The sequence below is a fragment of the Anopheles nili genome, chromosome 3 (assembly GCF_943737925.1).
Source record: "Anopheles nili chromosome 3, idAnoNiliSN_F5_01, whole genome shotgun sequence".
In the NCBI taxonomy this organism is placed as follows: domain Eukaryota; kingdom Metazoa; phylum Arthropoda; class Insecta; order Diptera; family Culicidae; genus Anopheles; species Anopheles nili.
In genome coordinates, this window is record NC_071292.1 from 49,033,411 (window position 1) to 49,094,358 (window position 60,948).

General features: G+C 49.2%; 4 protein-coding genes across 6 annotated transcripts in view; 3 read left to right on the plus strand and 1 right to left on the minus strand.

Moving 5' to 3' along the window:
- The window catches only part of LOC128725144 (multiple C2 and transmembrane domain-containing protein), a 15,259-nt gene extending 12,172 nt beyond the window's left edge, over nucleotides 1-3,087 (plus strand). The window contains exons 7-15 of the mRNA XM_053818866.1: nucleotides 106-424; nucleotides 503-699; nucleotides 779-959; nucleotides 1,033-1,211; nucleotides 2,019-2,138; nucleotides 2,349-2,448; nucleotides 2,542-2,648; nucleotides 2,733-2,940; nucleotides 3,007-3,087. Coding sequence (XP_053674841.1) covers nucleotides 106-424; nucleotides 503-699; nucleotides 779-959; nucleotides 1,033-1,211; nucleotides 2,019-2,138; nucleotides 2,349-2,448; nucleotides 2,542-2,648; nucleotides 2,733-2,940; nucleotides 3,007-3,087 — 1,492 coding nt within the window. The remainder of the gene's footprint in view (nucleotides 1-105; nucleotides 425-502; nucleotides 700-778; nucleotides 960-1,032; nucleotides 1,212-2,018; nucleotides 2,139-2,348; nucleotides 2,449-2,541; nucleotides 2,649-2,732; nucleotides 2,941-3,006) is intronic.
- Nucleotides 3,088-31,088: 28,001 nt separating this feature from the next.
- Nucleotides 31,089-36,765, plus strand: LOC128724503 (mucin-5AC). The gene is made up of 4 exons (XM_053818228.1): nucleotides 31,089-34,838; nucleotides 34,914-35,087; nucleotides 35,157-35,494; nucleotides 35,592-36,765. The coding sequence occupies exons 1-4, from the start codon at nucleotides 31,089-31,091 to the stop codon at nucleotides 36,640-36,642; spliced, it is 5,313 nt and encodes a 1,770-aa protein (XP_053674203.1). The 3' UTR covers nucleotides 36,643-36,765.
- A 52-nt stretch (nucleotides 36,766-36,817) lies between these two features.
- Nucleotides 36,818-37,952, minus strand: LOC128722907 (mRNA turnover protein 4 homolog). Of its 2 annotated transcripts, XM_053816594.1 has the most exons (3): nucleotides 37,850-37,952; nucleotides 37,114-37,772; nucleotides 36,818-37,068 (listed from the first exon to the last, which is right to left on the minus strand). In XM_053816594.1, the coding sequence occupies exons 1-3, from the start codon at nucleotides 37,875-37,877 to the stop codon at nucleotides 36,943-36,945; spliced, it is 813 nt and encodes a 270-aa protein (XP_053672569.1). In that variant the 5' UTR covers nucleotides 37,878-37,952; the 3' UTR covers nucleotides 36,818-36,942. The 2 variants fall into 2 exon arrangements, with proteins under 2 accessions (XP_053672569.1, XP_053672568.1); XM_053816593.1 differs by having other exon boundaries at nucleotides 36,824-37,772.
- Nucleotides 37,953-46,125: 8,173 nt separating this feature from the next.
- On the plus strand, nucleotides 46,126-59,708 carry LOC128723488 (14-3-3 protein zeta). 2 transcript variants are annotated; one of them, XM_053817234.1, is made up of 7 exons: nucleotides 46,126-46,347; nucleotides 52,479-52,595; nucleotides 52,714-52,827; nucleotides 52,914-53,040; nucleotides 53,161-53,284; nucleotides 53,811-53,974; nucleotides 55,960-59,708. In XM_053817234.1, the coding sequence occupies exons 2-7, from the start codon at nucleotides 52,534-52,536 to the stop codon at nucleotides 56,113-56,115; spliced, it is 747 nt and encodes a 248-aa protein (XP_053673209.1). In that variant the 5' UTR covers nucleotides 46,126-46,347; nucleotides 52,479-52,533; the 3' UTR covers nucleotides 56,116-59,708. The 2 variants fall into 2 exon arrangements, with proteins under 2 accessions (XP_053673209.1, XP_053673210.1); XM_053817235.1 differs by lacking the exon at nucleotides 53,811-53,974 and adding an exon at nucleotides 54,707-54,870.
- Nucleotides 59,709-60,948: the final 1,240 nt, after the last annotated feature.

The window sequence follows — 60,948 nt, forward strand, 5'->3', positions numbered from 1 at the left end:
GTTCTGTACCGGTTTCTTGTCACAAATCAGCACTCGATCAGTAGGTTCTTCTGCAAAAGCACACGTACTCATACTATGCTATCTATCAACCTCTCCCGTCCATAGGTTAGGGAACGAGAAATACAAATCAAAGGCCTCATACCGTGCCCGGTGGCTTGAGCAGTTCGATCTGCACCTCTTCGACGACGACCAACTGCTGGAGCTGATCGTATGTGGGAAGTACAACACCTACGGCAAGTGTACGATCGACCTGCGCAGTTTACCCCGCGAACGCACCCACGGCCTTTGGCAACCGCTCGAGGAATGTCCCGGCGAAGTCCACCTAATGCTGACGATCAGCGGGACGACGGCTTCCGAAACCATCACCGACCTGACGGCGTACAAAGAGGACTCGAAGGAGCGCGCTCTCACCCAGAGCCGTTACGTGAGTGTGGCATGCTTTTGGGAGGGTAAAAGTCTATTGGTTTTTTTTTTTCATTCGTGCGTTTGTTTTGCTTTCCAGATTTGGCACAAATCGCTTCAGAACATGCGCGACATCGGCCACCTCACGGTGAAGGTGTTTGGTGCGACGGGCCTAGCGGCGGCTGATATCGGTGGAAAATCGGATCCGTTCGTCGTGCTGGAACTGATCAACGCCCGGTTGCAAACGCAAACCGAGTACAAGACGCTTACGCCAAACTGGAACAAAATTTTCACCTTGTAAGGAGGACTCCTTTCTGAAGGACTTCAAGCGCTTCATTCTGTTTTTTTTTAAATCTAATTCCTTCAATCCGCCCAGCAACGTGAAAGACATGTCCTCGGTGCTGGAAATCACCGTCTACGACGAGGATCGTGACCACAAGGTGGAGTTTCTCGGTAAGGTCGTCATACCGCTGCTGCGGATGCGAAACGGTGAAAAGCGCTGGTACGCGCTGAAGGACAAAAAGATGTACTCGCGCGCGAAAGGAACCCAACCGCAGGTGAGCCTTTTGTGAGCGGGCTTCTCGTAGAACGTGTCCATGAACGTCCCCCCGTTTGTGCTTCGTCCGGCAGATCCTGCTCGAGATGACGGTCGTGTGGAACAAACTGCGGGCGGCCCTGCGTGTGCTCGAACCGAAGGAAGAGAAGCTCGTCCAGCAGGAGGCAAAGTTCAAGCGGCAGCTGTTTCTGCGCAACGTGACCCGCCTGAAAGCGGTCATCATGTACTTCATCGAGGTTGGACAGTTTGTGCAGTAAGTGTTTGGGGTGGGGTTTTGTTTTGTGAAAAACCCCCACACCGCTGGGATGCTGTGAATAGGGACTTCTGTAAGCGGAAGGAAGCCCACGCCAAGTGTCCCGTGTGTTAAAGGACAGCAAAATGGATGCCAAAAGGCCTCGGTTCGCTCGGTTTGTTCGGCCGAGGCGCGCACAGAAAGCGGTGCGAATTCGGAATGCGCTTTTCCACTTTGAATGTGAATGCATCTTTAGAGTTGTGCAGCATTTTCCCGGTGCACTTTGGAGTTCTTTTACTGCGCGATGCTGACGGTCGTCGCATAATTAATGCAAATTCGGTGCCATGGTACCGGCGCTTCCGGGGTGACTTTTCTGAACGAATGGAGGCGCCTGGTGGCTATTGAATGAAGCCGCCATACTCGGGTGGTGTTGTAATTCGTAATTCAAGCACCCGCTGTGTACGTGTGTGGGGTTTTTTATTATTATTATTATTTCGCGATCAATACTTTATTGGCAGAACACGAGAGAAAAAAAAACTGTTCAAAAAGGTGTCTCCCTTTCAAATTGAAACCATTTCAATAAAATCCTGCCCTTCGAAAACGTATGCCCGTGGGACTGCTGATGATTCGATTTTCCAGGCGTTCATCGACCGGTTTTGAGGGTACTGCGCGCTGTGGAATGCAATCAATTCTAATAAAATCACCTCTTTAACGAGCCACCGCGCGAGCGAGTGTGTAAACAATGCTCAAATCTAGCACATGGGTTACGCTATTTTATGTGTCCCTTTTTTTTTTGCTCTATCTGTTTCTCTCATCCCCGACAACCAGGAGCTGCTTCGAATGGGAATCCCCGATACGGTCATTTATTGCGCTCGTTTTATGGGTCTGCGGATGCATCTGGTTCGATATCTCCACCATACCGGCCGTGGCGTTGCTGTACCTTCTCAAGTAAGTAAAGGTGCCTACCGAAGGGTTTCTTTTTTGTTTTTCATCGCGATAAAAAAGAAAGAACAGCACAAAGACACACGGTGCTCCCGGAAGCGCACAAAGCGCGAAGCATTAATTATGCATTTCGTTTGTAAGCCTAACTCTTCCTGCGTCCATGCGATTTATCGTCCGTTCTGTTCTGTTCTGTCTCGCACCGGTTCACACACACAGAAACTGGCTCATTCGATGGCTCACCGGCAGCTCGTCTCAGTCTACGGCCGACGAGTACGACGTGGCGAGCGACGACGAGGACGAAGAGGATAAGGAAAAGGTAAGCATCGCGCGGGTTTAGAGCGCCAGAATTGCGAAACAGACAGACAAAAAATGCGCTTTAATTATCATCAACTGCTTCCCTTTTTTGCAGGAGGAAAAGAAAACAATCAAGGAGCGGTTGCAAGCCATACAGGAGGTATCGCAGAGTGTTCAGAACACCATCGGCTTCCTGGCGTCGCTTGGAGAAAGCGTTAAAAAGTGAGCCCTCGAACCGTCACGTGGGATACGCCATCTGATACTGATGTTCTTCTCCGTTGGGGCTTTTTTCTTCGACTTCCACAGCACATTTAACTTCTCCGTACCCGAGCTGAGCTGGTTGACGGCGTTGTTGCTGCTAGCGGCCTGTCTAGTGCTGCATTACGTACCGATCCGTGTGTTGCTGCTGCTTTGGGGGTTGGTTAAGTTTAGTAGGCGGATAATTCGACCCCACAGCGTCCCAAACAACGAGGTGCTCGATCTGCTGTCCCGTGTGCCCGACGACGAGGAGATTGTAAGCATTTCCCAAACCATCAAAAGTGTCCAACTTTGGGTGACTTCTCTTTTGCTTTCCTTGTAGATCATGTGGCGCGAACTGCCGCTTCACTCGACACCGGAACTGGCCCGGCGGGATCCGCGAAAGAAGCATAAAGCTTCGTAATGCTACCAAACTACCCTGAAGCGCTACTTTAGGGACAATCTCAAGCGGGTTCTGCTCACGACCCGAACGCGCCAGCACGCGAAAGAGCTGTAAAAAATAGCGAACAAACAAACTAAGTGATAAGCAGCGACCAGCGAATCGAATCATCAATCGGAAGCTTTCGCGGAAGAGCTCTCTCACGCACTATCCATGATCTAGCTTTCGTCATCTCTAGTGCGTCATTGAACACGTGCACGGGAAAACATACACATTACGGATTGTTCCTTCTACTACCAGACAATGTCAGCCTCACTACACTTCCATTGTTGCATGTTTGCTAGAGTAAAACGGTTAAAATCAATCTTATCATAAGCTAGCCCTAGCGGTAGATCTGAACATTTTAGACACTACTTCTTTCTCTCTATCTCTCTCTATCTCTCTCGCTAGCTAGCTAGACGTTACGTATCCTTATTCCGCCGCTCGTTACCAGTTAGCTCGTAAGCTTTTTTCTATTCTCTTCCGAGGAGCGGCTGGAACAAAAAAAATCCCAAAAAGCTTAGTGATAACGAAACACGCAGGCCTCACAAAAAGGGGTGCTCGAAAGGTGAGCAGAAGAAAGGAACACAATAAATCTGAAGGCGTAAGTGAAGCCGTTGAAACGTTTCCTCAATCAAAACTAGCAAAACTGTAGCAGTAACAAAAAAAAACCCTCGTGCGCACACATGCAACCTAGTAACATATGTAGCTAGCATAAATCTAATAACCATTCGCCATCGGGCGCATCGCTTCGCGGTTACATTCGTACAACGATCAGCGTAAAGTTTTCCGTTTCCTTCACCGAAGTTCGTAGATCACTTTCAATGCTCTCATCCCGTGCAACTCATCGACACATCGGTGGAAAGCTCGATTTTCCTCGATAGATTCCGTCCAATGTAGAACGAGTACGACATGGCAAAGCGCAAGCATGTGATGGCTAATCGTTTGCAATTTAGTTTGCTGAAGCTAAGGATCAGAAGGCTGTAACCAAATGGCTGGTAGGGTTGAGAAAGGAAAAGCTGGAAGATGTCCTGTAGAATGATACTTGAATGATCGGAAAAGTGATTGACTACGGTCCTGATGCCAGAGAGCAGGCAATGTCAATGTTACTAACGTTTTAATTTTCGCAACGAATGGGCTGCACTCCTCGAGCTGTAGTTGAGTTTATGATTCGGTTTGATCAACCAACAAAGGGTTTACATTACCAAATGTTATCGCTAACTAAAAGACAAGTTGCTTAGTCAATAATCATAACGAAATCGCTTTGAAAAAAAAAACGGCGACATTTTTCACATTTAAAGCACACAAACACAATCACTTGAGGCTCTCACCAAGGAACACTTAAAAAAAAGACATAGTTTAATGAAACGTTTCTTATACATCGCACGGTTCGCTACGTTTCGTAATTTGCACGCGCATCACCAACTGCACCGCAATGCAGGCAATTCTCTTTTTGCATTGCTTCGAACACACAAGTACCTTATGCACGTCTCAAGTCATCAAGTAGTATACAATTGAAAAAAAAATCAACAGACAGTTTTGTCGCTTCTTCCTAAGTACGCATCGGGGCGAGCCTCATCAGAATCAGTGCAATTTTCGCGTTACTTATTTCGTTCTATCAGAGGTCAGGGGGTTTAAAACGAGCACAAGAAAAGGAATAGAATCGGACGACCTTGGGTGACCTTGGAATGAGACGGTTTGGCGCGGAAAAACCCCGAATCGATTCATCGTGGCGTATCACGCAAACGCAACACCAAATCAAGCATAAGTTTTTGTGCCAGCCAGCCAGGTTTTCTTTTGTGATTTGTTCGTCCTCCCCGGAAGAATGGCTTCCCTGGTGCAATGGAGGATGGATGGGTAGGTAGAGAAAAGAATAAGGGATAAAATAAAGGTAAACAAAAAATCACCGACGAATCAGACAGCGCCATCGAAGATTCCTTGCCGAAGAGCACACTTTACTATTATAATTAGCTAGAGTCAAATTATTTAAGCCAAAAAGAAAAACAAAACATGGTTAAGTGATCATCATAACAAACAAAATACACCTGCTAACAATCAAATGCTAGAAGCGAGCAAGAAGCGAGAACGAAGAAAGAAACAAATGTAAGCTCTATTTTTACAAAGCATCCTCCTTCGGTTATCTACATTTTAAGCGTTCTCGAAAATACACCCACACACACATAGGTCGATTATATTTACTGTTGCCCGTTAGCGTGTCGTTCTCACCTTACGTTACACGTCGAGGACTATTTCTCGACTATTCGATCAGAATGGAAGGCTCCGGGCGTTCTCTTATACTTCTTCCCACGGCATGTGATCTCAAGCTTACTCTTAACTTGCGCTACCCTCTTGCGGGTGGGTTTTCATTGCATTAAATCTACCGTAAGCCAAGAGCGTAGCCGAACTAAAAAGCCGTAGCTAGGTTAAATAAAAAACAATTACCAATCGTTTGTTAGAGCCGACGCGCGAGGCGCAGGATATCGCTTCCGGCAGGAAGCCAACGAATAGGACCTCGAAAGCCTGACGGTTTCCTGTGCGACCAAATTGACCAAATTTCGCGAACACGACGACCACAATCCAGTACACCATCATCACTGAACTGTCCTCTGAAGAGACCGAGCGTCGCAGGGCAGCTAGCAAGATGGCGGATGTTGTCAGGAAGAAATGTCGGTAGCGGTAGTGTACGATAGTAGATTAGATCAACCAACGCCACAATTACTTTCATTCGAAAATCATTGTGATATCGACAGCAAAATGTTACGTTTGTTTAAGGCCCAACATGCGTCAAGGACGCCACCACACACTAGCACGTAGGAGAGAGGGCAGCCCGAACATCCGGTGCAGTTTTTAGTGCGTTTTGATTGCATCATTTTCAAAACCTCTCCTTACGCATTTCGCACATTAAACAAAGGGGGCAAAACACCAGTGTACGCTAGGTACGCAAGCATTATTAGCATTAAACGATCCGTTTTTTTTTTGGGCTTTCGTTGCCACACCACACGCAAAAGCAAAACCGCTCCCCCTTAACAAATCGGCTTAATTCCAGTGAGCTTAAAGAAAACGGATCAAATGTTACTGATTTCGGTACATGATACAATACGAGATCAGCAAATATATATCGTCGGCAGATGGCCGGCAGGTAAGGTGTTAGATGTGGGTATTTTTTCCAAACCCGCCCAAAAAAAAAAAAAGGAGAAAAGAAATCCATTTTTGCACGTGCATTCAATCGCGTGTAATTGCAATCATTCATCTCAACCGGACGTTGATAGACCAACAAACGTAATTATCTCATTCACTCTCTCTCTCGATCTCGTTCTCTTTTGCTCTCTCTCTCTTTCTATATTTCTCTCTAACTTACGCATAGGCAACACGTTACACAATCCCTTCACAAACGCTCCATTCAGTCCACTCTCGATCGTGCAATAGCTTTAAAACGGATGCACATCACGAACTACGCTAAAAAAAAAAAAACTTAGAAATATCTACATAATATTCAGTCTCACGGACTCCCATCACAGGGGGCTCATTCACATCGAAATCGCATTGTAAAAATAAACCGCCATTTGCATGAGAAACGAAAAAAAGAAGATCGTAGACGAAAAGAACAAACAGCATCTCCGATCGATAGAACCCAAATAGTCAAGCCACGCTGTACACGATCGAGCGAGATCACGAGAGATCGCGTGGACGAATGCGCAGGCCAAGCAGAGCAAAGAACAAGGAGAGAAAAACCAAAAATTAAAAAAAAAAAACAGACACACAAGAACGGAACCTTATCCCACAGAATCGGAGCAATAGAAATCGATAAGACGCAGCAAAAAACGGACGAGTTTATTCTTTCTGTTTCGGCGTTGTGTTGCGTGTTGCGACCGTTCAATATACACCATACATTTATACCCGATACGATAAATGGATAATAAGCAAATGGAGGGTGGTTTTTTTTTTCTCTCACAATTTTTTTGAAAAACACTTTTTTGAAGTAATAAATAAAACCCAAAAAAGGACGCAACCGATGATCGATGGGGGTGGGTGATGATTTTTTTTTTCATGTTTCTATTCCGCTTATGCTTGTGAGGAAAATGCCACCAGCCGGCCGGGTGGCGTGAGTTGTTCCAAAGATGACATTTTAGCCTTTCCTGGAACGGACAATGGGTGCATTTTGAATGCACGCACACACACACAAACATCTCGTCGTTTTGAATGCATCTGAGGCGGCTTTCCGAGGAATCGTCGTTACCTAAGCGCTCTCGTCTACCATTTGCCGCCCTTTTGTTACGCGAAGGTGGTGCTAAAATTAATTTCTATTTATGGTGACTCTTCTCTCTCGCGTTCACGGTGGAAAGAAAAATGTCGAAAGACACCCCCCCACCCCCGGGTGTACGGAAGTTAGCTGTGCGGGAGACAAAAAAAATTCGATAAGGCGTATTTGATGTCATTCATGCCATTTCGCAATTTGCCATTTTTGTCGTTGCTGGCTGCTTCACCCGTACACTTCTGCAGCCGATCCTCCGATCTCATTATCCCAATCACTCGCGTTGCGCGTCGAGGTTGAGCGGCATCAAATTGCGGACAGAAAAAAAAACCCAACCATCATCATCATCACCGGTGCAGGGCGTGTGCGCATGATCGCTGGCGCCATGCCCGAAGCCATCGCAGGAAAATGGCAGCGAGATCCGGTGACATAACGCCCCTGGCCCTAATTGATTGGAATGTCATGGGATGCCATGGGGATCGTTGTTTCGCCCCTTTCATTTTCATTTGAAAACGCAGCAACAAACGCGCACCACACACACAAACACAAACGCAGCGTGATTAATTATCGGGGGTTTGGATTTGGTTTTCTTCTCCAGCTAACCCAAAATATCGACAGCAAACAGCCGAACAGGAAGCGATCGTTTTCAGCTCGCAAAATCAATGTATGGCGAATAAAAGAAGTCGAGCGAACTGCAGTTTAAATTCCGGCTCCTCATCACAGGGTGAACCATTTCCCAGCTCTACAGGGCCGATCGAGATGATCGTGTTACACACATTCAATCAGTGGCCAATCAGGAGGTGAACGAGTGCAAAAAAAAAACGAAGAGCAGATCAATGCGCCAAGCTGGCAAACTAATTTTTGCATTCGATTAATCGATCACAGAGCAACGCAATATGAGACGCACCCTAGACGGGGTAGATCTGCTCCGCGAACTCGATGCCGACCTGTTCGATTCGTTGTGGATTGTAGGTCGTTTTCGGATCGCCAGCAGTTCGATCGAGGCCAGCTTGTTTAACTTTTTTTTTTCTTCGATGCACCTCCCAGAGCTCAAGCAATGCCACAAATCAGGTACGCTGCGATGATCTAACAGCAAATTGTTTTCACTTTCAGGGGGAGGGGGAGCGATAACAAGCGATCGATGATTAAAACATCCATTTGTGTGCCATTGGCGCGAGCCAGCGTCGCTTTTGTGCTTTCCACGCACACACATTTTCTAATCCAATCAAAACCCGCTCAATCGATTTTGAGCGAACAAGCGCCGGCTATGGGGTGGAAAGAAGAAAGAAAAGCCCACGAGACGAACGAAACGAAAAGCAAAAGGCAAATTTTCATCTCGTTATTATTGAGCAATGCAATTTTACATGCCCCAGAGGGCAAGGCGTTTATTTTTATCACGCGTGCAGGCGCCATGTAACGCCGGTTTGTAAACAAACCACCCCGAGTGGGTGGTGGTCCGATAATGCCGATAATAATGATGATGATTGTGCTCCCAAATCGGCCACGAAGCGGTCAAACACAGCGATCGATGTTACTGGAGCATCGCGTTTGCGCCACCCTTTCGGGTCATTTGGAACGGGACGGAGAATTTTTTCTTATGTGATTTGTGAATTTCGTTTCAATTCAATTCGAAGCCAGCACGTAAGGCGTAATCGTTCGATGAGCACCGGCGCTTACAACCGGTGATAATCGGGCTGCTTTTTCGGTGCGGCAATCGATCGTTTATTTTCCCAAAGTTTGAGAACCAAAAGACCCTGGGGGGTCAGCGCATGCCAACGGATTGCGTAACAAATCTCGAACACACGCGCGATTGAGAATGCTTTCTACGGTTGTTAAAATGCCAGAGCGCTTTTTCACCGAGATGCGATCGGAACATCGGGGACCACTTTCTCAACCTCCGCAAAGGGTGTCCCAGCCAGGAGTGGGTTAGTTGCACCAGGTTGTGTCCCTCCCTGCTCCAGGGTGTGATGCAATGATGCGCGTAAAATGCATACCCTTGCACACCATCCAACGTTCCAAGCAGCCCTAGTTTGTACGGTTTTAATCCCAGTGGTCTCGCAAAACCGGTACCGAAACCAAGCCACGATGGCCAGCCCGGAATTATGGCGCACCTTTTCAAGCGCTAGCTATATAATGGTCCGGTTTTGTGCACCCGCCAGGACGATCGCAACCGGACCGCATTAGGTCAGTGTGCGTACGGCAAATAGGCAGCAGATCCCACTGAATGTCTACTCGATGACATTCCGTTTATTTGCGGTTTCGATTTACTTGCTTTTTGGCGACACAAAATCTCCCTACTTTCACCACTAAACGCTTGATTGAGACGTTTTTGGCTGGGGGCGAGATAAAGAGGTGATTTATGTAATGGGGCAAATGAAATGAACCTTTCTTCTGGAGCTTCTGCTCACACAAAGTGAAACATTCAGTTCAATATTTCTGAGAAAAAAAGGATGTAAAAAAACGCTCTCCTCGCCAGCTGTCAGGATGATTTCGATCGTGCGCGATCGATCAAATGCGCTTCCAAAAATAAAAGACGACAATCATCATCAAGCCCTTCAGGGCCCGTCAGTTCCGAACGGCGCTTTTCAAAACAATTTCCCTGCCAACTTTCACGAGCCGCTTGTCCCGCTGGTGGTGTATTATTCAATTAATGCATGATGCAAGCCAGCGCGCTATTCTTAATAACAAAACCGAACAACGCAACGTTCGATGACTTATGTTTGTCCACTTCATCCCGTGTCCCATCGTTCGGCACTTTCTCTCTCTCTCTCTCTCCGTCATCTCCGGCGGAACGAATGTTGGAGAAAAAAAAGGAAATACATCAACCGGCAAAAAAAACACGCATCATTCATCTTTACACGCCATCGCCGGTTGGGTGTTTTTTGTTTTTGCCATCGAAGCGGAATTGCCATCGGAAGAAATTCAATCATGAAAAATGACACCCATATCTGTCGGTTGGCGAGATCGCCTCGCTCTCAGCTGTGGCTGGAGAAATTCCTTTCCCTTCAAAAAGCAAGTAAGCAAGCAACAGCAAAAAAAAAAACAAAAAAGAAATGCTTTCCCCACACGCACTCTCCCGAAATCGAGTCGTTTATTTTTATTTTTTTTTCTCGTGTCCCGCCTCGTTCGGGTTTTTTGTTTTCCTTTGTCACTTCCACTACCAGGTCTGGAAGGCGACATGACGGGACGGGACCACTTTACGTAACACCTTCATCGACGACGCCCTGAGAGAGAGGTCGTGCTCTTAACCAGGAGGTCGTGTCACCCGGTGGTTCACAAGATGGGAAACCGTTCACAAAAGGGTGGCTTTCCACGTTTCCGGTTCGGTTCCCTGTGAGTTGAAAAGACGCGCGCTCGCACGCAAAACCACCCAAGGAAGAAGCCAGCTGGCGAAGGGGTTAAAACACGGCCTGGAAGATAAATAAATCGAATATTGACGCGAGGTAAACGCGAAACGCGCAATGATTTACAGCCGCGCGGAATGACGCTCTCATCCGCCAATGTAAGCGTGCAAAAAAGGTCACGCAAAAGGCAGCACGTAAAATGCCATCGAATACACGTTGCGCACTTTCGCAACACGCGGGAGGAAAAAACGCAACCCTCCCCCCCACGAAAGCGGCACAAAAGTTGACGAAATCCGCAGCAGCCCTTTAGGGGCTGCTAATAAATTTTATACCACAGTCTATCGCTTTTGGGTGCATTTTTAAAACAGACCACCACTCTTTTCCGCGATCAAACACACAAATTTCCCGATCCAAGCAAGCTCTGGGCTCGTGCTGCCGAGGCGAGTAGTAGGCGGGTTGCAATAAATGTGCTCCCCATAAAAATGAACTCCCCGTGGACATGGTCGCATGTAAGAGGGAAATATTTGGTGCCCGTTCCGGGACCGTGGCCAGAAAGCAATTTGTTGCCCACCAGAGGTTGGGTTGATCGTCAACGAAAAAAAAAACAAAACCTTCTCAAGGTGCTCCCCTTAGTTGGTGGCCAGATTCCTGCGATCCCCCTGGGGGCACGAAATTGCTACCTGACAACGAGCAGATCTGAGTGCGAGCGAGAGAGAAAGAAAGAAGTGAAAGTAGCTGCGAAAGAGTGCTGGCGGGAAAAGAAAGAAAAAAAAAAGAAACGATCGACAACACGCCGGGCAAAGTTGCGCCTCGGAAGGGTTGTTCTTCTCAAAATTTTATTATTTTTCAATTGTCATTTCACCGTTCGGCCTCCGTAGGACTGTATGGTCATTGGCGTGGTGTTAACCACCATGCAAAAAAAAAACAACCGATGAAGAAGATACGAGATAAAGGCACGCTAGCACGGAGCGAAAATGTTGATTGCAGACCTTCAGCATCCCGCATCCCGGGCTATACCCGATCGCTCTCGCTAATGATATTTGATTCAATATTTAACCGCTTGTTGCGAAACGCATTTCCACGGGCGAGAAGGGAAAATTTTCTCTCCCACCCTCAAAAGGGAGAGCACATAATTGGGCAAACCGCAAGCGGTCGCACGCGTGCACGCGATGCGAATGGAAAATGCGCATCATTTGTGTCGATAAGGCGAACCGACGGCGCGCACCAACGGTGGGGGCCTATTTTCTTACGCCGGCATGACAAGAAAAATCAATTATTAGCCCAATGGGAGGTGAACAACCCATTGTGTGTGCGTGTGTGTGTTGCTGCAACGAGCTCCCCGAACACCGACAGGAATATCTGCATATTAATTTTTAATCGTTTCTTGCGTGCACCCAAAAGGCGCGATAAACATAGCGCAAATAGCTGCACAAAGCCGTATCAGAAAGGCGTATCTTTTTGTCTTTGTGGCTGGCGCGTAAAAAAAACAAAAGCTCACGCTTCCCAAAGGCGCATGATCGCGCGAGCGACTGCCCAAATCCATTGATCTTGCAATCATCATCAAACCTTAGGGGCTCGGGAGAAGTCTGCTCAGTTTTTTCCCGGGCTCGTAAACGCTAACGAAATGGAAATTCAATTCATTTATCGCACGGACACGTACATCACACCAAAACCCAACGAAAAAATAAAACAGATAACGAACCCCCCCGCGAGATAAGCATCGAGGAAGGTGCAAGAAAGAAGGAGAGAGAAAAAAAAGGCCACAAAAAATGGCATTTAATAGGGGAAACAAACCGTGCCGTCATAAAATTCCGTCAACATAAAGCGTGTCGGCGGCGATAAGCCAACGATTCGCCGTCTTCAAATGAGGAAATATGAATTGGTTTAATGAATTGGCCCGTTCGGTTGGGTGTTCGGAAAAGCGCCACCAGGGGGCGCTCGCTTTTGCTTCTTTTGCTGATCATTAATCAACTCGCGCACACATAATCACTCTCTTTCGCTCGCGCGCACCGAACTTTACGATGGGCGATTTTATTTCGAGACTCTTATCATAATTTTGCTCGTAAAATTATTTCCAAACTCCGCATACGCATTAGCGGTTCGTGGAATTTATCACCCCTCTTTTTTTTTTCTTCTTTGAACGACCCGCAATTGGATGGTGAGAAAATGGTGGACCGAAAAATGGTTGCCGACAATTAGGTCGTCCCGTTTGTTAATTCGTGTTGATGTCTTTATATCCAATTGTTGCCCATCGGTGGCACGAGCCGCATTCAGCTGAGCGATAGAATAATATGTAAGACTGTCGAAAAATGGGAAAAGAAAAAAAAAGCGCTCTCGGCTGCATCAGTGCCTTCGCAAACGTGTTAATGCGATGCAGCTTGCAGGGTGAGAATGGTGGCATCTCTCAAAGCCGCGCAACGAGACGATCGACAACGATCGCTGGGTACATTATTATGTTGTTTTTTTTTCCCCCCCCGGCACCCAAAACCTGTGGGAATCGAGCGGTTCTGTTGTCGGTTCGTCAGCAAACCATCAGCGGTGCTGATCCGTTTCACGCTCCGCGCTGCATATGAATCTGAAAGCGAAACTGCGAACCAGTTGTTTTGTCCGTTCGTTTTTCGTTATTGCACACACCGCTCAACAGAGGAATGTAAAACGCTAATTAAGGAGAGTGGGAAGAGAAAAAAACCCTGCCTAGCTAATACCAATCGAAACGGCACGCAATCGAACCGATCGAGCGGCCAAAGCGTGATCGGGCACGGGCGCTAAAGACGCTAATCAAACATCCAATCGGTTGCTGCTTGTCTGACTGCTTTATCGTCGTTTCTTACGCCCGTGTGTGTGTGTGTGTGTGTTCAATAAAAATAAACGTCTTTCTTCCGCACCGGCAGGGCGGCGCAAAGCGCGAGATATATAACCGATCAGTCGATCGATCGATGCGGCCTACGAAAGGGGCGCTAATGCTTGACGTAATGACGTAATGCTTAGCAGCTCCCCAACATGCGCCCACAGGAAGCCGGACCGAATGGGGAATCCAAAACGTTATGACAAACCGATCACAGCGCAAAGACCAGTGTTGATGCTCGACGCGATCGCTGCTGGGGATCGATTTCCAGCGCTTGACCCAGCCCAGGACATTTGACTGCCTGGGTGCTTTTACTTTCTTTTAACGCGCGCCGAGAGCGAAAGAGCACAAAAAGCAGAAGGCGAAGAACAAGGGGGGAACAATTTTGATTTGAGTTAAGAAAAGGGGAGCATAAAAACAAAACACACACCAAACGGGGTGAATGGTGAACGGCGCAGGAGAAAGCAATCGGTTGCAAAACCTTCGGCTGCAGTTGTGACCGGAAACGCGACCGTGTTTGACCGTGGGTGTGTACGATATCTTATTTCCGTTTCGTCGAAACCCCACCAAACCCGCCCCAAAACGGAAGCTATTGTTTCCTAATTGCCCGAGCCCGGGGGGCTGTGGAGGCTGTGATTTCTCGATCGCGAAGGTTACGCGCGTTGGGAAGCGTCTTTTTCTTTCGACCCCTAGAGTGCAATTGAAGCTGCACATAACGGTCGCTTCACGGCTCAATCGACACGTGGTGATTGGGGGCTGGTAATAAAAATAAAAAAGCCATCCGATCGGCCTCCGATCAATCGATGAGGTGCCCGGGAAATGGGAAAAAAACGGGCGGCCTTTCTCGATTCTCGATCGACGGCACGACTCGATCGAAGGGCAAGCGGCAAAAGCGCGACCCAATAGACAACAATTGATCCTCCGCTTCCACCCCTTGGCATCGATCAATCGATCTTCAGTGACCTGCCCGTTCGATTCACCGGCACCGAGAACCTTGAGCGTGGGCTAAAAGAAATAAATGACTCGTGACAATCCCCCCACTCCCGAGCGTCTCGAAATCAGCCCCATCGAGGGGTGGCGAGTGGGTGGAAGGACGGAAGGAAGATCGACATTCGAGCGTACGCTCCCTTCTCGTTCCGTTCGAGCCAACGGTTTAAAGTGCCGCTAGCGCAAAATGCTCGCAATCAAGCGCAAGCGATACAAAAGACTTCAATGCCAAGCGCGTCACTGCCAAACAAGCGACGAACCTTGCCGGCGAACGATGGGTGGGGGTAGTGGGTGGGTAGGGGTTGCTCGCGATCACTCGCTCCACCCACCCACCAGGGGCCACGTGAGTTTGCAAGGACAAATCGATTAGTGTTCTCAGTGTCCATTTTCGATGGTTTTGAAAATGTGCGTTGAACTTGACCCTTTAACTTTTGCCCGCGCGCACCGAAAAAGCCCAGCGAGCGTAAATAAGCGGTTGTCGAAGGTTGTTGCGGCCGGAGTGGGGTGGCAATAAAATAAAAAGACGAACGGAGCGTCGAAAAAAAAAACAGGCAGCCTACCCATCATCAATTGACCCGTTAAAAGCGTGCTGAGTGAGGTTTTTCCGCCGGCAGGTGCCTGCTGAATTTTCACCCGCGGTAATGCCAACACCGGTGGTTACCGATTTACAACGGTACGGTCATGGTAATAAAGGAAACGAGCAACAAAAAAGCGCAACAATGCTGGGCACGTTCAGGGAACAAAAAAAAACCCGGCCCCTTTTTTGTGCGGCTTAATCTCACTGATCCCTCCGTCAGGTGATCAAGCGCTGCAAGCTCACACGAGATGAAAAGTGAACACCAAATCAACGGGCTACCCCGGAACAATCACGCTGCAAAGGCTCACGACGACAGGGGACAGTTTTCCCGACGGAAAGGAGGGGAAGCTCATTTTATCGGCACTTTATAATAGCAACCGCTAATTGAGTGATAAAATCCGGTCTCCAGCGCGATCGCTCGGCTCCAGCCTTCTTAAAATCGGAAAGACATTAATCGCGCGCGCGCGGCTCGTTATTGCGCGCTGATTGATGGAAAAGCCGTATCTCTCAGTCGATCGGCAGGTTGCGGATGGATGTTGCAATTTTTGTCGCCACACGTCACAATCCGCAGCGTTCACTCACCTTTCCGGGAGGGCTGGCTGGCAATCAGCTCTTAAGCTCTTAACGTCAACTTCTGCGACGCGAGCCTCAAATTCAAGATCCTCCATTCGCAATTTCGCAACCGCTCTGTCGTCTGCAGGTCTGCTGCAGGTGTTGAAGGTCTGCCAGCAGATGTGCTTAAAAAGGACACACGCCGCAGCACCCAGAACGGCGCTAATTGGGCAGGTGGTTCAACTTTTTTGCGATCAGTCAGCGATCGCTACCATTGCAATCGTTGCGTGTTACATCACGCTGGTTTTAAACATCCGCGTACGGATGATGGCAAAATGGTCCCACCAGAGACCCCCTGCAACGCGCAATCCGGTTTTACCCCCCCTCCCATTCTCCCTTTCACCTCCTTAACCAAACCGTCCCGTGCGCCCTATTTTCCTTTCGCGTGATTTTGCGGTGTCTTAGAAAAAAAAAACCGGGTCCCGATCGCGTCACATTCCACGGTGACGATAAGCGTGCGTGAACGTTGACTCGGGCAAACACCGCTGCTCCTCCCCTGGCAGGGATACACCCCCCCCTCCCTCCCTCTCTCACCCTCCTTCCCACCACCGAAAGGATCTGCGTTGCGAGGCGGAATTGCGTAAGCACGTGCGTGCGCTCCAACGCTTCCTGGAATGCGGCGTGTGCGTAAACACTCCCTTGCGTAGAGTGATAGTGAGTGAGAGAGAGCGAGAGAGAGGGGGGTAGTTCGCGTAATCCTCCACCCGTTTTAACCCCACCGGGCGTGAGATTTCGTCACACAAAAAAAAAAACCGAGGATGGGGTTTGCCAATTGGCAGATGGTCGGCGCCTCGCGGTATAGAATATCCTTTTCGTGCGCGATCGGCGATCGGTGTTCCACATTACACCACGTCTCCAGATGCACCGTTTGAATGGTAACGCTCTGGATGGCGTAACGAAACCTCGAGCCCTGCCAAAAGGGGTGTGGTGGTGCCCTAATAGCCTACACACCGGGTGAGATAAAAGACAAAAAAGAAACCCCCCAGCCCAGGGTCTCGAACTTTCTCCGCGCCGCACGAGAACAGGTTTTTTCGGGAAGTGCATCGAACGCGCGTCCCACCCGAACTGCAGCCCATTTTCAGCGCGAACAAAAAAAAAACAAACCTCACCGGAAAGCCGGGCTCCGAACGCGCGTTGAAGGAGGCTAAGGCTGAGCCCCCGAAAAATGAGAAATCGCGACAAACATCGGCAGCAAAGTCGAGTTCAGTGGAAAGTTTTAGCAAAAAACGCAACCCCTTTGGGCTTAGGAGAGATAAAGAGAGGCAAACGAAAAGAAAAAAAAAACAGGCAGCCCACTAAACGTGCATCGAAAGACCCCCCGGCTGGTTTCAGCAAAACGGAATCGGCCGTTGGTGCGTTTTGCACGAGCCGCCCTCGAATCGCATATGCAAGCGATTTTGTGCGCGCTTACGTTCCATTTTTCCACGGCGACCGTTTTTTTTTCCCCGTCCAACCCCTTTTTGACGATGGCTCGCGCCCCCGCCGCGGGCAGATAATGCTGGTGCGATCGGAAAAAAACGATCGCAGATCAGGCACGCGTTGGTGGTTTGTGTTCGCTTCACTGCACCTTTACGGTGGAGTTGGAGCAACATGCGAGCGCATAAATCATATGTTATTTCTCCCTCAGCAGCCGGCCAGATCTGCACGATCTCTCTCTCTCTCTCTCTCTCTCTCTCTCTCTCTCTCTCTCTCTCTCTCTCTCTCTCTCTCTCTCTCTCTCTCTCTCTCTCTCTCTTTGGAGGGTTAATTTGCGGGTTTTGCATTGCAGTTTTTTCTTTCTTTTTTTTGCTTCCTTCTCTCCGTTCCGGTTTTGTCTTTCGGGGCGAGTTTTCCCGAATGGTCCAGCTGTCCACTTTCTTGCGCTTTTCTTCTTCTTCTTCTTCTTCTTCTTCTTTTTCTTCAGACAACACGCCCGATTACCACGATTATGAGAGCAGACCCCAATTTCCGGCCCAACTGATGAAGGGAGCCATACGTACCGGATCCTCGCCGCCGTAGGGTTGGCTTTCGAATCTTTCTCCCTTGCGTGGGATGCTGAGCGTGTGTGTCTGTGTGTGTGCGTGCGCGAGGGTACGGGGGTTTTTGCCTTCCTTTTTTCTTTTTAAATGGTAGCCACCTCAACGGCCTTGCTGCGCTTGGAATGGGGGCCGCCCTCGCGAGAAAGGGCTCGCGAGCACGAAACAAGCCACGAGAACGTTTGCTGTTGGCTTTCCTTTTTGATCGGTGGGTTTTTGCTTTTCACTTTTTTTTTCTCTTCTCCTTTTCAGCTGCTGCTGTTGGCACCCTAAACCCCGCGTGGAGCCTTTAAACCCGGCAGGTGGATTGGATTTTGCAACGGGGCAAAACACGAAAGCGAACCGTCTAAATGGACGGCTTTAATGGCTGTGACCCGCTGACACCTTACGGGAGTTGTTCATGCTTCATTTCATTTATTAGCCGAGCCGTTTTTTCTTTTTCAATCACTACTTCAGTGACACCTCTAAAATTGCATTACATCGGTGCATCGGTTACATCCGCTTTGGCTCAACAGCTCTTAAACACCTTTATGACGATCATTCGTCCTGAATTAAAACGAACGCATCCATTCACCAGTGCCTGGCTGTCGTAAAGCTGCTGGCGCTGGTTTTAGGAAGGCTACAGTTAAATTGCACGCACGGGCATAAGCGGGCACAATTTTGGGGTTTAGCGTTTAAGTTTGGCGTTTTTTCAAAACGACACACCTCGAAACGTTGTCGTTCCGTTTCCGCCCCGCTTTTTGCTTGTACTCGTTCCGGCACGCGATCGCACCGTAAGCGCCGGAGCGAACCGTTTAAACAGATGTTTGTTTCGTTCGTGTTTTGTGTTTTTTTATTCACCATGTTTGCAATTTTATTCAACACATCTTGTGTAATGGGCGGGCACAGGCCCGTGTATGGGCTGAGGGACGATGTTGCTTGTTTTTTTTTTCGTTTTCCTTCCCACCAACCAAACTGGCGTCATTTCTTCAACCCCCGCGCGTATGTAATCCTAGTGACGGCGCGCAATGCGAGTTATTTCACTGGCACGCGTAATACGCGCCGCGAAAATATGTTCTATACACACCTTCCCTAAATAGGGGTGGGTTTCTTCCTCGATCGAACAGCTCGATGGAGCAGCAACAAAAAGAAAAAGGAACCCACACATTATGTGCCACGCGCGCTCGTAACGAATCGGAAGTCTAGAATCGGAGGGCACCATTTCGGAGACTGAATGAAAAACTACCCTCCAGACGGGGGTTGAAGGCTGTTGCATAATTTACACAAAAAGGTGCATTCAAACGCATGCCAGACATTGCGTGATAATCTCGCAACATCGTGATTAAATCGTGATTTTTAACCCAATCACAGGTGCAAACCCTGCCCCGAAAATTCTCGCCCCGAGATGGTGTGGCTTGTTTTTTGTTCGGATTTTTCATCCCACACTGCACCGTGGTACACTCTTTGCCGGATGATGATGTAACGCCCGCGCCCGTAATCGCGCAGATGCATCCCGCCCGAAAAGAGCAACCAAACGCTATGAACCAAACCAAACCACACACACACACACAAAATAAATGCAAAAAAAAAACCTACAAAACCTCAAAAATACCAGCAACACCGTTTCGCATCGGCTGACACCATTCTTTGGTGGTGAGATGCATCTTACACCTTTCAGGCTGGCGGAGCTGGCTATCAACCTCAAATACACCGAGAGAGAGAGAGCGAGAGAGAGAGAGAGAGAGAGAGAGAGATAGAGCGAATTGGCCTGAAAACGGGATGCAACTGAAAATGGTTTTTCTCGATTGCCTCACAACAAAGCGCCACAATCGATCGCGAGATTGGGGGGAAGAAGCGAAATACACAACGCCCGATGAAAACCGAGCGGCCTAAAGATAGAGACCGCCACCCATCAACAATGATGATGAGCCCCCGAATTACCCTCCTCACGGGGCCACCTTTTTCACCACCCTCGCGGTAAAGCGAACGATTGTGGTTTGTTTTTTTTTGTTTCGTTTTGGAAAAACAAGTGCATCAACACCCGAGGCTTGCGAAACGCATCGTATGAATGGGGGTTGGCATATTTGCATGTTTTGCTTTTTGGAATTATATCTCAATCGCTGGCGGCTCGATCGTCTAACTGAGCCGGGTTAAGCTGCCTCAAGAGCCACGAGATGCATCAAACCACACGGCTGCATGTTGCAACGTGCGATCGTGGAGTGATTCATTTTCCCCACGAACACCTGCTTTAGTTCCTCGTTGGTGTTTTCTCTCTCTCTCTCTCTCTCTCTCGCTCTCGCTCTCACTCCTTTCGATTATGCGGTGATTAAGCGATAGATTGGAGGATGGGAAAAGCCACGACGAATGTCAACACTCGACTAATCGAGCCGTTGAACAACCGGAACTGATCTGCCATCGGATCTGTGCCAACCCAACCAAAGACGAATATGATGACGCACGATTACGCCACCGGAATATCGTGTCGATGGCGTTTACTTTCAGTGTCATTTCGCGTGTTTGCGTTATTCAATGGCTTTACTTTACCAAAAAAAAAACAAAAAAAAACCACGACACAAAACTATCATAAGTGCACTGTAACGTATGATGCCATTACAAGCACACAGCTCCCCACGGCTGGTTGTCGACGTTGCCGAGCATAATGATGTGCTTTTAAAAAGGCAGTTTTATGCGTCCTCAGCGAAGAAAGCGAAGACACCCACCCCCGGCCGGGGGGGTCAAATAAAATCTCATAATCGAACTTTAAAAGCCAATACGCCCGCAGTTACCGCGCCCGTGGGAGAAAGTTATTGCATGTCTGCTGATGCTGCTGCTGCTGCTGCTGCTTGAAAGGCGCCAACAATTCAACCGAACTGACGCCCAAAGACGGTTTGTTCCGAAACCCGAAAGGCCGCCCCAAAAGTTGTCCCAAAAATCCGTCTCTCGAGGTACTCTCCGCAAACAACACTGTGACATTTCAATTAACTTCTTCACACAACCCGCTTGCTTGGGTCGAATTGTCGTTAAAACATTGAATTAAAAAAAAGCCCACCTCACGAGAAAGGCGTGATAGATGATACCAGCTCAGGTTCCATTAAAACGGCATCCACCTTTTAAAAGCAGCCCCACGCTTAACTGCACACCGTGTATTAAACGGCACATTTGCTCACCGAAAAATCCCTTACATCGGGTGTTAAGCCGATCCCGGGGGTTTAAGCCAACGGACCTTAAATCGAGCAGAAGAAGAAAAAAGTGTCGACGGCCTTGAGGCTGTTGAGCGTCGGTTTTTCCTAACCCACCCCCCTACAAGGGTGTTATGTCATCCCGCATCATGTGTAGTTGTTTGCGATTGAAATTAAACCACTCCACCCTCGCGAAAAAATATACCACCCTATCGAGCGAACTGGAAGGAGGAGTTAATTAAATGCTAAATCTGGTGGGTGTGAGGACTCTCCCGAAATGGCGCGGTACGCCAGTGACTGATCGCATCCCTGTGTTGCCCATTTTTAGGGATGCAATCCATATGGCCATTGTGTACACACACACACACATGCAGGCCACCAAACAGGCAGGTTGGTTGAGACGCACCCCGAAATCCACCCTCCAAAAAAAGAAAAAAAACATACCTTAATCCAACACCTCCATACGATCTTGCGATCCTCAAAGCTCACCGGGAGCAAACTCACCCCCCAGATCAGAAAGAAGGGGGATGCAGACATGGAAGCTCACTCCCCCCACCCGCTGTATGCGATCGCCTCGCCCCCCCCCCCATCCCCCCCACTCCCCACTCCCACGGACCGGACGGCTGCGCGAAGGCTTGCACTCACTCGAGCCTCGAATGCCTTTCTATCTGCCGGTTTCGATCGGCGTCAGTCTGCGCTTGGCCACGCTGGGAGCAACACACGCAGAAACGGCACGGCAAAACGGGAAACCGTGTGTTTTCCAGACCAGCCTGTGGAGCTTAACGTGAACGCGTGGAAAACTGTGTTTGCGCGTGCGTGTACGTGCGTGTGTGGAAAAACTTTTACGCTGAGTGATAACCGGCGCGTGGTGTTGACTGTGGCTTTACGCCAAGCTGCGGTGAAGCTGCGCGAAAGCGAAAGTTTTTTTTTTCTGCGGCCTGCAGAAGCGCAAAAAAAAAGGGAACAAACACGAAAAAAAAAACCGGCTGCCGTGGGCGACGTGCGAAAAGCAAAGCCCAACCGGTGGATGCCTTTTTCTTTGCAACGCGTGTGATCTCGCATGAAAGTGCAAGTGTTTGGTGTGGCGGCGTGAGATGTAGAGGGAGCGTCCAAAAGTAAAGAGTTAAAGGGGAAAAAAAAAACAAACGATCAGGTGGTTAAAGAATCTTTTTTTTTTGACAACACGAACCGTTCAGATTTCCACGGCGTCTTATTTTCCGCGTGCGTGCCTGCTCGTGTGTGTGTGTATCGTAAAATTGCCCGTAAAAGCAGTAAAACTATTGCTCAACTGTGTCCAACCGACCGACAGCAGCATCCGTGGTAAGTAATTCCCGGCCACGAAAATGGCTTCCTTTCAGTTTGTGGCGAAAAATGCGAAAGCACACGCGTGAAAGGCGAAAGTGCACAAGAAAAGCGGTGGTTTGTTGGTTTTGCTGTAATGTTTTGTTTTTTGTTTTGAAGCGCAAAAAAAAACCCCCCGAGCTCGATTAGAAACCCGGGCTCCCCCTGAGTCAATTTCGGTGTGACAATTTCACAATTTGTCGGCAAACTGCAAGTGCCACCGCGCGCAAGGGAAAAAGGTTTCCGGCGTGGAAAGCGCAAAATGGCACGGGGGAAGCCTTTATCGCTTTTGCGAGCGTGTTTGTCACCGAAAGTGCGGCAAGCGAATTCCGCGTGGAAAAGCGGTTCCAACCGGTGGATTAGAGAACCGCCAAGACGAGCCACGACAGTGAAAACGCGAAAATCGGTTGCCATTTTGCGCGTGGAAACATTTCCATTTTCTCCGCACGCGCAAACGCAACGCAGCAACGGGAGCGCGGCCAAAAAGGGAAAGCCGCAAAAAGGGTACGGGAAAATTCCAATTGGTCAGTGCAGCATAAAATCCGCCAGCTGAGAGGCACCCTTTTTTTCTGTCGTCGTCGTTGTTGTAGACGCTAAACACAGCAAAAGCTCGCACCACTTGGGTGCACTTAGTGATTGATTAGCTTTCTAAAGGTGGGAGAGACTGGGCCGTTGACGAAGGACGAGAGGCGTTGGGCAAAAAAAAGGCACAAAGATAAAAAAAAATAATTAAAGCAAATGAAGCACTCCCGCGTGAGTCGCGTTTTCTTTTCCTGGTGCCCCAGCGTGCCGGACACGAGCGGGAAATTAGCGATGCGTCATAAAATCGATTAAAAGAAACGGTTACGTTCACTTTTCGGTCGTCATTCTTAATGACATCGTGGAGGGTGTCTTTTTAGCAGTGGTTATACAAATAATATTCTCATAAAAGCTCACATTGAATTATAAAAACGAAAAATTTAGAACAGAGAGAGAGAGAGAGAAGCCCAATCAATCTCACAGAAGTAAGGAAACAGATGCCAAATTAATCTGATCATCCACTTACCGGTACGATCCGAGTGCCCCAGAACAGCCGGAACTTCTGCAAATAAAAAGAAGAGCAAAAAAGCACAAATTAATAAGAAGTAAGGTCCCCTCGAAAATTCCAACGTCAAACACAAAAAGCACCGTGATGCAACCTTGATCGCCGAGGCACATTTAATGATCGCCACAACTAGGGTTCGAGCGTAGTAGTAGAAGAGGATGAAGAAGAAGAAAATGCCACCGATGGCAGATAAATAATTTGTACAAAACCACCAAGCGCCAAGGTGAGCCGGCACGTCGTGAGTGATTGCGCGTGCGTTAAGCACCTCGAACAGAAACAGAGAGCCGCTTAACATGCGCTCCACGCAAGGCAATTAGGTGAAACTGCGCGTGCAAACAACCCACAAACGCATCATTTCGAACGCCTCAGCATCCTTTCCCGGCGTGTGTGTGTGCGCGCGCGCGTGCGTCCTTTTTCCGGCACGCTCGGGGTTTCGCTCGATGGCGCTTCGGTGAAAAATGTGCGCAGTGCACAGAGAACAAAGCCTTAATCCGTGATCGGAATAGTGAGGGTTAAAAAGATGGAAAAAAAAATAAACATCCAAGAAACAGCATCAATCAGCGCGCTCGAAACGCGCGTACTGGCGCGTGCACACGCAAGCGACATTTGCCGTTAAGCGCGAACAAACCCGCCAACATGGCGCAAGAAAATACGCGATTCAAATGACGCTGGGCACACGTTGCCCCCTGTTTTTTGCGCGTGTTTTTTTTTCTTCTCTTCCTTGGAAAGCGGAGAGCTGAGAGCCTGCGCGAGATGTAAGTGCATTTGGTACGGGGCCAAACGATCATGTCCGAGATGCTAATCTGGATCGTCGTAAAGATACACCAGCATCTGAGACAAAGCTTGGAAAGAGAGAGAGAGAGAGAGAAGAGATGTAAATGAACCGCCCCAGCGAATCGGTGGCGTAAGGGAAATAAATTCCCAAAGACACAAACATACGTAGGTTTTCCGTTTCCACAGGCCTCCCAGGTAGACGCTCCTTTTTTTGAGGTTTGATCACGAAAGTAATAAACCATTAAAGCGTTTCCAGGCTTCGGGACAAAACAGAAAATGTTATGCAAAAAGACACACACACAGAGGGGGACAAAGATACACACGCGCGCGTGTATGTTCGATCGTACCGATCGAATCGAGAGCGGTTCACATGATCAGCATATTACATCACGACGATCGCACGAGACGAGAACTGCGACACTTTCTCCCACCGGAACCGGATTTCACTTCTTTTTTTTTTCTCCAATCCCGGGCGTGCTCGGGCACGGGAACCGTTACGCAAGGGAATTTTGAAATGCGGATTCCGAGGGCCTTCGGCGGGAGACATTTTTGTCTCATTTGTCCGCCGTGCGATCGTTTCAAGGACGCACCCACTTGAAGCGGGCTTAGACCAATGTTGGGTAACTCACCTACTGCCTCGAGGGTGGGGGGGGGGGTTTGAAATTGCCCCCCGGGAATGTGACAGTGGCGGTGGTTTGTCACCGGTTTTTTTTTCGAATGAATCAGCCTCCGGCGAACGATCGCGATCGCTTGCCCTACGGGAGAAGTTTGGAATATTTGGAGCACATGACACAACACATAAACCCCCGTGGCGTTATACAAACACCGGTTGCGATTATGCGAGCAACAAGTCGCTCGTGTCTGGCACACGTTCGTCCTCTGATCGTTCAGCCTTTCACGTGGGTTGATCTTACACGCATTCCATTCCTCGTGATTGTCGATAATCGCACGCATGAGCGCGTTCCGTGAAGTTTTGGGCGCCCCCGAACGATGGTGATTGTGGTAAAGAAATGATTGATTTCGAATGACCTTAGGCTGACCTTCACAAGCCTATTCGTGAAGAATTCAGTTGCTACCGATGGAAGGTATTTTTCCAAGCCAGTAACCACCCTCCCCGGGAATGAAGGTGTTTGCGGACTGACACTTAAAGAAGACGCACTAAAAGCCGTCTGCTGTCGTTTTTCACCATTGTGCACCGTTTGTTGGCTACCACGCGTTGAACCCAACCGAACCGTGACGGGGAAAAGGCAACGGAAATAATAATGCCGCTACCGCGTCAAGCTCGTCAATCCACGAGCGGAACCGGCACTTGCAAATTGGGAGGTTTTTGATTAAAACAATAAACGCCAACATCATTTTTTCTCATAAATGAATGGAGTGGAGCAAAAAAAAGCGGTTGTCCGTGCGCCACGAAGCGTAAAGGATTAAAGATTGCGCAAAACAAATAGCAAATTTGGGAACACGCTTGGGTTTGGGCGTGCGAAACGTGCCGCTGATGGGAACGGTTTTCCCACATTACTTTTTTCCGCTCATAAATTTCACCACCAGCGTCCGTGGGTAAACGCTTTTCGCACTTCCGAAACATTTTCCGGTTCTGTGGCCGGAGCAGCGGATCACGTTTTTCCTTTTTCTGCGAATATACGAGATTATCGTCCAACGTTCGTATTTCTCTCTTTCATCCGGTTTGTTTGCCTTTATCGAACGCTAAAAATCGAAATCGAATTATACCCTCTCGAGCCCATTTCATAACCGAAGGTGAAAGTGCACGCTGATGGCGGTGACCATTTACTTTGCAGTCTCAAAATCGGTGGCACGTTTCGAAAGGGTAACCACTCGACAAAAGGGCTCCCGAAACCGCAGGAAGAGAAATTAATTTCCACCCGGCAAGCCCTTTAGATGGACACAGCCTCTCGCTAAACCTCTGCAGTGGTCAGCAGCTAACAATCGTGAGGCGTTGCAAGAAAACATTCTTGTGGTTAACGTGAAAATGCGAGCTAATAAATCTGCTCATTCCCTCCTGCACCAGCTGGGGAAGGTTATTTTCTTTGTTGGCGAGAAGAAAAACGTACGCTCGATCAAGTTCAAGCTCATTCGTGATTGGCATCGCAGCGAACAACCCTGGTAATTTTGTAAAACCACAATCAAAGCCCCTTTTCTGCACGGTTGAGCCGTTAACCTTTGAATGTAAAAGTCTCCTGAAGGTGCTTGAGTTTTAAGATGTTTCAAAAGAGCTCAAGTATCAGAAACTCAAGCACCTGGAATAACGTTTAACGCAACAACATCGATCGCGAGTTGACACGATCACCGAGCTGGAAGCCTTTAACGTCATATATGTGCAGGCGTTGGCTAACGCGCGGGAACGACAAGGAACAAGACCCCACTCGCCGAGGAATTCAATCGGGAGGCTGACGCCATTCGATAAATGCCTGAGTCCGGTTTCACTTTCATGCGCGACTTCTCCGAGCCCGCCTTCAACCGGGCTTTAGACGCCTTTTAGAAGCAAACCCAAGGTTGTCTGGCGCTGCAGTTCGCTCTTTTGTACCGGTGTCAGATTAATATGATCAATATATTGCGCCTGGGCTCGTGTTCTGGCACGCGAAGGTGACTCATTGGCCGCTGACAGGCTGGCTGGTTGGGAAATGAGTCACACGCCTCGAAAGTATTTTTATCGTCCCTTACGATCATGGGGGCTGTTTGTTTAAGAACCTCGCATTCCTTGGCAAGACATTGTCATGATTTATTTTGTCGTTTGGTAGTCTTTTTTTGGGCCACAAGGACTCTCGAGGGTGCTGGCAAAAATGTGTCTGATTTAAAAAGTAAAAAGCGACCCCCATAAAGTCGAGCATATTTTAATCAAGGGCTTTTTGCTGATTGATTGATTTCGCTGCTTGAAATCCCGTCCAGCTCAGGGAGCGTGGTAACAAATTAACAGCTGCTTACGAACGCGCATTCAGTCCAAAACCGAAAAAAAACCCTACCTCGTAATCGACAGACCAATAGGAAAATGCTTAGCTCTGCTCGTAAAATTGAGCCGCCTGCATTCGAATTAAATATTTACAAACGCCTTCTCGCTCCTGCACCTGCACCGGAGCTCATCAATCCAAAACGATGAAAAATTCGTCAGTAAATTAACCAACCTCCAGCATTCAGTTCAGCCTCCGCCCGGGCGGTTGCCGTACGAAACGAAAAATGAAGAATACCCAACCGGGGTCGGGTAATCGATTGAATAAATTTCATCATCCCCAGACCTCATCAGCCATTATTAACACCGGCGTGAATTACGGTGCGGGAGGGCTCTAACCGCGTGGTGCGCCGCTAAGGGTGTGGTTTTCTTCCTTCCATTTCCTGCATCATTCAAATTAAACGAGCCACAAATACGGCGCGGGCCTGGTGGTTCGTTTCACAGCTCGCGCGCCCGGCTGCATTTAAATCTCGCAGATGAAAGCCGCCCAGCCCACGGGTTTTTGCGGGTGGATGAAAAATCCCTGCCGGCGGTTGACGGTGGCGAGTGACGGCGGCATTATTCGATCGTTCGGCGAATGAGCGCGCTGAAAGAAAGTTCGCTTTCTAACGATACGTTTCAAAGCCCGCGAGCACAACGACGTATTAGCAGCCGCGTGGAGAGCTTCAGCTTAAGCCTTTCGAAGGGGGGCAAAAATCACAACTCTAGAAGGTGTGCACGCGATCGAGAGAAAGAGAGAGAGAGAGAGAGAGAGAGAGAGAGACAGAGAGACATGGTTTATGCACCTGGTAAAGATGAACGTCCACCTGTCAGTGATGGTGTCTAAAACGGATGGGTTTTTCCACGTTCACACAACCGCTTACTAAATCGAATCGAACGCATTCTAAAGCACTGATGGCTGATGGGAGCTGAATGCACGTTCATCACCCATTTCCCGACCTACGGACCTAGGGTGGTTCTAAACACGGAAAACAAAAGCCCTTTCGCAGTCGTTCGAATGACATGGGGCGTTTAAAACCGCATCAACCACATTTCAGGCCGCTATTAAGACACACACGCTCAGATTAGCGCAATCGGTGGCTTGTGATCGACAATTTACGGCCCCTCGGACCCCAGCAGGGGAGTGAAAAAAAAAGCGAAAGGGATCTCACCACCCCACGATGACATAAACGGTGCGCTGGCTGTTCTGGCTGCTTGCTTCCAGCTTTTAAAAAGCCTCCAAGTCTAGCTTCTACCGGGCGAAAGAAGCCATTAAGCTGCCGCCTGCAGTCAAGCGCCCTTTTTCCTACTTTAAAGCCAGCCCATCATTTCCATCTCCACACGTTTCCAAAGAACTCCACTCGGGCTGGGGGGGTTTCATCACGCATTCTCGCTCGCTTTCGGTGGCCTGATGGCATTCGAGCGTTGCGCAACCCAACCCGCCGGCTACCAGAAGATGTAAACCGTGGGGTGCCACAAACCGAAACGACTCAACGTTCACCATAAATTGTGTGTGTCTGGGAGCGGTTAAAAATTAGCCTTCCGGACTGATGGCTCACGGTGGGGGCTTTCTTTGGGGAGGCATTCCAAGAAGAAAACCAACACCAAAACAAAAAAGAACGCCGGTGTGCTTCCCACGGATAATTATGGCGGTTCTCATGGATCCGTCTCGCAAGGCGAGTTTAGCCACGCACGCATGGGTCGCTGTGTCACGATCACGTTGTCGTCGATCGTTGGGGATTTTGCTCTCTTTACTTTTGCTCTTTTGTTTTGCTTGTTTTTCTTTTTTTCGTTCACTCTCCCCTGACGGGGGACTCGTCTCGAGCCCGCTGGAGCCCGCTGGAGAAAGACACAACAATCCACACAATTGGTGCTTTTCACTTTCGTTCGCGCGCCGATACGACGGACGATAATTTCCCACACCACGTGACACTGCGCGCGAGAGCACTGGCCCCGCCGGGAGTGCCAGTTTTCATTCATACGCAACCCCCGAAAGAAAGAAGAGGAAAAAAAACACCCCCCCATTGCATGCAAACAATGAGTCGGAAAATCGGGTGCAACGGATGCAGCTGGGTTTTATGTGTGTGTGTGTTCTTTTTGCTGTTGCTTCCCATCTTGCGCAAGTACCGTTTTTTTTTTGGCTCCACACCTCGGATTTGCACTTTCGCTTTCAACCACCGGGCTCAAGGTCACCTTGAAAGGAAAAGTGGTTTTTCGGAGCCCTCCAGCGCGTTACTCCAGAATGCACGTTCGCCAAGGACAACCGTGGTTTGGTTCTTAACGACCCATTAAGCCACCAGCGCTTTAAAGAATCCCCCTCAGGAGCCCTTTCGAGCGAACGAAACCAGCTCCCGAGTTGCAACAATCACCACAAACGAACGGTGTCGCAGTAGCTCCCGCAGGCTCCTGATCTGCTACCAATCACTTTCACCTTCACCCAGGCCGGCACGATCGGGGCACCTGCGGGGAATAGGGGGGGGGGCACTACTTTAATAGGGAGAGGGGGTTCGATTGTTGCCCGCAATGAAAAACCGGATTTTCCATACCATCGCCACCAAGGCACACATTAAAATGTCGAGCCTCTCGCTCGATCGCCAGACCGGACGCGAGTCGCTGCTAGCGGTCGATTGGATTGTGCGGAAATTCATCACACATGTCAACGCTTCGGTGGGCCGGATCTGCGCAAGATGAAGCGAAAAACAAACACCGAAGCGAGCGCGAGGTCTGTCCGGTAACATGTCCCCGGTAGCACGATCGAGTCGTGGAACAAAAATGACATCGCTTGCAAAACAGCTGCAGGATGTTACGTACGTGGAACTGCGCTGTAAATTAGTCCGACGAGATGCCCAGACGAGGTGGTTCCGGTTTACGCTGGAGGCACAAGACACTTCACGTTAAAGTGGACAACCTGCCGAATGGGGGACTTCGATAAGCAAAGTAGATGATAGTAGTGTTCCTTTTTTTGTTCGAGTGAATTAACTCACGTGATAAAGGAACTAGATCGCTTAAAAGCAATATCCTGTTGGGAAGGCAGCAACTCCCGGATGCGGTTCAGCTCGCAATCTTAGAAGGTGTCACCTTCAGCAGGTGATCGTAAGAGCGATCGCGACCGATTTTTCATACACGCTTAAGCGCTTCTGAGGCAGTTAGATGTTTCGATGAGAGGTAGATGGATTTATTCACACTCGCCTGCGCTATCTGAGCCTGCGATAAATGCAGATATGCACCATGCGGTGGAAATTGTTGCTCATAAAATACGCTAGCAAAAGTGAAACTACCCATTTTACAGCCCCGGGTTTAGAGCCTACCAATCGGAGGGATTTCTTTTTCGCTTGCTGCACTTAATTTGCTGTTACCACGGACCGTAAGCATAAACGTAGCAAGGCGAGGGAGAAGCGCAAAAAAAAAGACAAAAACACCTCGCATCTTAAATGTCTATTGGCGTTCGACAGGTGGCTGTCGACCAGCCACCCAATCCCTCACCCTTTAAAACATTTACGATCTAGTTACACGAGATGATAGCGTTTCGTTCACTTTGCGCAAAAAAAAGGCGCGCCACTTTCGTGCAACATGGCGTCCTTTTTCACGGCCTACTGTGCCTGCTGTGGCGGGAAATTTGTTGCTTCGCGAAGGGAAAACAAATGTACCGCAACAGGCACGTGGTTCGTGTTCATGCACACGCGCGCGTATCTGTGTGGGTGTGTGTGTCATTTGCGAAAAGAAAAGCGAAAACAACACCACCCTTAAACGCCCACCGCCGGTAATTGCAAAGGGTGCACTTGCATTTCCCGCGCCGATCGAAAGACAATGCGAATCTGAAGTCGGTACGCTTCGGCGATTAAAGTAAAGAAAAACTCCACCCCACTCGTCAGGTGGAGAAGCTTTGGGAAAGCGCGACTAAATCGGCATGTTTAGCAGACACCAGGCATCAGCTTACATTAATTAGTGCTGCAAATTTGATTGGATACATCACCCACGTTTCATCTCTATCTCTCTATCTCTCTGATTTAGGATAACAACACGCGGCCCGGTACAGCGATGAGAGAAAAACGACGCATGAAAGGGCCAGCCCTCGGTTGGCTGGTGCTGTTAGTGGTTTCGTCCCTCAGCACAGCCCGAGCAGGTGAGCGATGGTCTCGCCAGTTGACGGAATTCACCGGTGGTCCAACCGTGACCGGAAACGACTGGATTCCGCTTTCCCGGCCGGGTTCCGAACGGCAGGCTGGAGCGCGCGTTCTCAACTACTTCGCTGCACCTCAGCAACCGTTCCTAGACAGTACGGCGCAACCGCAGCAGCATCATTTCACCTTCCTGAACCATCAGTTCCCGCAATCGAACCGGTTCCTGTTGCAGCAACCTGCAGGACCTCAACCAGGACCACAACCGCAGCAGGAGTTGCTGGAGCAACCGTTCCATTTGAGCGCGTTCCAGCGGACACCTCCATTCGTGGGTCAAACGATTCAACATCCACCACCACCACCACCACCACCACAGCAGGTGACGAATCCGTTCGAGCAGCAGTTCCTCGGAAAGTCCCCGCTCTCGGAAGCACTCATCCAGGACGATAAGCAGCAGCAGCAGCAGCAACAGTCGATTCTTGATCAACCGTTCTCGTACCAGCACGTTCGCCAACCGGAGCTCGAGGGAGGTCAACCCCAACAACCTCAAGGTCCACCGGGTGGTGCTGTGTCACAGGAAGAAGTACAGCTGCTGTACGTGCCGGTTGAGACGCTCTACAATCAGCAGAAACCGGGTCAACCGATCGAGAACAATCGGTTTAATGCGCTCCCGCAACCTGTGAGTCCTTCGCTGATCAATGATTTCTATACTGCTGGAACGACTACGACCACTGTGAAGCCTCCGACACCTGTAAGGACCTCGAGTGTGGCCACTTTCCCACCACCAGCGCGTTATACTACCTCATCTTCCTCGGAGACGCCAGTGTCTCGATCCTCGAGCGCGTTTGGTGGATCAGCAACGAGCAAACCGAAACCGAATCAACCTCCATTGGCGTTGTTTCTTTACAATGATGGTCGACAGAGTAAGTTGTCCACTGGAGATGCTCTTGGAGGGCTGAAGAACATCAACGAGATCGCTGTGTTGGATGCGTTCGGTAAAAACACCCCGAAGGTGTTCATTGGCCCATCGGGACTTGCACCACCGAAAAGCTACTCCCGATTCGATCTACCGTATCTCTCCAGTGTGGATCTGTCCTCGAACCGTGCTAACCGGAAGCTGGAAGACTTGCCGTTCTTTGTGGCCCCACTAAGCTACAAAACCCCCGGTGGGTACTCAAAAATCTCGCTTCCAGCACCCCACGTGGGTTCGATCGTCGTCCGTCAAAGTGCGGCCGGAAATTCGCTCGATCATCTTAGTGGTAGCGCTGGTGGCGCCCTCTATACCCGTCCAACGGCGGCTAGTAACGTGCAGTACTACACACCGTCCACGTTGACGTTCGGTGAGGGTCCAACATCGACACCGAAAACACCGCTAGGAGCCACCGGAAAGCCGGCGTACGATGCGGATCATTACACGTCCCCAACGGGAAAACCATCGACGTCCTACAACACGCCCTTTAACTCTGGAAACCCACGACATCCGGCCGCTGTGAACGAGGAGTACTTCAACCTAGCGAAAACGAAGAAACCCACCACGACGACGGTGCCCCCAACAACGGCTAACTATCCGTTCCGATCGTACGGTAGCACGCGTCAGTTTGACTTCCGCCCGATGCCGGAACAGAAGCTCCCACCGGCATTCTACGCACCTGAGGAGGATGACTCGGCGACGACACTTCTCGCGACGACGACGACGACCACGACGGAACGTCCAACGACGATCCAGCAGCACTTTGAAGCGGAACGGATGCGTACGCACTTCCGGGAGGAGAACTTCCGCGGACGTCGACCACATCACCCACAAACCACACCGAGTGTGGGCCAACAGGAGGCACAGTTTGTGCACAAGTTCAAGCTGGTTGATTCGGTGAGACCAAAACCACAGGCTGGTTCCTCATCCGTGGTGGATCATGGCTTCCTGGACTTCTTTGGTCCATCATCTCAGCAGCAAACGAGCTCTCACGGAGATGAGATGGTCCGGACGACGATCACGACGAGTCTGCCGGGTGGTGGATCCATCCGTAACAGCTATTATAGCACCGGAAGTGGTCTAAACGAGGATGTGGGCCCCAACCGACACAGTAAGTACGTGAGCACGTATTATAGTCCATCGACGACGAGTGCTGGAACAACGGCACCGACGACACCGGTACCACCGACAACCTCGCAGGATGCATTCTTCCGGGACTTTGAGCACCGCAGTAAGTTCTTTGAGCGTGAACCCAAGTTCGAGAGTGCTTTCCCGACGACACTTGGCACGACTTCCGGTCCGAGCTACATCAACAAGTACCGGTACGAAACGGACACGTACAGTGACGCCCCGCGGTACTCCGTCGAGGTGATCACGACGAGTGAACCATCCACCGGACCACCGGTGGAGTCGACGACGGAACAGCAACACTACAGCATCCCGTCAGAGTTGCCACCGATCAGTGCCAACCTGCCGGGGCTTGTAAACGCGTTGATGGATGACCAATGGTCACCGAAGACACCGGGTGCTGTTGCGGGTAATACGCGTGGTTCCAACTTCCGGAAACAGTTACACCGCACAACGACACAAGGTTCGGAGGTGTACGATGGTGAAACGATCACAACGACCACCACTAGAAGACCGCTTCAGCGTGGACGACGACCACATCCTTCACGCACGACACCGGCACCGGATGCCACATCGGGCGCGGGTGAATATTCGAGCACTCGAGCACCGGTTTCACGGTCACGATCACGATACGTCCCCAACAATGAGGAACGACCGGCTTCACGTGGACGTAGCAGGAGTCGCACGACGACACCACGTGGTCCTCGCAAGGAAGAAGAGAACCTCGACTACCAGCGTGATGTTTTGAAACAAAACTACCCTGTCATAAGGCCACAGGGTGGTTCTGCTCCGAATACGACACCCGTTACGTCACTACCACCAACGACGGTGTCGACAACACCCTCGACTACGCTGCAGGAGGTGTACGAAGAACCAGCAGAGCGGCTTATCTCGACGACGCTCGCCAATGAGGTCCCACAAGAGGCCGCTGTTGATCCTCAACAGCAACAGGTGACACGTAAATACTCCACGTACTACACCGAGCCAGCGTTTGAACCGGAAATGACAGCTGTCACCACGGTTGTGCCACCACAAACATCAAACTATTACGTGCCGGTGTACAGCACGGCACGCTCACTACCAACCACCGAAGAAGAAGAAGAGTATACCCGTCCGAAAGAAGTGATCCCGTTACAACGTGATCCGGAGCCAGTGGTTCATTCAGTCGTTCCTCTGCGCTCTGCACCTGAAGCGCCCTCTGGCGGATCACCCCAGTACCAACCGGTGACGGAAAGTGACGAAAAGCTAACGACCGCTTACGGCCAACTACTCGAAGATGCGATGGAACTGAAGAAGCTGGAAGTACCGGTACGACCCCGCCGGCCAGGACTCGTGTCACGCCAACGGGACCCGCAACAAACACACGCTTCACGCACGACCACGGAACGTACGACGACGTACCGCACAACGACACCCGAACCGGCAACCGGTCCTGGTGTGGGTTCATCCCGTACGGCTTCCGGCCGTCGCCCCGCGTTCGTGCGACGACCATCGCGACTGTACGCGACCACGACCGCTAGCCCGGCGCCAACAACGACCGCAGGATACGGTGGCGATCAACCACCGGTATCCACGCAAGGATCCTACACCGTACGTGACATCCGGAGGCTCGAGTGGGTTGTCAAGAAGGGGCCACTAAACTAACGGTTCGATTTCGTTTTGCAGGTGCGTACGAAGAACCGCCAGGATATCCTGCGAGGCCGAACACGGCGCCCAACGACCACGACCGAACCGACGGTGGCCGCAACGACCGCCTCTCCGGAGGCTCCGGTCACGCGAGCTTTTGGACGAGGCAGCAGCTTGCGGCGCGTTTCACCGACACTGCGTTCCCGGCAGGAGGTTTGTGCTTGATTGGAATTCCTAACCTAACAAAACTGATCTAATTGTTCCTCTGCATGTTTCCAACAGCAAAGCGCCGCTGCCACGACACAGCAACCGACCAGCACCCCGGCACCACAGAGTAGCAGTGGGCCACGGTTCCGTATTCGCGAACGCACCCGGTTCAATCTGCAACCGCAGGAATCGCAGTGGTCTACCAAGCTGAATCAGAACTCCTTCCAGCCGGTGCTGAAGTCGGAATCACGTGCCAACGATCTGGAGGAGCAGGAGCACGTGTCGACGGAACCGGAACCGGAGATTGTAACCGCGGCCCGGGAGAACGAGATGTACCTTTTGAACGTGTCCGCTAACTACGGGCGGAAGGAAAGCGACCAGGAAGCGCCCGCTGAGGACAGCACAGAGAATAGGTAGGTGTGATGGATCATGGCGGGTATTTAAGGGATTTCAACTCGAGAGAAGTTCAATATTATGGAACCGGAAATTATTCCCCCTCCAACTGCGTAGTGTTCCCTCGTTTGCGGATCTGCTGAACGACGTCATGAAGGATTTCATCGACGACAGCAAGCAGCAGCAAAAACCCGACCCGGAGAGTGACGAAAAGGACCAGGTCAGCAGCGAGGAGCGTCCGCAACGCCGCCCAGTCGCCAACTTCCGCAACAACTTCCTGCGCAAGCGCAGCCGCTCGAAGGTGATCGATTCGTTCGAAACGGCCGAATCGCAGCACATCAACCAGGCCGCCCACCAGGTGTACAACGGTCCGTCCGGTTACGGAGAACCGCTCAAGAGCATCGATCAGGTTGGTTTTTCGGGCAAAAATCTACCACCGAAGGACGACCACACGAAGCGCACGGACGAGCAGGAGGAGAACACGGCCCAGGAGGAAGCCACGGTGGCCCCTGCAGGGGACGAACCGCGAGAAACCGAAACGGAGGAAGCTTCGGTTGAGCTTGTGACCGTCGTCCTGCCGGAAGATGCGCACGCATCCCAAACGACCACCGTCAGTCCAACGGAAGAAGTGTCCACGTTGGCAAATGCGTTCCACACCACGACGACGAGCTTGCCACCGCAGCAGCAGGACCGTGGTGAGGTTTCGAACACCGTCGAACCAGTTGTGGAAGATGCCGAACCAACCGTCGGTTCCGCGGAAGAAGATCCGGCCGCGGACAAGAACGTCGGAGATGGGATTTTTGCGGACGTGAAGAAAACGATCTCCGATCTGTACGAGATGGCCGAACATGATGCCGAAACGGAGGAGATGGTTGATGGTGGCGTCGATGACGTGGAACAAGACGATTTGCAATCGACGGACGAACCGTTGGCCGGTGGGGATGCGAACGGTGATGATGATGGCGCTACGGCCACGGATGAGAGCCCGAGCGAAACGCAGTACATTGCAGTGACCGCGGAACCGCCAACGTTCGTTAACCCGATGGGTTCGCTCGTCATTCCCACGTCCGTGTCGAACGGGATCACGCATGAGACGGAGATCTGCTACCGGGGCCGCTGCATAAAGACGGAGGACGACAAGCGGAAGCGGAAGTTCAAATTAAACTAAGGGGGATGGGCACGGTCTGCCGGAATGCATCCACGCAACCCCAAAACCAGCGGGTTGCGGATGTCTGTGTGTGTGTCGATAGTCTGTAATAAGTGTAGAGTCTTATTTATTTTAGTACCTAGCTCAATAAAGAATGAACGAATCAAGTCCACCAAACGTTCGCATAATAACGAGAGACAGCCCACGTGTACCGTAAATTCTGAGGGGATGGGATTCACTTACGATTGCAAGGCTGTTTTTTTTTGATTAAACAATACGGTATGTGGGTTTAGTTTTATTTATACACCTAAAACGACGTGGCTACGCTTCATCATCGTCGTCCTGCTCCATCGCATCCTCATCCTCATCCTCATCATCATCGTCGTCGTCGTCTTCCTCATCATCATCTTCGTCCTCGCTCATTGCTTCAGCAGATTTCTTCGTGCTCTTGGCGGGCGTTTGCTTTGCCTTCTTTTTCGTCTTCTTCGACACTTCGATGTCTCGTTTGGTGATTTCCTCGAAGCCGTCCTTCTTTGTGTAGCAACAGTTGATGATTACCTTAAACTTTGCCATCGGTTTGTTGAGCAGCTTCAAAATTCGCGCCTGTTCCGGTGTCAGCAGCTTGCCCTTCTCGCAAACCGTGTACTCTTTGTACAGCGTCACGATACCACGATCCAGCTTTGTCGGCATACCGAGCGACCGGAGATGGGGCTCGATGGCGTGCGAAAAATCTTCCATCGGACCCGGCTCCAGTTTAACGGTTTTCGTCGCTCGGAATCCGCTTCGAGCGAACTCTTCGACTTGGTACGATTCGAACCACTCCACGACCGTCTTTTTGCTTTCGGACGTGAACAGCAGCCCGCACTGGCCGATCATCTGTTCGCGCAGGAGTTCCATGCCCTTTTCCAGCTTTGTGGGAGCGCTGCTCTCGTCATCGCTGATCAACTTCAGGCCCAGCTGCATGACGCGATTCTTGCCGAAAAAGAACCGTGAACCTTTCCATTCCGTTCGCACGTCTTTCAGCTTACTGTTGCGCATGTTTTGTACGGAGAACAGGAATACGTTTGCGTACTTTTCGCGGCATTGCTGTATGTCCTCGATGATCTGTTGTTTGTTGGACAGCCCTTTCCGGTCGGTCTTGGTGAGCGAGACTACAAAATAAGCAAATTGCAGGGGTTATTACAGTGCCACGGTACATCAGCTTCAATTCTTTACAACGGGAACCTACCCTTTTTATCTCGTTTTGACTTCGGCATGCTGGCGGATAGGTGAACAGAATTTAAAATAAACTATTATAACACTAGAACAACGTTGCGCCAGTTTAATCTTTACCTAGGCGCTTAAAAACATGTGAGAATGCGGCACGCAATAGTTGACAGTTCTGTATTTGACAGCTGAGTGCATCGCACACGAAAACAAACGTCGTCAGCTCATCTAGAGCAGTTATAAACATGAAAAATTATTCATTGAAATAAAATACATACATATTTTAAAGCACTCATGTTTAAGATTGTTTTAAAGATTATTAACCTAATTAATCATTCCTCTGGTTTGATAAAAAATCAACCCATACAGCTGTATTAGCGGCTGCGCACCCAGTACTGTCAAACGACCGCTCAATAGGGTTGAAAATGAAAACGCCAATGCTCTCACCTTCCAGCCGAACATCTTCACATAGATGGCGCTGCGCGCTCACGATTGAAATAACGTCAAATCGGGTGGAAGAGAGTTTGTCAAAAACGCGAAATCAAGTTGAATAAGAGCCGTGTAAAAAGTAGCGTGTGCCATTATTTTGTACGTTAACTATTGCCCCTTCTTACCAAAAGTAAGTAAATCTCCCACAGCTAACTCACGGCACCGGGCAAGGGAACACGGCACGGCTTGACCCGCCCCGGATGGTGAAGCTTGGCAGCATTTTTCGGGGCGAAGAAAATCGAAGCATAACTCGGGCGGAAAATTTTCTCCCGGTGTGACGCATCCGGCGCACACACACACACACACCCCGTGTGCTAGGGGTTGTCCGCGGTGTCAGTGTCAGGGCAGCCATTTTGAGAGCAAGTCTGTGGGCGAAGAATATCGTCGCAAACGACCGTCGAGGTGTCCGAAGCCGGTTTCAACCGATCTGCTGGATCCGCATTTTTGACGGAAAAAAGAAAAATTCCGCAGCAGGCCCCGCTTTTTTGTCTTCCTTCTCTCCGCTACTTTTTCCCTATTGCACCCTCTGCGAGGGTGGGAAAAGTCTGCATCGCACTCCCTTAGGTGCGGTAGCCTGCTCGGATTGATCTAGTGTGAGTTTTTGGGATGATAGGGGTGGTTTTCGGGAAAATGAACGATGCACGCAGGTTCCTATTTTTTGTCCGTTACTTTGGGTTTTGGGATTTCTTTTTTCTCACACACCTTCCTACGCACATCAATCCCCCGTCGTTTTCCCGTTTGCCGACCAAATTCGCGTGATCGCAGTGTGCTTCGTGTTCGTGTGTGTTCGTTACATGCAGTGTATGTGTGCCTATGCTGTCTGTGTTTGTGTGTGCGTGCGTGTGTGTGTGCATGAGCTGCAGAGACTGAATACGTCACTGGTGCGTACGGCGTACGAGCTCGAATGGACGAATAAGATGACGATGATGGTGATGATGATGATGATGATGGAAAGAGCAGAAGAAGACCACATACATACGGGGTGGTGTGTGCACGAGGTCGGGCAAGCATAGAATCGACCGCCCTCAAATCATCACCGTTACTAACACCACCGCAAAAGGAGCCGTCCCGAGGCCCCAGCAGCATTGAGGAAAAGTTATATACGCAATTTATGGCTCCTTGGGGGGATTCGGAGAAGAAGAAGAAGAAAAAAACACCCTCAAATGCTATTTGATAATCGATAGATGACAGAGATGCGCGACCGTGGGAAGAAGCGAGAGAGCGCGCACACGCAAGAAGACGAAAAATGCGATGAGAAATTGATTAGCAATTCGACGTTTTTTTGTTATTTGCCGCCCATGTGGCTTCCTTCTTAACGAGCACAAAATCCCGATAAAAGAGGGTTTGTTCACGCCGAGCCACCGGGATCCCACCGAATTTTCCCCGTTTTCCACCGCGAGGCGACACCCCACACACAAACGGGGGTAGCGGCATTTTTATGGGACCGGTCAGCGGGCCAAATGTACGCATGTGTCTTCGATTTGCCGTCTCGCTTTAGCGCCTCAAACGGTTTTTGGTATGTGCGCGCGCGGCGAGAAGATTTTCTAGAATTTTCTCAACCCAACCGCCTATCTCCCAAAAGGGCCCAAAGCGAGAGCAATACGATCGAGAGAGAGAGAGACCGAGTGAGAGCAAAAAAAAAAGGCGACCAATCTTGTGAACGTGTGTGTGTGTGTGCCCTTGTTGGTGCACCTGTACCATGGAAACACGGGCCCAAGGCGGCCCCTGGCGGAAAAACAGAAGCATAGACGGGAAAAGAAACTTGCTCGTCTGGCAACCGCAACCTGCGCTTTTTTTCCCGTGCACCATGTCACGTGCCAAAAGGGGTGACGAGTTTCATGAGCCTTTCCGGAATTCACACCGGAAACAGGACAAATGACACTCTCTTCGATGCCCAAAGCAGGAACGCAGCAGCAGCAGCAGCAACACCCATTGGCACGCGCCTCATCACGCAGCATATATAGCAGGCCGGTGAGAGATTGGGTGACCGGAATGGAATGGAATGCGTGTACAAGAGGAAGCCTCTCTCGGTCTCGCTCTCACCGATACGCTGTTGCGGTGCTATTTGTCTCTGTCACGCCAGCTCGGATGTGCAGCTGGTGGTGTGTGGTGCAAGCTTTTCCTTTTTCCCGGTTCTCGCACTTTCTCTCTCGCTCTTTCGAGTCGTTGTTTTTTCTCTGCCTACTCAGATCTTCATTTTTTTTGTTCCCTTTTTTTTTAAAGGCTCCATTTCCTGCTCGCATGTATCTCTATCTCTGTCACCCAGCGGTTTCGTTCGTTCGCCACTACACGGATAAGGCCGTAGGTTGTATAATATAATGGTTTTGATTAGTGTCAACCACACCGGACACTGCGTCCTCCATCCTCCGTGACCCAATCCACACGTCCTCCTTCCCCTCACCACCACGAGAGCATGCCCACGCGCACGCGAGCGAGAGAGAGAGAAAGTCTCGCGCCCACCATAGGGTGGGTGGGAAGTTGAGCCTGTGTGTACGTGTGCCACCCGTGTGTGTGTGTACATGAGGAATGAGGAGTGGGGGTGCAAAAGGGTGCGGTAGAACGTTTTCAAGGCTAATTCGATTCCGAAGGTGGACGAGAAGCACAAAAACGGCAGCGCACAAGGCGCGCGCATATATGCATGCTGGCACGTCGCGAGACCTACAACACACACCCACACACACGCAAAGGGGTATTGCGCGCCTTCAATTGAGGGCAGCGATTTGAACTAGATCTCTCGGGCCCGGGGTGGGTGGCGGGTGGATTCTAAGCTCCTTTCAGCAACCACCGAAAGGCTCCAACCAGTCGGGGAGGGGGCTAATTGTGGGCCTCCGGTGGTTGCGGAGAAGGACTCCCAATGGGCGAAAGAGCGAGCGAGAGAGAGAGAGAGAGAGAATGGCCCACAGAGGTGCGGGCAGCAGGTGTACCGACTCTATTACGACACTGGAGCTTTCCTTGATTCGGCTTCCTGGCCAGGAGGGGTGTAGGGGGTAGCAACGTCAAAGGTGCGGCGGTACAACAACGAAACGGCCTTGAGAGTGGTTAGTTGCGACAAACCCCCGGAGGAGAGGGAAAAAGGTTGTTTGCGGCGGGTGGCAGGTGTCTAGCAGACACGAGCATTGCAAACCGGAAGAGGGCCACACACACAAACACACACATTCGCTTCGATGGTCGCAGTTTTCCCGGCAGGCTGCAGAAGAAACGGAACACTCCTTCTAAACCAAAAGGGGGCGCTCTGTCGTCGTCAGCTTCATTTTTGCTGGTAGTACGCATGCGAGAGAGGATGTGGTTTGGAGAAAGCAACCCCCTCCCCCCCTTTTTTTCCCTCCTCACTCCTCCACCCACACCGGGCTGCGCAAAACGACGACAACAAACCACTCACGTTGATGACGCGCCACCGATCGAAGATCTGTCAAAGGCTGTTGTGAAGCGTCGTTTATTTGCCGTCTCTCTTTTTCTCTCTCCTAACACTCATTCAGCGTTTGATTGGAGTGCCTTCTATTCCCCTTTTTTTGACTGCAAATTCCAACTCGCGAGAAATTGCCTCACACAGCATCTTCATCCGGCAGCAGCATCAAGTTCTAGTGATGATCGCTAGTACGGAGGCACACAAATAAACACGCACAAGAGAACACTCGCGCGCCGTGTTGCGTATCCAATTGCGCGTGCGTGTGTGTCGCTTCGCCGCTGCTGTCACACGCAAACACCGCCCCATCGCAAGAACGTTTGACGTTTTTCGGTCATATATTAATAAACCTCATCTTGTGTCAGCAGCAGCAGCAGGCGCCTTCTCGAAAACCATCGCGCATTGGATCAGAATGCGTGTTCTCCTCGCAAACACCATCACCACCACCACGATAGAGTGGCCTCTCCTCGTGGAGGTCATCTCTGCCATCGATAGGCGTGTTTATGGAGGATCGTTACAACCATCCCCCAGGTTTGGAGGGTTGATAAACGCGCGAGTATGCAATCCAACCCCGCTGAGCATGTCCGCTATCTTCTGGGCTCAAATGGGGCGACTGCAACGAGGGGGTTGGGTGGGTGGGTGTGTACCTAAGATAAGAAAGGTACGCACACACGACGATGATGACGCTCGGTCTCGCGTGTATCCTGCGATAAGATATGGCCCTCTGATCGTGTGTAAGCACGAGGCGAAGATCTCGCCATTAAGGGAGCAAAAAGCGGGCATTTTAGTCGCGTTAAGCTACGTGTGTGCATTTTTTTGTTGTTGTTAACAACCCAATATCCGGACGTTCTGTAAAGTCTGGAAGGGGTGAGATTTTTTTTTGTTGTACTCCAGCATGCATGCCGAAATAGATAACGTGTTTTTTTTCTTCGAGCGTAAAAAATAATTGTCCACAATAGCTGTTATTTTTTTAGCCTGGAATTGCCACCCTCTGGTATCATTGTGTGTGCGTTTTGCTTTTCTTTTTTTGTTCAAACTATTAATGTTGCCCTTGGCGGGGCGCCATAGTTCGTTATCGGTGGCGAGAAAACGTCTCCCATTCTCGTTCGTTTCATCCTGTTCATTCTCGTTATGTCTCTCTCTCTCTCTCTCTCTCTCTCTCTCTCTCTCTCACACATTTGCGCCTCCGGGTGCGCCAATAGATTGTTGGGCACTTCGAAATTGTTTTTCTTACGTACGCGATTGCATAATCGTTCGACCGACCTGAAGAAACGAAAGCACCGACCGGACCAAATTATTATCAAAGCCGGTGGAGCCGGTATTGAAGATCCTTTTTCTATGGCCAATTCCGAAAATAACGCGGATAGAAATGCACCTTTTTTGGTGCAGTATTTGTTCTTCTTGTTTTGGCATGAAAAATCCTCCGGCCTCTAGAAAGCTTTTGTTTTTTCGTGGCACTTGTTCAACGGCACAATGGCTCCAACACAACTTCCAGTTGCATGCTCTTGATGCTCTGAAGCAGAACACAAAACGAGTACTCAAACACACACACACACACACACAAACGCACTTCATTTGGCTTTAATTAAAATTTTAACACAGTGCGTCATCGTTTGCTCCACAACGAAATAATCTGGCTGAAAAAAAAAAGGATGAGCCCCCTTTTTGCTCTCGTCCTGACGGAGACGACCCACAAAAGGATGTGCTTTCCAGTGTCAGCGAAAAGGACACTCGCTTCTCGAACCACAAGCGGGCTTTTCTCGCACGTCATCCTTATCGTCGGTAAATGGCAAGAAAACTCGTACGGGAAAAGGGGGATAATCAACCAACCCCCCCCCCCCCCCCCTCTATTATCCTTGTGTGTGACGCCATTTTGTGAAGCACCATTTGCCAAAGCGAAGTTGCATTCCCCAACGACGTTTGGTGAGCTTTTTCCCCCTATATCCCGTGGAGAGAAATGGGCAAACATTCTGTGCCCATTATTGTCTTCGCGCGCGGGCAGATCCTTTAGCAGGTCGTCCTCTATTGTGCTCCCTCACGTGGGGGGAGGAGGGGGGCTGTTTTTATCTCAAAAAAGTTATTGCAAAACTGAATGGCCATTGAATTTTAATGAAGCCGCTCCTTCCTGCCGCGCCCTATAAATAGAGCGCGAGAAAGAACTGTTCTCGGGTGGGTTTTTCCTTCTTCGCGAGCGCCCCCCACCACTGCCCCCCTGTGACCTGACCTGGGTTGATGGGGGTGGGGGGAAAAAGCAACATATTGTATAACGTTGCAAAAGCTGCACTCGTGCTACTAAAACACAACTCCGCTCTTGAATGAAGGATAGAAGAATGTTCTTTCTTTTCTCCGTTTTTTTGTTGTTGTTTTCGTCATTTGTATTAAATTGCACAATGAAAGGGAGTGTATCTGGGGAAGGGGGGAGGGGATAAGAAATCCCCCTTAAGGACACACGTGTGCTGAAGCGATTCCCACCCACACCGACAGACAGCTAGGCGACGCGAAATATGTTGACTTAGGTCCTAATCATCGAGCACATTTCATTTTTTTTTGTGCTCTCTCTCCTCTATGTGTGGAAGCGCCTGTGTGTGTATGTGTGTGTGTGTGTGTGTGTGTGTGTGTGATGCATCACCTCAGGGAAATTAGAGTTCATTATTCCACATTCCAGGCTCTGTGGTATTTTCGGGGTGGGGGAATCAGTCCCAGCTCGCGAAGGTCCTTCTCGCCGCTGGTGGTCGTCGTCCTCAATTCCGAGCTCTCGTGCGAAACTCGTGTGCGCTGGTAATGTCGCAGTTAAAAAAGAGGGCTTACGAGGAAGCGTGCAAGTGAGCAGAATATAAAAAAATGTGTAGCATAATATCATCATTTCACTCGAGTGGGGGTTGGTGAAAGCACACCATATAAACAGGCAAGAAGAAAGCACACACACACACGTGTGCTAATGGGGCACTGCTGGGAGGCGTGAAAGCGAGATGGAAAACCCCCATTTTCTCACCACCCCAGCTGAGCCCGGTGGCCGTGAATATGAGCCCTCGTGCTGTGTGCTAAAGGGATACGAGAATGGGCAATGGGAGGATCTCGACACATACACACTCACACACACACACATATATATTGCGCCGTCGCAGTTTGCTACGATGGCGGCGACGGCGGCGTGTTATCCTGGTTTTCTTTGCTCCACTTTTTTTTTATTTTCCACCCCCTCCCCACATTGGGGGTATTTTCAGCTTTTCCCACACACCATTAGGTGAAGGAAGCGAAAAATCGCAACACTTTTGTGGTCGGCAAAAAAGGGGGTTCATGCTTTCAACCTTGCACGTGTGTGTCTGCGTGTGTGTTCCGCATTCCGTAATCCGTAATCGTAAGGATATGCGGCGATGGGCACAGATGGTTTGGCCGAAACGAACCAACGTGTGTGGGGTGTTTGTAACGTCCTCCCAACAATCGTCATTTCCGTGCTCGTTCTCGTGTCGTTTAGAAGTTGCGGTTGCGGTTTTTTTTCGAGGGAATCAGGGATGAGCTGATCCTTTAACCCGTGATGCCCCGAGTGCATCCTTTAACGATGGTGCCCAGAAGCAGCACCCAGGGATCCTCGAGAAATGGCCATCCTTCAGAGTAGAGAAAACCCCCATCGCCGGAAACGAGATATTATTCCTCTTTTTTCCCTCCCCACAAGGATGTGCTCTCGATATTGAGTTTCTGTCTCTTGCGACGACTGATATCAAGCTGGGGGGCTCTAAGTTTGTCGAGAGCGCACACACACAAGTGCTCTCTCTCTCACTCTCTCTCTCTCTCTTTATCTTTGCCTCCCAACCTACTACCGGCCGGTCTCAAGACACATTCCGATGCTGCGTGTGTGTGTATGTGGGGCTCTTTCGCGGCCAGGCCCTGGCCATTTTCCTCGATAGCGCATGCGCGCGTGCGCTCTATTCTCCGAATACAGGCTCATTTCTCTCCGATTGGGGGGATCGCATTTCTTTTTTCACCCACCGGAAAAGCGGATCCACCGTGTGTGTGTGTGTGCATGAAATGACACTTGAAAACCGATAGGCAAGGGCGCGCTCGAAAGAGAGAGAAAGAGCCTGTGAAATGGAGCGACAGAGCGCAGATCTGTGAGCCTCGGAAAACTGGGAGACGATGATCGAAGCAGGCGACTAAAAGAGAGAGAGAGAGAGTAGCTTTTGTGCCTCCTGTTTGAAGCCGGCCAAAATGTATATTTTCGACCGACAGGGCCCTGCGAGCGAAGAGAAGATATCTCTCCATCTCCCGTGACCAAACGACGTAACGACGAACGGCCAGCAGCAGTCACATTCAGTCAGTCAGTCCCGGACTTCATGCGAGCTTTTCACGACGCGTTTTGCTCTGCGTGCGCTCTCTGACGTTTGCTCACTGTGCGTGGTTGTGTCTATAGTGTGTAGTTGGAGCGTTGGCTTTGGCTCTTCGCGTTCGTCGTCGTCGTCGTCGGTGTCATCGCAGTTGAGCCGTCGTCGTTGGTGTTTTTTGCTGCTGCTGGCTGGTGGAGGAAAAGCGAGACTCGTGTGCCCACCACCGCCAACCACCTTTTCCCTCCCTCACAACACCACCGCGCAACCGGTTCACGCCACCGTGTGCACACCCGGAAAGTGCCAAGTGTAGGTTTGTCAAGCGCAGGGAAAACCTGCCACGGGTTCCTCGCGGTGGTGCCGGTGCACCAAAGGAAGAAAAAGAAGCAATGGGAAAACTGGCGTGATAATGTGAATGTGGTGTGGGACCCGGGGAGGAGGGGGGTTGGGCCGCGGGTGCGTGTGTCTATCCCGCAAGTGGAAAAGGAATTCACACACGCGGACGCGCCTTTTCAACCGTTTTTCACCATGACCGTCCTTCTCCTTCTTTCGGGACGGTGAGAGAGAGGGGGTTTTCCACTCGCTCCCCCGTCGGATCAGCTTCCTCCTTTTTTGCGTGGTGATGGCGAATAAATTTAATGGGAAAAATCGCTGGTTTCATACTTTTTTATAGACGGTCAACGAAAAAAAAAATCCGCGCGCACCACAGGCGCACAGAGAGCGACCGACCCCGCGCGATAGATGACGCGCGCGCCTGCCTGCGTGTGTGTGTGGGTTTGAGGAAGACATAAAATTCCACCATCACACGATGGCAAACTTTTGCCCTTTTGCAAATGCTTCTGCCCCCCCACGGTTGGAAAACGGACGGAGAAAAAAAAAAACTTCCTCCCAACGTGGTTTTCCTTCCTTCTAGGACCTGCTCCGGCGATAGAGGTTTTTCCCCGGTTCCATTAAATCCATCCCCCCCCCCACCTCCACCCGCCTAATCTTTATCGTTTTTCCGCTGGTGTGTCCTTGCGATTCGCTCGGATCAGATTTTCATGGTGTCGTCTCTGCGCGTGCATGCGTCCCAGTGTGTGTATGTGTGTGTGTGTTTGTGCGCGAACGGAGAGCGCTCCTTATCCATGAGCAAGGAAAGCAAGAAGAGAGAAAAAAAAGAAACAGCAAGGACATTGATTCGAATGAATCGCAATACGCACCAGGCGGTGTGTTGGTGGTCAGTCGAACCTCTTTAGGACCTTCTTTTTCCTTCCGCGAGCTGGGCGCTGGTTTGGGTGGGTTTTGGGAGGGGAGAGCAGACAGATCACCCCCCCCCCCCCCATAACGATGCAGGCGTTTTGTGTCTGAATAGCTGCTTCGTCATCGTCCTTTTTTTATTCGTATGTGTACAACTGTAAGTGAGAACGGAGCGATGCAGTAGCAGCAGCAGCAGCAGCAGTGCGTTTTGTGTGCCATATATTCACGAGCCCCTTAATTTATGTGGATGTATGTGTGTGTGTATGTGTGTATTCATGTCCGTGTGCTTTTAAAATTGGAAAAACAAATCATGCGAGCCTAATCCAAGCAACAACAAAACCAACCACATCGCTAAAAAGATGATTGGGGCATGGCTTGCTTCGATGGAATATCAGTGAGCTGCTCTGAGAGTCCTGTCTAAAGAGATCAAAAAGAGGATCCTGACTTTTTGCAATCCTGATAAGGACGAAATCGATGTGTTTGTGTTGGCCCTCCAATCACAATTTACCCCCCAAAAAAACCCTTGCTGCATTTTAGACGACGGTCGTCTCGAAAAAAACCGCAGGAACTCCGGAAAATTCCGTCGGAAAAGCAGCCAACCGTCGTCGTCCGATTTTGTGTCGTCCATGGGCGTAAAAATCGATGTGCCCCCCATCGGTGCGCGCGTGTGTGTACATGTCTGTGTGTGCGTGTGTGTGTGTGCGCCTAGCATCACGTATCGATTTTTCTCTTCGGGGTTTTCCCCGGTTCATGCGCCCTCCCCCGGGGCCTGGCCCTCTCTCTAACTGCCGCTTTCCCGTGGTCCAGATAAGATCTGGAGCTCCAGAGCAAACACACTCACGCACACGTACATCACCGAGGCACACACACACACACATACACTGAGAGTTACTCAGCTGAGCTCTGCAGGAGATGATTATGGTGGAAAACTTCCAATAGAAGACGGAGACGTGCCTTGTGCGAGAAAAGCCGCCCCTCCCCACCCACCCAGCCTTGGAGCCCCACACAATCGAGGCGATAAAAGACAGAGAAACGCCGATTTTGGCACAGAGAGAGAGAGAGAATAAGAGATCATTTTTAGAATCAATCAGGGAATGTCCCCCCGATCGTACATCGTGCGGGGGGCGTATGTGTGCCTCCGCACCCAAAAAACCCACCAACAGCTTTTCTTCATCCCTGTGTGTATGTATGTGCTCCCGTTAAAGGAAGTAGTATCGGTGCGCAGAAGAGCACGTTTTTCCCCATCGCCCCTTATAGCCAGCAGCGTAATGGAAAACTGCTGAGAAACGCGCGCCGCCGGCGACGGGTAAAAAAGAAAGGGAATGCCAACCGAAGGAAAAACGCAATATAATGCTCCTGGTGGCTGGCTGGCTGGCAGAATGGGAGCTAGCTCTTCTCCCGAAACCCTCTGAGAGTGAGAGTCGTCTAGCTGCTGCTAGCAGGATGGGAATCCCTGCGGGTTCCTGCTGGCAGCAGCAGCAACACGTACATTAAATCAACTCGAGCATCCGTTGTATTGGCCGGAAAATTGGAACAGCTGGTGGAGAAGAAGAAAGGGGAGGGGGGACGGAGACTGTGGCCGGGAGTGGGACCAATTCGAAATGATGGTCGTGTCTCGTCGTCGTGAACGAAAAAAAAACCCGTACAATTTTTGGGTTTATTGTGTTGAGCTCCCCACAAGGCTGGGCGGCTAAATGAATTAGAGCTCGCGCGCACACACACACACTCAGACACACAGACACACAATGAAGCGAATGGGGGGAAGCTATTGATCGGAAGTGGAGCCCACCCTCTGGTTGGTGGGAAAGAGGGGGTTTTTTTATTTAATTTTTCAATGCTCTATTTGGGATGTTTTCGACTTTTCCTCCAAATCGCGTGAGCATGTGAGCGAAGAGAGAGCGAGATAGGAAAGGCGTGAAGAGAGAAAAGAGAAAAGCACACAGAGAAAGAGAGATGTTGGGGAGGGGGGGGGGGGGGTCTGAAAAAAAAATTAATTGCGGAATGTGAACACACGTCGTCGTTGGGAAAGATAACCACATACACAACGCTAACGGGACAGTTCCCCATACGAATGGTTCGGAAGGAATCAAACGAAACAAACCCAACCCCGAAAAGGAAGAAGAAACAGCAGTAGAACCTCCCCCCTCAACATCTGCAGCAGTCATATTTTAGCTGCAGCATAATGCTGCATTAGTAGCAACAACGAGAAGGAAAAAAAAAGAACGTCCTTTTTTCCTGCGGTCAATTTTCGAATGGCGCGGCACACGTTTTCCGGTGATCGATTCATGGCCCACCTAAATTCGTGCACATTTTCGGACCTCTCCCTCTGCAGCCTCATGGAATGATATCACCCCCCCCCTAGCTTGAAGCACGCTTGAATTCATGTGATCGATACTCACACGTGCGCGCACTGTGGTGGTGTTGCTGTCGGTTTGTGTGCACCAAAACCACCCCGGGGTTTCGATGAGAAAATAAACTTTCTCGCAAGTACCGCTTGTATTGTGAGTGTGTGTGTGTCGTGTGTGTGTGTGTGAGTGGGGTGGCATTTTCTCTCTCCATGCGATGCCCCAATGATTGACTCTCGAAAAAAAGAAAAAGAAAAAACCCCTCCCAATAACTCGTGCAATCAGATTGTACCGATTTTTCACACCCCTTGCTAGGGGGTTTTTTTTCATGGCCAATCGCACACACACATTCGGTGCAGGAGCAGCGCGCACTCTGTATTTATCAAAATGTGCATATTGCATATCGAACTCGCGGGTTTTTGTTTTTGCGCACACACGTGTATGACGCAGCAGTTAGCTTTATTTTTGTGTCGCGCATTTTTCGTTTCTCTCCCCTATTTTAGAAACAAAAAAAAATCACCTCACACCGGCAAACGGTGTCACCGATTCATTAAAAAAAAAGTGACGCTTAACGGCTTCTTTTACCGCCACCGTTCATGTGACCATCATCATCAGCATCATGTCCAGGTGGTTTCGCCGGGGAACGCCTTTTCTGGTGCGTGCTAGTGTTGTGCACACACACGCCACCCCTAACTTGGGCCCGAGGGTGGCCCTATTTGGAAAAAAATGGCAGTTTAAATCGGAATCGGTAATTGGACGGTTAGTAGTCCTCGGTAAAAGGCGATGGAGCAGCATGGTTGTTAATAGCAACGCACATACATACACACACGCACGCACGTATGCAAACGCCGGCCGTGGATGAGTCACACACGGCCACCGCGCAATGCCATATCGAGAATGTGTGCGCGTGTGTGGTTTTGTCGCCCTCCTCTTTGCCAGAGAGAAGGGTTAAGAGACCCTCAGTAGGTGTTGGCCTGAAGGTGGAAAAAAAGACGACAGTAGGCCAAGAGCGAGAGAGAGAGAGAGAGGGAGAGAGAGAGAGAGAGAGAGAGAACAGCAGCTAAATCAGTCGTCGCTGCGCCTCCTTCGATTTAGTTAAGATTTAGGAACGTGTGTCGCGCAACGAAAGAACAACCGGAAGACGAGCACTGCTGGAGGGAGGACCAGAAATAGGCGAGGAGACCACTCCCGGAATCCGCTGGGTCCCTCTCCACACCCACCCTGCCGCTTCCCCCCCTCCCTTCTCCTCCTTCCAGATTCCTGAAGGTGAATAACACTTTGAGCTGGCAGCTCTCGCTTACACGCGCCAACGCTTGGCTCCGGCCGCCTGGTTCATCGCGCCTCCCTTTTGAAAGGGCAGGACGGGTAGGGGGAGAGTGGGGGAGGGGGGGGGGGGGACATCGTTTGAGGAAATGTTATTTTCATTTTCCCCGTATAATAAGCAATGACGCAATCCCGGCGGGCCGCGCGCAGATCAGCGTTCGATTCGGTCACCACCCCCCAGGGTTAGTGTGATTTTTCCCCCCAATCGCGTGAATTTCCCTCGGAAAATGGCCTTCAGGGGGGGGGGGGGTAGGATATCGCAAGGCGTGTTAGAGGAAGTGTTTGCTACTCTTTTCCCGGTGGAAAAACAACATCCCCATCTCTTGTCTGTTTCAAACCCCGTCTCAGTCCCTCGGGGGTGTTTTTTTGTGGTTAATATTCATTTTTTTATTCCTCTTCTTTCGCTTGCCCAGTTTTTGTGATAAAATCTCGAATCTCAGGACACAGAGGCTAGCCAGGTCTGTTGGGTGTCCTGTTCGGTGTTGTCTCTTTCTCGCCTCGTTAGAGACACACCGCAGTGAACTTTGAACAACCCCTGATTACGTCATCAAAAAGCCGCCCTCAAGAGTAAATCCACACACATTAGAGCGCTGTGCCGGGGCAACCTCCAATGCGTGCGAAGGAAGTGTATATGTATGTGAGAGAGCTGTGTGTGTGTGTGTGGTGTTCTTCTATGGACCTTGGATTTAGCGAATCCCGCGCCCCGTGCTGTTTGCAGAGATGAGAGCACACCCGGGGAATGTGTCGATTTTACCGTCCTGTTAGTCATTGCGGATGCTTTTCCCTGGGATCTGCGAGGCTATAAACTATCGTTGGGTACTGCGGAACGTATGATTTATATGCGCGTATGTTCGAAACCATCGTGTATGCATGCGCGCGATCGATTAATCGTCGGTTTGCACCTCGCTAAAACCAGTGAACCGACAAACCGAGACACTTGCCACATCCTCAAGGGATTATAGCTTCCTTGCTGCGCTAGTGTGAAACCCGCAGACATACAAGCGAAAGGTGTAGCCAATCTCCAATCTACGGCGTATGCCCCGGACGTGCTTATTGATTCATGCATTTTCCACAGCACACGGAAACAGTGCAATTGCTTGGTCAAGTTTCACTTCGGCACGATTTTTAATTTGCGGATGGAACTAATTGTGTGAATGTCGTCGTCGTCTCCCGCGACTTGCTTAGAAAGACGTATGTTTAGAGCGCGTATTGGTAATGATCGCCTTAAGTGATGTTTCGCAACGCAGAAACGTAGTTACCTACGAAGCATAATCGCTCTACCGCACGAGCCTTTGGACACTAAATCGTAGTAGACTGGTTTTGTGTTAAAGGTTTTTCGTACGCAGAATTCATTTACCGAACTGAACGTTGTGTAATGGTTTGTGGTTGACAATAAAAGGTTGACGTTCGTATCGTTTTATTTCGCGTTTGGGAAAGGGAAATAAAGCTTAAAAACAATCATAAAATATTCTGAAGCACCTTCGATTTGATCAAAAGTCTAATAGCGTTGGTTTTCGCTTTACTTCTTCTCCACAGGAAGTTGCTCTCGTTTTAAGCTAGTGAAAGTAAAGGCTAAAAAAGAACACTCAAAATGTCTACCGTCGACAAGGAAGAGCTAGTTCAGAAGGCAAAACTTGCCGAACAATCTGAACGGTAAGTATGCGCGTCATGCAGAAGCGAAAAAAAAATATGCAAAGCATTATGAATCACGTTTCTCATTCGCTCATGTTTAAATAACGTTTTTTTTTTTGTGGCGTATTTAACTCCCCAGATATGATGACATGGCACAGGCGATGAAATCAGTGACAGAAACCGGAGTCGAACTTTCAAATGAAGAAAGGAATTTACTTTCCGTTGCTTACAAGAACGTTGTCGGAGCGCGAAGGTTAGAATTCCTCGTAAAGGAGGGAATGTGGTCAAACCCATCCGCCCCAATTAACTGTAATTTTCCATTCTTATACACTTGCGCAGATCTTCATGGCGAGTAATATCCTCGATTGAACAGAAAACCGAATCCTCTGTCCGCAAACAACAACTGGCACGAGAGTACCGGGAACGAGTTGAGAAAGAACTGAGGGAAATCTGCTACGAAGTGCTGGTAAGGAGGCAACGGTTCCCTAAAATTATCCCCCAGCACCGGCTGGCCAATGTTCCAGTCTTTAATAGTCGAATTTTGCAATTTCTATGTTTGTTTTTTTTTCTCTCTCTCTTCGTGCAGGGCCTGTTGGACAAATTCTTAATTCCCAAAGCCAGTAATCCAGAGAGCAAGGTGTTTTACCTCAAAATGAAGGGCGACTACTACAGATACCTTGCTGAAGTAGCCACCGGCGAAACCCGCCACAGTAAGTTCACTCTGTTTGTCCAATTTATAAACGCGGGTGTTCCCTTCCATTCCCAGCAACCGACGAGAGGAAGCTGTTTGCGATTCGTTATACATGCCGCACAAAATAATTAAATCTTTCCCTTCCACACCGCCGCCACACCTGCTCCTCCTTTTCCTGTCGTCCTTCTAACCTCCAAACGCCCACCCCTTGGTCGATCACAGCTCCTTGTGCCACCATTATTGTGCCACTTTTTTTTCTCCCCTGTCTGGCCATGAAAAAGGGGGATTTCCACGAGGAACGACGATCTCTCCCCACACGTTATCTAAACAAATTGCAAAATATTAATTATATTCGCTCATCTTTATCTCTTCTATCTGTATATTTTCAACTCACTCGCAATTACCAACCACATTACCCGCCCTCGTCGCCGCTCGTCGTCGCCAACACACCTTCATCGTGTTTACGTAAAATGTCCCGTGTTGTAAATGCCCGTCTTGCGTTACCAATTGCGCACACCACGTGCCTCTCGAACACGCACCAACAGCCGTAGTTGACGATTCCCAAGCCGCGTACCAGGATGCCTTTGAAATTAGTAAAGGCAAAATGCAGCCAACGCACCCCATCCGGTTGGGTCTCGCGCTCAATTTCTCAGTCTTCTATTACGAGATCCTAAACTCTCCCGACAAAGCCTGCCAACTGGCTAAACAGGTCAATTATGTGTTTTTTTTTCGTTTTGCTCTAAATCATATGTACATGTTTTGTTTCTGTTTGCGTTTTCCGGCGCAAGCTGGATTTTCGCCAATTTACAGCTCAATCAAAATGAATAAAATACACACACACACACACTCCATTCGACGGCGCAGGTACAGCTTGCGTGATAGGTACTAGGTAGCATGACGATGGGAACAAACGGATCAATCGCGATATCGTAAAATCGTGAGAGATTTTCCAACAACCAAGAACAGGCAAAGAAAGAGTTCGCAGTGTCTTTTGTTTCCCGTTTTGTTACACTCGTTGTTAATGTGCTCCAGTAGAGTGATGCGATTCTATGACCTTTACAAATGCCTACGTGTCAGGAAGCAACCCATCTTCTCGAACTGTTTGCGATGCAATTGTGTGTTGCGTGTTGTTTTTCCATCTATCCTGTGCGGTTTCTGGCTTTCTGTGGTGATAACACGTTGCGTTATCCTACACAAAAATGTGTTGTGCTACTTTTAACATTTCGTCCTGGTCTCTGTGGTTCTGCCTTTCAAACTAAAACCCATACCTCTCTTTTGTCGTACCATAAACTCGTGCACCACCTTCTGTCCTGCAGCATATTACGGAGAGCCTTTCCTTTGCCGGAAAAGCGGGGCAACTTGTCTCGGGCGTGTATTGTTCTCACACCTCTGACTCTTCTAGTCTATATCAAAAACTCTCTCTCTTTCTCTTTCTCTTTAGCCGTGGTTGAGGATTCGCAGAAATCTTATCAGGAAGCGTTCGATATTGCAAAATCGAAAATGCAACCGACGCACCCGATTCGGTTAGGTTTAGCCCTGAATTTTTCCGTCTTTTACTATGAAATCATAAACTCTCCGGCTCGGGCTTGCCATCTGGCCAAGCAGGTTAACTAATTGTTTATTTCCGTTATATTTTGTCGTGTGTTTCTTCTTTTTTTCTCTCGAATTCAATCATATTTCGCACACCCACGTGAGAGAGGGGCCGGTGCTAGGTATGATTTTCTTTAACCAAGTTTCTTTCTCCTAATTTTACATCCTCATTTTCATTTCGAATTTTAAGTTCAATTGATCTGCGAATTGTACAAGAAGTTTTTCATACGAATTTTGCCTATGATTTGTTATTTACTGTTAATGTGCTCTCACTAACATAGTGATACTAAAATAAGCTCTTGTAAATCACTAATTAAAGGCATTGTTAGCAGACGGTTAAATTTTCAGTCTACTTGCGCTTGATTTTATTTTTCCCAGATCACATGTGCTTTTATCAGTTCCTCATTCTTTGGTGTGTCACAAAACTAACCCATGTACTCGTAAATCTTCAAGGATACTTTCTTCATATAGGCCTGCTTCATATGATTTATGTTGAATAGTATTCGTCCTTTGAAAATATCGCAGTATAACCCACAGGAAAGCAAACATGCATTTTCACGTAACCATAATGATCGTTACTTATCTAACTCCAGCACCACCTGACCAACTCTTAGGATTTTTCCTTGAAGGATTTTAAATTGAACATCGAGATCGCACAGTGTCCTTTTAAGAAACACTTAATCCCATCGTTTGTGTGTGTGTGTCTGTTTGTGTATGGATATGATAGAAATAACACCTATTAACTTGATGTAGTCCAACAAGCGGGAAACTATCGACATGCAAAATTCGATTGCAGAGGAAATTCGAGAAACCTATGCAACCACCACTAGCATGTGTACGCGCGCGCGGATGTAATTGTGTATTTTATTTTAATTTGATTGATGCGATATGGCTCACGGAAGCGCTTAATTGTTAATGTGTTTATTTACTTTTTTACAAAGAGGAGTATTAACCATCGCTCTGCAATGGTTAACACTAGCTCGATGTTATCTATGAGTGCCATTGAGATTAATATAAACTTTTTCTCCCTTTTTTGCTACACGTCCCCGGATCCTGGAAATCACGATGCTCTCCTGATATCTTCTCCCGCGCCTACGAATACAGGCATTCGATGACGCGATTGCCGAGCTCGATACGTTGAACGAGGACTCCTACAAAGACTCGACACTCATCATGCAGCTGCTGCGAGACAACCTGACGCTTTGGACGTCCGATACCCAGGGTGACGGCGACGAACCACAGGAGGGTGGCGATAATTAACCAAACTAAAATTAAAGCGAAACAAAACCACACAACCCATACACACTACCAACACTCAAACAAAGACACACATACACACATACACGAACACGTACACACACACACATACAGACGCGATACTCTACACTGCAAACACACTCTTAAAGCATAATAGAAATTCCTTTTGACTATTGATTAATACGAGAACACAAGTGCGGAACGGAATGGATGCAAACCAGTAGAGAAGCGAGCGAAGAACCAGTCTAGCTTCCGCGAAATAGAACAAGATGAAGAAGAAAAAGAAATCATTCAAATGCAGAAAGAACAAGAGCATACTGCGTAACCGCGGCGTCTCAAAATAGCCAATGGCGTTGGAAATGAGCAGCAGCAAGAGAAGCGTGATGAGCAGAGGCAGAAGGACACAGAAAAAGAGATAGAAAGAAGGTTGCGCTTGCGACTCGCAAAAAGGATATCAGTGCAAGATGGAAAGGTATTAAAATGGCTTTTCAGCTTGTCAGCTGGCCCAATCGTCCTGGCGGCTTCGCGGTGGCGAGGAAGAAAAACAAACGGAATAAATCAGTTCAATTTATTTTTGAGCGAAAAGAGATAGCGTCACCAAGAATGCCACAGAGCTTTAGCGCGAAGGAACGACGAAAAAGACGAATCATGCAATTGTCGAGCGCGGGATCATATCCTTCCTCGCCAGTCGTTCGTCCTTCGTCGTCGTTTTTCTCAGCGCTCGCGTGCGCGCGCAGTGTATGTGTGTAATGTCGGCTATAAAGTCAGGATAACATGGTTTAATTTTGATGCTTTTAAGAAGCGCGGAATAAAGGATTGGTATCACAACAACCGAACAAGTAAGATATGATGGCGAGAGCAAGAAGAACAAGGCGCGTGGGCTGCGAACCGTTTGAAAGAAAGCTTCTTTTGGTGAACTTGTTTTCCTGCCGGTGCGCTTAGACGCCTGCTGGGGAGCACGAGACGCAAATACACACACATACCGGTAGAACGAGTGAAATCGTGAAAGCTGCTGACACCCGCGCAAGCAGAAGATCGTACGGAAGGGAGAGGCTTAGGGCTCAGGTTTTTGTCAGATCAATCAGATCGAGCACGGATAACGTGTTCACGCACCAAGAACCAGAGCGGAAAGATCTTGAAGGATGTGAAGTGTGGCAAAAAAGGCGAACAGCAAGCAAGCAAAAGAAGAACCAGGAGAAGAAGAAAAACTCAACAACTACATGTTTATATGTATGTTCTATTGCTATAGTCCCTTCTTCCCTTGAATGGCCCTGAGAGAATGTCGTCCTGTGGGGTGGATATTTATAGATATTTATGTGTGTTGTGTGTGGAGATGTTTCCAAAATTCCGTGGAACTTTTGTCCATTGGTGTGCCGGGGGCAGTGTGTGTGTGTTGACCCGAGCGGGTAATGTTGTGCTTTGGAAGCTCAGGCTGCGTGGCGCTGAAGAGATACACTCCGTATCCAGCCTCATTTTCTCGTGTGGAAGTGTGCGTAGATCTGCGTAGATCCTTACCAGCGCTCGGTGTAGTGCAAATGATCCGAAGGAAAACGCAAGGATCCTGTGGGGAAGATGGCTAAGATATGAAGAATCCACTTCATCGTGAGCAAGCTGAAGAAGAAGAAGTACACATTTAAACCTTCTCTGCTGCACTGTTTATCAGAACAGGTGCATAATTGCCTCCCGCCCTCCCTCTCCCTTGTCTGTTTCCCCTTTTTTGTAAGATGGAATCATTGATCGATATATGGCGGAGCAGAATTTCTATAGATGTCTACAAAAAGCAAAACAAAAATAATCTAAAACCCCCCGCAGAAGAATGCACACCACACCCCCTCTTCCTGCTGTGTGCTCTACACTCCCCCCACCAAAATTCCACTGCACAGACGTTACCTCGCCCCCCCCCCCCCCCAACCCCAGGAATCTTTTGGCCACAGGAAATAGGAAAAAATCAGATGTGTGTCTGTCTGTGTGTGTATGTATGCATTTTTTATGTGCGCGTTCCCACTTGGGAGTCCAAATCGCGCGTGGTCCTTCTCGGTTGTGTAACCAGCGTGCACCAACACACACACACACACATGCACAGGAGGGGAGGGGATGTGGCTTAAGGAAGGCAGCGTGTAGTGGCAGGTGTGCGGTTTTTGGCTTGGACACATTTTGCAACCCCATGGCCAGCAGCAGCCACACATGCTCGAGCACCTCGCGCTTTTCCCAGGCCATGACGGGGGTTTGTATGCCGAAATGGAAGCGAAAGTATGATTTGAAAACAAAAAAACAGAAAACGGCTGGTGTTTCGTGTGTCGTATTTGAAAGAGCAAACTTAACGCCACTTCCTTTCTAAGCAAAACAAGACAGAGAAACAAAGAAAAAAAATCCCAGATCACAAATTGTGAAATACGCATGGCAGGAAGGAAGGAGAGCCCGCGGCGCACAGTTGGTGGAGGTAAAGGAGAGGGCGGTGGGAGTTAGCTAAAACTTTTTATCTATAATAATGTGGCCAAGAGACATGTTGTTTCGTACCGTGGTGGCAAGAAGAGGAGACAGGAGGAGGGAGTTTGGAGTATGTGTTTGATTTTTGATTTTTTGTGCAACCTGAGATTGAGCCGTTTCCGGGGACGTCAAAAGCGTCCAGTTTACACGGGATATCTCAGAGAGCAAAGCGAGGGAAAGCGAGGAAACTAGTTTAATATGAACAAACAAAGCAAAGAAAAAGTCGTCTTACATCATTACATAGAAGCATCAACAAACGAATCTAGCGCAGAAGGTTCCCTCTCGGTGTCCCACAGTTCCTCAAATTGGGGACAGGGATTAGGAACAGCGACTTCGCACGACACGAACACCACCACCACCGTCGTCGAAGAGGGAACTTTCTGCGAGCACATGGTTTCTATGCGTGCAACGGAAAGCGCAAATGTTGCGGTTCCAAAGAGCGCACCCGCAACCGCCACTTGGGCGGGCAGAAAAGAACAAACAAACACGCAAAAAGAAAACATCAAATGGAAATTATTACTCTTGTAAAAGAAAAAAAACAACATCTTGAGACACAAATCGTTGTCGTCGTCGTCGTCGTCGTCGTCACCGCCGCCGCGGCGGTTTAATCAAACAAAAGAGCAAAACACAAACAAGTGAACAATGTCAAAATAAAAAGAGAAGAAAAAAAAACCTTTACAAAGCATGGATGTTGCAAGGGAAAGGGGAGAAAATGAAGATTTTCCCGCGGAAGGAGCGCAAACAACACACAAGAGCATTGTTAAAGGGAAGGAGAAAAAGAAACACTCAAACCAAACAGTCCAACAACAACAGCAACCAACACATGCTCACAAAACACACCCACACTCTCACACGCATACATACATACACACTGTGAAAGAAAGCAGCATGCAAACAAAAAAATGTAAAAGGCGCGCGCGGTCTCAAGCTGCTTTCGCTGAGAGGAATCAACGTAAACCGATCCCCGAACCCCCAGAAGAGAGAAGAAGAAGAAGAAAAAACATTGAATTCGTTCGCGCCACTACACTACAATACTACTGGTTCCGTGAAATAAGGCTACTTTGTTTTGCTCTATTCGTGAAATAATAAAACGTTGTAAAAACCACTGACGCCAATGCTTTCTCATGTATGTGTGTGTGTGTGTGGAGGGGTGTGTATGTGTGTCCGATTATTCGCATTTTTTGTTGTTGGTTTTTGTTTCTAATTTCAAAGTGCAAATGCATTCGCCGGGATGCATCGAGCTTGCTTGTGTGTGTGTGTGGAGTATTTCGCTGCCAGAGAGCTTGCCAAAGACCACACAACACTGAAATATGGACTTGGGAGCATCAAATCAATTTGAAAAAGGACACGCACGTGTGCATCTTAAAGTTGTGTATGTTTTTGAGCTGAAACTGCATCCGCAGCACGTCTAGATTCGCACGTTAAATGGGATGTCCTGTTACAGAAAGGTGAAAACGCTAAGAGCAACCAGAACGATGTTTAACCTAGCGGTTCGCAACTTTTTTGATAATCGATGCGAACGAGTTTGCTTCTCCTTTTAGATAGGATATTACTCTAGTGAGCGTTTCAGGGTCGCTGATATCCTGCAGACACAAATTGCTTCAACAATAGGACGGTGGCACAGCTGCTGTTATCGATAGAGAGTTACCATATTTATGGCGCATAGGTTAACGTTTCGCATTAATTTCCTGTTAAGCTGTGCAAGCCAACATCCGTAGCATATACGAAGGACGTGTTAGTGTGCTTAAACTGTTCCTTGAACATTACATACAGCAAGCAAAACTTGCAAAACGCCATAGAACTAGATCCGCCTTAAAAAGGAGCTCTTTGTTGTGAATGCAACATGTAAAACTTTAAGCAAGGCGGAATAGAAATAGCAAATGCATTTTGCATGGTAAAAAACGGTAAATATGGTAAATATGGAAAGGTCACCGAAGGTGGCTAAAGACGTGGCCGAAGGGAAAGGAAGCAAAGAAATAAGCAGACACTAAGGAATACTATTGCAAAGTGTAATAATTTTTAAAACTAGCAAAGACGATTGCAGTATCACGAAAACACTAACTACAAACCAGTGATGATCGCTTAAACATTCAAGGAGTAACATGATTTATTTCAAGAAGGAAACCTCTACGCAAAATGATTCAAAAAACCTGGTACGCTTTCAGTAAAGATTCCATTCAAAGTCAAAAGAAACGGACTTCGTATAGACGACGAGGAACGGAACATAAACCAACCAACAAAAAGCAGGAATCAAATGGCAACAAATTCGCGAATCAAACCACCACCAAGCAGAAAAGGTATTCGTTTTCCTTCATCGGTAAATGTCGCTGTTTCGCGTTTCTCTTTAGT

Coding starts and splice junctions, on each gene's coding strand:
- LOC128722907 (XM_053816593.1), bottom strand. CDS start 37,877: ATGCCGAAGTCAAAACGAGATAAAAAGG. Junction 37,773..37,849: donor GTCAAAACGAGATAAAAAGG/GTAGGTTCCCGT, acceptor CTTATTTTGTAG/TCTCGCTCACCAAGACCGAC.
- LOC128723488 (XM_053817234.1), top strand. CDS start 52,534: ATGTCTACCGTCGACAAGGAAGAGCTAGTTCAGAAGGCAAAACTTGCC. Junction 53,041..53,160: donor AAATCTGCTACGAAGTGCTG/GTAAGGAGGCAA, acceptor CTCTTCGTGCAG/GGCCTGTTGGACAAATTCTT. Junction 53,285..53,810: donor CACCGGCGAAACCCGCCACA/GTAAGTTCACTC, acceptor ACGCACCAACAG/CCGTAGTTGACGATTCCCAA.
- LOC128724503 (XM_053818228.1), top strand. CDS start 31,089: ATGAAAGGGCCAGCCCTCGGTTGGCTGGTGCTGTTAGTGGTTTCGTCC. Junction 34,839..34,913: donor CCACGCAAGGATCCTACACC/GTACGTGACATC, acceptor TTCGTTTTGCAG/GTGCGTACGAAGAACCGCCA. Junction 35,495..35,591: donor GAGGACAGCACAGAGAATAG/GTAGGTGTGATG, acceptor CCAACTGCGTAG/TGTTCCCTCGTTTGCGGATC.